We start from the raw sequence: 72,089 nt of genomic DNA on the forward strand, positions 1-72,089 counted from the left end.
AACAGAATGTGTCAAAAACAGAACAGTGTGTAGTAATCTGTATCAAAAGCAAAGTTCTTGAACCCCAAAAATTCTAAAATAAATTTATGGATGTGAGGAATTTATCTATTAATCATATTCAAAAATAATTAACTAAATGTAATCCTCCAATAAAAATGGCAGCAATTCTCGCGAGCACTAAAGTTTCTGTTTTTTACAGCAAGATCAAAGACTTTCCCCAAGTCTTCCCAACGGTTCTACTTGGCACAAACACTAATTAAACACAAAAAACACAACCAAAACATAGGATAGATAAATTATTTATTACTAAACAGGAACAAAAATCAAGGAATAAAAAAAAAATTAGGTTTCCTCCCAACAAGCGCTATCGTTTAACGCCCCTAGCTAGGCATAAAAGCCAGGATAGATCGAGGTATTGTCATCTTTGTTAGGCAATCCATAAGTGGCTCTCATGATAGATTCATATGGTAATTTAATTTTATTTCTAGGGAAGTTTCCCATGCCTTTCCTTAACAGAAATTGTAATCTAATATTCCCTTCCTTCATATCAATAATTGCACCAATCGTTCTAAGGAAAGGTCTACCAAGAATAATAGGACATGAAGGATTGCAATCTATATCAAGAACAATGAAATCTATGGGCACATAATTACTATTTGCAACAATAAGAACATCATTAATTCTTTCAATAGGTTTCTTAATAGTGGAATCCACAAGGTGCAAGTTTAAAGAACGATCATCAAATTCACGGAAACCTAGCAAATCACACAAAATTTTTGGGATCGTGGAAACACTAGCATCCAAATCACACAAAGCATAGCGTTCATGATCTTTAATTTTAATTTTAATTGCAGGTTCCCACTCATCATAAAGTTTTCTAGGGATAGAAACTTCCAACTCAAGTTTTTCTTTGTAAGATTGCATTAAAGCATCAACGATAAGTTTAGTAAAAGCTTTATTTTGACTATAAGCATGAGGAGAATTCAACACAGATTGCAACAAGGAAATACAATCTATCAAAGAGCAATTATCATAATTTAATTCCTTGAAATCGAAGATAGTGGGTTCGTTGCTATCTAAAGTTTTAACCTCTTCAATCCCACTTTTACCAATTTTTGCATCAAGATCTAAAAACTCTGAATTTTTGGGACGCCTTCTAACTAAAGTTGACTCATCTCGAGTCCCATCATTATCAAGATTCATATTGCAAAACAAGGAATTAATAGGGGACACATCAATCACTTTTAGATCTTCATCCTTATTATCATGAAAACTAGAAGAATACGCTTTCACAAAGCAAGCCTTTTTTGCACGCATCCTAGCGGTTCTTTCTTTGCACTCATAAATGGAAATTCTCATGGCTTTGAGAGACTCATTGATATCATGCTTAGGTGGAATAGATCTAAGTTCAAATAATCAACATCAAGAGAAATTCTATCTGCGTTCCTAGCCAACTCATCAATCTTAAGCAATTTTTCTTCAATCAAAGCATTGAAACTCTTTTGCGAACTAATAATTTTTTTAATACTAGACTCAAAATCAGAGGGCATCTTATTATAATTTCCATAAGAATTTTTGTAGGAATTACCATAATTATTAGAGGAATTACTAGGAAACGACCTAGAATTAAAATTACCTCTATACATTTTGTTACCAAAATTGTTCCTACCAACAAAATTCACATCCATAGATTCATTATTATTCTCAATAAAGTTAGACAAAGGCATATCATTGGGATCGGTAGGAGTACTCTTATTAGCAAACAATTTCATAAGTTCATCCATCTTTCCACTCAAAACATTAATCTCTTCAATTGCATGCACCTTTTTACTAGTAGATCTTTCAGTGCGCCATTGAAAATAATTAACCATAATATTATCTAGGAGTTTGGTAGCTTCTCCTAAAGTTATTTCCATAAAGGTGCCTCCCGCGGCCGAATCTAAAAGATTTCTAGAAGCAAATTCAATCCGGCATAATTTTTTTGAATAATCATCCATAAATTCAAACCATGTGTAGGGCAATTACGTATCATTAATTTCATCCTCTCCCAAGATTGTGCAACATGCTCATGATCAAGTTGCTTAAAATTCATAATATCGTTTCTAAAGAGATGATCTTAGCGGGAGGAAAATACTTAGAGATAAAAGCATCTTTGCACTTATTCCATGAATTAATACTATTTTTAGGCAAAGACGAAAACCAAGCTTTAGCACGATCTCTAAGCGCTAAGCGAAAACGGAAATAGCTTAAGTTTAACAATATCATTATCCACATCTTTCTTCTTTTGCATATCACACAAATCAACAAAGTTGTTTAGATGGGTAGCGGCATCTTCACTAGGAAGGCCAGAAAACGGATCTTTCATGACAAGATTCAGCAAAGCAGTATTAATTTCACAAGATTCAGCATTGGTAAGAGGAGCAATCGGAGTGCTAATAAAATCATTATTGTTGGTATTGGCAAAGTCACACAATTTAGTATTATCTTGAGCCATCGTGACAAGCAAGCAATCCAACACACAAGCAACAAGCAAAGAAAAAGCGAATGGAAAAGAGGGCAAATAAAATGGCAAGGGTGAAGTGGGGGAGAGGAAAACGAGAGGCAAATGGAAAATAATGTAATGCGAAGGGTAAGAGTTGTGATGGGTACTTGGTATTTCTTGACTTGGCGTAGATCTCCCCGGCAACGGCGGCAGAAATCCTACTTGCTACCTCTTGAGCATGCGTTGGTTTTTCCCTTGAAGAGGAAAGGGTGATGCAGCAAAGCAGCGTAAGTGTTTCCCTCAGTTTTTGAGAACCGAGGTATCAATCCAGTAGGATACCACGCGCGAGTCACCTCATACCTACACAAACAAATAAGAACCTCGCAACCAGCGCGATAAAGGGGTTGTCAATCCCTTCACGGCCACTTGCAAGAGTGAGATCTAATAGAGATAATAATAATAAGATAAATATTTTTGGTATTTTTATGATATAAACTGAAAGTAAAGATTGCAAAATAAAATAGATTGGAAACTTGTATGATGGAAAATAGACCCGGGGGCCATAGGTTTCACTAGTGGATTCTCTCAAGATAGCATAAGTATTACGGTGGGTGAACAAATTACTGTCGAGCAGTTGATAGAATTGAGCACAGTTATGAGAATATCTAGGTATGATCATGTATATGGGCATCACGTCCATGACAAGTAGACTGACTCCAGCCTGCATCTACTACTATTACTCCACACATCGACCGCTATCCAGCATGCATCTAGAGTATTAAGTTCATAAGAACGGAGTAACGCTTTAAGCAAGATGACATGATGTAGAGGGATAAACTCATGCAATATGATATAAACCCCATCTTTTTATCCTCGATGGCAACAATACAATACGTGTCATTTCCCCTACTGTCACTGGGATCGAGCACCGCAAGATTGAACCCAAAGCTAAGCACTTCTCCCATTGCAAGAAAGATCAATCTAGTAGGCCAAACCAAACTAATAATTCGAAGAGACTTGCAAAGATAACCAACCATACATAAAAGAATTCAGAGAAGATTCAAATATTGTTCATAGATAATCTTGATCATAAACCCACAATTCACCAGATCTCGACAAACATACCGCAAAAGAAGATTACATCGAATAGATCTCCAAGAGAATTGAGGAGAACTTTGTATTGAGATCCAAAGAGAGAGAAGAAGCCATCTAGCTAATAACTATGGTCCCGAAGGTCTGAGGTAAACTACTCACACATCATCAAAGAGGATATGGTGTTGATGTATAAGCCCTCCGTGATCAATGCCCACTCCGGTGGAGCGCCGGAAAAGGGCCCAAGATGGGATCTCACGGTTACAGAAGGTTGCGGTGGTGGAATTAGGTTTTCGTGGTGCCCTCTGATGTTTTCAGGGTATGTAGGTATATATAGGAGGAAGAAGTAGGTCGGTGGAGCTACGAGGGGCCCACGAGGGAGGAGGGCGCGCCTAGGGGGTAGGCCCATTAAACATCCAAAACAGAACATATAATAGCATGGAACAATCAAAAATTATAGATACGTTGGAGACGTATCAATGATGAGCCCAGATTCCGCAAAATGGCTTGAGGCCATGAAATCTGAGATGGGATCCATGTAGTCAAATAAAGTGTGGACTTTGGTTGACTTGCCCGTTGATCGGTAGGCCACAGAGAATAAATGGATCTTCAAGAAGAAGATTGACGTTGACGGTAATGTTACTGTCTACAAAGCTCAACTTGTTGCAAAAGGTTTTCGACAAGTTCCATGAGTTGACTATGATGAGACCTTCTCACCCGTAGCGATGCTTAAGTCCGTCCGAATCATGTGAGCAATTGCCGCATTTTATGATTATGAAATTTGCCAAATGGATGTGAAAACTGCATTCCTTAATGGATATCTTAAAGAAGAGTTGTATATGATGCAACCAGAAGGTTTTGTCGATCCAAAAGGTGCTAACAAAGTGTGCAAGCTCCAGTGATCCATTTATGGACTGGTGCAAGCCTCTCGGAGTTGGAATATACGCTTTGATAGTGTGATCAAAGCATATGGTTTTATACAGACTTTTGGAGATGCCTGTACTTACAAGAAAGTGAGTGGGAGCTCTGTAGCTTTTCTGATATTATATGTAGATGACATATTGTTGATCGGAAATGATACTAAATTTCTGGATAACATAAAAGGATACTTGAATAAGATTTTTTCAATGAAAGACCTTGGTGAAGCTGCTTATATATTGGGCATCAAAATCTATAGAGATAGATAAAGACGCTTAATTGGACTTCCACAAAGCACACAACTTGATAAAGTTTTGAAGAAGTTCAAAATGGATCAGGCAAAGAAAGGGTTCTTGCCTGTGTTACAAGGTATGAAGTTGAGTCAGACTCAATAATGTCTGACCACTGCAGAAGATAGAGAGAAAATGAAAGTCAATCCCTATACTTCAGCCATAGGTTCTATCATGTATGCAATGCTGTGTACCAGACCTGATGTGTACCTTCCTATTAGTTTAGCAGGGAGGTACTAAAGTAATCCAGGAGTGGATCACTGGACAGCGGTCAAGAACATCCTGAAATCCCTGAAAAGGACTAAGGATATGTTTCTCGTATATGGAGGTGACAAAGAGCTCGTCATAAATGGTTACGTCGATGCAAGCTTTGACACTGAACCGGATGACTCTAAGTCACAAACCGGATACGTGTTTTTATTAAATGGTGGAGTTGTCAGTTGGTGTAGTTCCAAGCAAAGCGTCGTGGTGGGATCTACATGTGAAGCGGAGTACATAGCTGCTTCGGAAGCAGCAAATGAAGGAGTCTGGATGAAGGAGTTCATATCCGATCTAGGTGTCATACCTAGTGCATCGGGTCCAATGAAAATCTTTTGTGACAACACTGGTCCAATTGCCTTGGCAAAGGAATCCAGATTTCACAAAAGAACAAAGCACATAAGGAGATGCTTCAATTCCATCCGCGATCAAGTCAAGGAGGGAGACATAGAGATTTGCAAGATACATACGGATGTGAATGTTGCAGACCCATTGACTAAGCCTCTCTCACGAGCAAAACATGATCAACACCAAGACTCCATGGGTGTTAGAATCATTACATTCTAATCTAGATTATTGACTCTAGTGCAAGTGGGAGACTGAAGAAAATATGCCCTAGAGGCAATAATAAAGTTGTTATTTATATTTCCTTATATCATGATAAATGTTTATTATTCATGCTAAAATTGTATTAACCGGAAACTTAGTACATGTATGAATACATAGACAAACAGAGTGTCACTAGTATGCCTCTACATGATTAGCTCGTTGAATCAATGATGGTTATGTTTCCTAACCATAGACATGAGTTGTCATTTGATTAATGGGATCACATCACTAGAGAATGATGTGATTGACTTGACCCATCCGTTAGCTTAGCACGATGATCGTTTAGTTTGTTGCTATTGCTTTCTCCATAACTTATACATGTTCCTATGACTATGAGATCATGCAACTCCCGAATACCGAAGGAACACTTAGTGTGCTATCAAATGTCACAATGTAACCGGGTGACTATAAAGATGCTCTATAGGTGTCTCCGATGGTGTTTGTTGAGCTGGCATAGATCAAGATTAGAATTTGTCACTCCGAGTATCGGAGAGGTATCTCTAGGCCCTCCCGGTAATGCACATCACTACAAGCCTTACAAGCAATGTGGCTAATGAGTTAGTTATGGGATGATGCATTACGGAATGAGTAAAGAGACTTGCCGGTAACGAGATTGAACTAGGTATTGAGATACCAACGATCGAATCTCGGGCAAGTAACATACCGATGACAAAGGGACCAGCATATGTTGTTATGCGGTTTGACCGATAAAGATCTTTGTAGAATATGTGGGAGCCAATATGAACATCCAGGTTCCGCTATTGGTTATTGACTAGAGATGTGTCTCGGTCATGTCTACATAGTTCTCGAACCCGTAGGGTCCGCACGCTTAACGTTCGGTGACGATCGGTATTATGAGTTTATGTTTTTTGATGTGCTAAAGGTAGTTCGGAGTCCTGGATATAATCATGGACATGACGAGGAGTCTCAAAATGGTCGAGACATAAAGATTGATATATTGGACAGCTATATTCGGACACCGGAAGTGTTTCGGGTGATTTCGAAGAAAACTGGAGTGCAGGAGGGTTACCGGAACCCCCCCCCCCCCGGGGGGGGGGGGGAAGTTGGGCCTTCATGGGCCATGGGGAAGAGGGGAGGCAGCCCACAAGGGGCAGTCGTGCCCCTCCCTATAGGGAGTCCGAAATGGACTAGGGAGGGGGCGCGCCCCCCTTTCCTTCTCCTCTTCCCCCCTTCCTTCCTTCCCCTTCCCATCCTAGTTGGACTAGGAAAGGGGGAGTCCTACTCCTACTAGGAGGAGGACTCCTCCCCTCCTTGGCGCGCCCTAGGGCCGGCGGCCTCCCCCCTTGCTCCTTTATATACAGGGGCAAGGGGCACCCTAGAACACACAAGTTGATTGTTTCCAGCCGTATGCGGTGCCCCCCTCCACCATAATCCACCTCGGTCATATCGTCATAGTGCTTAGGCGAAGCCCTGCGCTGGTAGCTTCATCATCACCGTCATCACGCCGTCGTGCTAACGAAGCTGTCCCTCGACACTCAGCTGGATCGAGAGTTCGTGGGACGTCACCGAGCCGAACGTGTGCAGATGGCAGAGGTGCCGTACTTTTGGTACTAGGATCGGTCGGACCGTGAAGACGTACGACTACATCAACCGCGTTGTCATAATGCTTCCGCTTACGGTCTACGAGGGTACATGGACAACACTCATCCCCTCTTGTTTCTATGCATCACCATGATAGATCTTGCGTGTGCGTAGGATTTTTTTTTGAAATTACTGCGTTTCCCGACACAAACTTATGGCAAGGCACACATCAGGTCTGGTACACAACATGGCATACACAATAGAACCTAAGGCCGAGGCATAGGGAATTACTTTCATTTTCTCTTTATCTTCTGGCATGGTCGGGCTTTGAGTCTGACTCAGTTTCACACCTTGCAACACAGACAAGAACCCTTTCATTGACTGGTCCATTTCAAATTTCTTCAGAACTTTGTCAAGGTATGTGCTTTGTGAAAGTCCTATTAAGCATCTTGATCTATTCCTATAGAACTTGATGCCCAATATAAAAGCAGCTTCATCGAGGTATTTCATTGAAAAATACTTATTCTAGTATCCTTTTATGATATCCAGAAATTCTATATCCTTTCCAATCAGTAATATGTCATCCACATATAACGCTACGAATGCTACAGATCTCCCGCTCAGCTTCTTGTAAATACAGGCTTCTCTGTAAGTCTGTATAAAACCATATGCTTTGATCACATCATCAAAGCATATATTCCAACTCCGAGATGCTTGCACCAGTCCATAAATGGATCGCTCGAGCTTGCACACTTTATTAGCAACTTTAGGATCAACAAAACCGTCTGGCTGCATCATATACAACTCTTTAAGAAACCCGTTAAGGAATGCAGTTTTGATGTCCATTTGCCAGATTTCATAATCATAAAATGCGGCAATTGCTAACGTGATTTGGACAGACTTAACCATCGCTATGGGTGAGAAAGCTCATCATAGTCAACCCCTTGAACTTGTCGAAAACCTTTTACGTCAAGTCGAGCTTTGTAGACAGTGATATTACCATCAGCGTCCGTCTTCTTCTTGAAGATCCATTTATTCTCAATGTCTTGCCAATCATCAGGCAAGTCCACCAAAGTCCATACTTTGTTCTCATACATGGATCCTATCTCAGATTTCATGGCCTAAATCCATTTGTCGGAATCTGGCTCATCATAGCTTCCTCATAGTTCCTAGGTTCGCCGTTGTCCAACAACATGACTTCCACGACAGGATTACCGTACCACTCCGGTGCACCTACGAGGCTTAGTAGTAACTTGATCTGAAGTTTCATGATCATCATCATTAGCTTCCTCTCTAGTTGGTGTAGGCATCATGGGAACTATTTTCTCTGATGTACTACTTTCCAATTCGAGAGAAGGTACAATTACCTCATCGAGTTCTACTTTCCTCCCACTCACTTCTTTCAAGAGAAACTCCTTCTCTAGAAATGACCCAATCTTAGCAACAAAGATCTTGCCTTCAGATCTGTGGTAGAAGGTGTACCCAATAGTTTCTTTATGGTATCCTAGGAATACGCACTTTTCCGATTTGCGTACGAGCTTATCAGGCTGTAGCCTTTTGACATAAGCGCCGCATCCCCAAACTTTAAGAAACGACAACTTAGGTTTCTTGCCAAACCATAATTCATATGACGTCGACTCAAAGATTTGGACGGTGCCCTATTTAACGTGAATGCAGTTGTCTCTAATGCATAACCCCGAAATGATAAAGGCAAATCGGTAAGAGACATCATAGAACACACCATATCAAGTAAAGTATAGTTACGACGTTCAGAAACACCATTACGCTGTGGTGTTCCAGGTGGCGTGAGTTGTGAAACAATTCCACATTGCTTTGAATGAAGGTCAAACTAGTAGCTCAAATATTCGCCTCCGCGATCAGATCATAGAAACTTTATTTTCTTGTTACGATGATTCTCCACTTCACTCTGAAATTCTTTGAACTTTTCAAATGTTTCAGACTTATGTTTCATCAAGTAGATATACCCATACCTACTCAAATCATCTGTGAAGGTTAGAAAATAACGACACCCGCTGCGTGCCTCAACACTCGTTGGATCGCATGTTGGGAAATGTAGCATGCAATTTTAAAAAAAATCGTACACCCACGCAAGATCTATCTAGGAGATGCATAGCAACGAGAGGGTAAGAGTGTGTCCATGTACCCTCGTAGACCGAAAGCGGAAGTGTTTGACGATGCGGTTGATGTAGTCGAAGTTCTTCTAGCTCCGACCAATCAAGCACCGAACGTATGACACCTCCGAGTTCTGCACACGTTCAGCGCGATGACGTCCCTCGCCTTCTTGATCCAGCAAGGCATCGAGGAAGTAGATGAGTTCCGTCAGCACGACGGTGTGGCGACGACGATGGTTAAGTGATTCTCACAGGGCTTCGCCTAAGCACCGCAAAACTATGACCGTGGGTGTAAACTGTGGAGGGGGGCGCCGCACACAGCTAACGATTGTTGTTGTGTGTTCTAGGCGCCCATCCCCACATATATATAGGTGGGCGGGGAGAAGAGGCAGCCATGGGGCACCCCAAGTAGGAGGAATCCTACTTGGGGTCCTCCCCAATTCGGCGTCCCCCTTTCCTTATTTCCGGAGGGGGGGGGGGGAAGGGAAGAGGGAAGGGAGGAAGGAAAGGGGGCCGAACCCCCTCTTCCTTCTCCCCTCTTACGGGCCTATATGGCCCATATCTTTCCCCCGGGGGTTCCGGCAACCTCCCCGGGTACTCTGATAAATACCCGATACTATCCGGAACACTTTCGGTGTCCGAATACTAGCATCCTATATATCAATCTTTACCTCTCGACCATTTAGAGACTCCTCGACATGTCCATGATGTCATCCAAGACTCTGAACAACATTTGGTCACCAAATCACATAACTCATATAATACTAAATTGTCATCGAACGTTAAGCGTGCGGAGCCTACAGGTTTGAGAACTACGTAGACATGACCGAGACACCTCTTCAATCAATTACCAATAGCAGAACCTAGATGCTCATATTGGCTCCTACATATTCTATGAAGATCTTTATCGGTCGAACTGCTATGACAACATACGTTATTCCCTTTGTCATCGGTATGTTGCTTGCCCAAGATTCGATCGTCGGTATCCACATACCTAGTTTAATCTCATTACCGGCAAGTCTCTTTACTCATTCCGTTATACATCATCATGTAACTAACTCATTAGTCACTTTGCTTGCAAGGCTTCTTATGATGTGCATTACCGAGAGGGCCCAGAGATACCTCTCCGATACTCAGAGTGACAAATCCTAATCTCGATCTATGCCAGCCCAACAAACACCTTCGGAGATACCTGTAGATCATCTTTATAAACACCCAGTTAAGTTGTCACTTTTGATAGCACACAAGGTATTCCTCCGGTATCCCGGAGTTTCATAATCTCATAGTCGAAGGAATATGTATTTGACATAAAGAAAGCAATAGCAATAAAACTGAATGATCAATATCCTAAGATAATGGATGGGTCTTGTCCATCACATCATTCTCGTAATGATGTGATCCCGTTATCAAATGACAACACATGTCCATGTTTAGGAAACCTTAACCATGTTTGATCAATGATCTAGTCTAGTAGAGGCTCACTAGGGACAGGGTATTTGTTTATGTATTCACACATGTATTTAAGTTTCCGATCAATACAATTCTAGCATGAATAATAATCTTTATCATGAATAAGGAAATATAAAATAACAATTTTATAATTGCCTCTAGAGCAAATTTCCTTCAGTTTCCCACTTGCACTAGGGTCAATAATCTAGTTCACATCGCAATGTGATTAACACCAATAGTTCACATCGCCATGTGATTAACACCCATAGTTCACATCGCCATGTGACCGACACCCAAAGGGGTTACTAGAGTCAATAATCTAGTTCACATTGCCATGTGATTAACACCCAAAGAGTACTAATGGGTGATCATGTTTTGCTTGTGAGAGAGATTTAGTCAATGGGTCTGCCACATTCATACCCATATGTATTTTGCAAATTTCTATGTCTACGATGCTCTGCATGGAGCTACTCTAGCTAGTTTCTCCCACTTTCAATATATATCCAGATTGAGACTCAAAGTCATCTGTATCAGTGTCAAAGCTTGCATCGACGTAACCCTTTACGACGAACTCTTTGTCACCTCCATAATCGAGAGACATTTCCTTAGTCCTCTTTAGGTAACTAAGGATAATTTTGACCGCTCTCCAGTGATCTACTCCTTGATCACTATTGTACCTCCTTTCCAAACTCATGGCAAGTTACAGAATAGGTCTGGTACATAGCATGTCATACTTTACAGAACCTATGGCTGAGGCATAGGGAATAACTTTCATTCTCTGTCTATCTTCTACCGTGGTTGGATTTTGAGTCTTACTCAACTTCACACCTTGCAACACAGACAAGAACCCTTTCTTTGACTGATCTATTTTGAACTTCTTCAAAATTTTGGCAAGGTATGTGCTTTGTGAAAGTCCTATTACACGTCTCGATCTATCCCTATAGATCTTGATGCCCAATATGTAAGCAGCTTCACCGAGGTCTTTCATTGAAAAACTTTTATTCAAGTATTCTTTTATGCTATCCAGAAATTCTATATCATTTCCAATCAACAATATGTCATCCTCATATAATATTAGAAATGCTACACAGCTCCCACTCACTTTCTTGTACATACAGGCTTCTACGAAAGTCTTTATAAAACCATATGGTTTGATCACCTCATCAAAGCATATATTCCAACTCCGAGATGCTTGCACCAGTCCATAGGTGGATCGCTGGAGCTTGCACACTTTGTTAGAACCCTTAGGATCGACAAAAACCTTCTGGTTGCATCATATACAACTCTTCTTTAAGAAATCCATTAAGGAATGCAGCTTTGATGTCCATTTGCCAGTTTTCATAATCATAAAATGCGGCAATTGCTAACATGATTCGGACAAACTTAAGCATCGCTATGTGTGAGAAAGTCTCATCGTAGTCAACTCCTTGAACTTGTCGAAACACTTTTGCGACAAGTCGAGCTTTCTAGACAGTAACATTACCATCAGCGTCAGTCTTCTTCTTGAAGATCCATTTATTTTCTATGGCTCACCGATCATCGGTCAAGTCTACCAAAGTCCACACTTTGTTCTCATACATATCCTATCTCATATTTCATGGCCTCGAGCCATTTATCGGAATCTAGGGTCATCATAGCTTCTTCATAGTTCGTAGGTTCATCATGGTCTAGTAACATGACTTCCAGAACATGATTACCGTACCACTTTGGTGCAGATCATGCTCTAGTTGACCTATGAGGTTCTGTAGTAACTTGATCTGAAGTTTCATGATCATCATCATTAGCTTCCTCTCTAGGTGGTGTAGGCATCACGGGAACAATTTTCTATGATGAGCTACCTTCCAATTCGAGAGAAGGTACAATTACCTCATCAAATTCTACTTTCCTCCCACTCACTTCTTTCGAGAGAAACTCCTTCTCTAGAAATGTTCCATTCTTGGCAACAAAGATCTTGCCTTTGAATCTGTGGTAGAAGGTGTACCCAATTGTTTCCTCAGGGTATCCTATGAAGACACACTTCTCTGATTTGAGTTCGAGCTTATCAAGCTGAAGCCTTTTGACATCAATGTCATAACCCAAAACTTTAAGAAACGACAGCTAAGGTTTCTTGCCAAACCACTGTTCATACGTGTCGTCTCAACGGATATAGACGGTGCCCTATTTAACATGAATGCAACTGTCTCTAATGCATAACCCCAAAATGATCGTGGTAAATTGGTAAGAGACATCATAGATCGCACCATATCTAATAAAGTACGGTTATGACATTCGGATAGACCATTATGTTGTGGTGTTCCACGTGGCGTGAGTTGTGAAACTATTCCACATTGTTTTAAATGAAGGCCAAACTCGTAAATCAAATATTCACCTCCGCGATCAGATAGTAGAAACTTTATTTTCTTGTTACGATGATTCTCCAATTCACTCTAAAATTCTTTGAACATTCAAATGTTTTAGACTTGTGTTTCATTAAGTAGATATACCCATATCTACTTAAATCATCTGTGAAGGTCAGGAAACAATGATACCCGCCGCGTGCCTCAACACTCATCGGACCGCATACATCGGCATGTATTATTTCCAATAAGTTATTAGCTCGCTCATTGTTCCGGAGAACGGAGTTTTAGTCATCTTGCCCATGTGGCATGGTTCGCAAGTATCAAATGATTCATAATCAAGTGACTCCAAAAGTCCATTTACATGGAGTTTCTTCATGGGCTTTACATCAATATTGCCTAAACGGCAGTGCCACAAGTATGTTGCATTATCATTATCAACTTTTCATCTTTTGGCATCAATATTAGGAATATGTGTATTACTACGATCGAGATTCAATAATCATTCACATTGGGTGTATGGCCATAGAAGATTTTATTCATGTAAACAGAACAACAATTATTCTGTGACTTAAATGAATAACTGTATTAAAATAAACATGATCTAATCATATTCATGCTTAATGCAAACACCAAATAACATTTATTTTAGGTTCAACACTAATCCTGAAGGTAGAGGGAGTGTGCGATGGTGATCGTATCAACCTTGGAATCACTTCCAACACACATCGTCACTTTGCTCTTAACTAGTCTATGTTCATTCTGCAACTCCTGTTTCGAGTTACTAATCTCAGCAACTGAATCGGTATCAAATACCTTATGAACACTAGTAAATTACACATCAATAACATGTATATCTTATATACCTTTATTCACTTTTCCATCCTTCTTATCTGCCAAGTATTTGGGGCAGTTCTGCTTCCAATAACCATTTCCTTTGAAGTAGAAGCACTCAGTTTCAGGCTTGGGTCCAGCTTTGGTCTTATTCCCGGGAGTTGCAACTTGCTTGCCATTATTCTTGAAGTTCCCTCTCTTTCCCTTGCCCTTTTTCTTGAAACTAATGGTCTTTTTAACCATCAACATTTGATGCTCTTTCTTGATTTCTACCTTCACCGATTTCAGCATCGCGAAGAGCTCGGGAATCGTTTTGTCATCCCTTGCATATTATAGCTCATCATGAAGTTCTAGTAGCTTGGTGATAGTGACTAGAGAACTTTGTCAATCACTATCTTATCTAGAAGATTAACTACCACTTGATTCAAGTGATTGTAGTACCCAGACATTCTCAGCACATGCTCACTGGTTGAGCTGTTCTCCTCCATCTTGTAGGCAAAGTACTTTTCAGAGGTCTCATACCTCTCGACACGGGCATGAGTCTGAAATACCAATGTCATCTCTTGGAACATCTCTTATGCTTCGTGGCATGCAAAACATTTTTGAAGTCCCGGTTCTAAGTGGTAAAGCATGTTGCACTAAACTATTAAGTAGTCATCATATCGAGCATGCTAAACATTCATAACGTCTACATCTGCTCCTGCAATAGGTCTGTCACCTAGCGGTGCATCAAGGACATAATTCTTCGGTGCAGCAATGAGGATAATCTTTGGATCATGGACCCAGTCCACATCATTGCTACTATCATCTTTCAACTTTGTTTTCTCTAGGAACGCATTAAAATTTAAGGAGCGGTAGCAAGGGCCACTGATCCAGAACAAAGATATGCAAAAACTATCAAGACTAAGTTCATGATAAATTAAGTTCAATTAATCAAATTACTTAAGAACTCCCACTTAGATAGACATCCCTCAGGTCATCTAAACGATACGTTATCCAAATCAACTAAACCATGTCTGATCATCACGTGAGATGGAGTAGACATCAATGGTGAACATCTCTATGTTGATCATATCTACTATATGATTCATGTTCGACCTTTCTGTCTCCAGTGTTCCTAGGCTATGTCTGTACATGCCAGGCTCGTCAAGTTTAACCTGAGAATTCCGCATGTGCAAAACTGTCTTGCACCCATTGTATGTGAACATAGAGTCTATCACACCCGATTATCACATGGTGTCTCAACACGACGAACTGTCACAACAGTGCATACTTGGGGAGAACACTTAATTATACCTTGAAATTTTTAGTTAAGGGATCATCTTATAATACTACCGTCATACTAAGCAAAAAATGATGCATAAAAGATAAACATCACATCCAATCAAAATATGTGACATGATATGGCCATCATCATCTTGTGCTTTCGATCTCCATCTCCAAAGCATCGTCATGATCTCCATCGTCACCAGCTCGACACGTTGATCTCCATCGTAGTGTCCTGGTCGTCTCGCCAACTATTGCTTCTACAACTATCGCTAACGCATAGTGATAAAGTAAAGCAATTACATGGCGTTTGCATTTCATACAATAAAGAGACAACCATAATGCTCATGCCGGTTGTTAGATATCTTAAAAAACATGATCATCTCATACAATAACGTTTATCACATCATGTCTTGACCATATGACATCACAACAAGCCCTGCAAAAACAAGTTAGACGTCCTCCACTTTGTTGTTGCAAGTTTTATGTGACTGCTACGGGCTTCTAGCAAGAACCGTTCTTACCTACGCATCAAAACCACAACGGTGTTTCGTCAAGTTTGTTGTTTTAACCTTCTTCAAGGACCGGCCACAATCAAATTTGATTCAACTAAAGTAGGAGAAACAGACACCCGCCAGCCACCTTTATGCAAAAATAGTTGCATGTCTGTCGGTGGAACCGGTCTCATGTGTGTGGACATGTAAGGTTGGTCCGGGCCGCTTCATCCCACAATACCGCCGAATCAAAATAAGACGTTGGTGGTAAGCAGTATGACTATCACCGCCCACAACTCTTTGTGTTCTACTTGTGCATATCATCTACGCATAGACCTGGCTCGGATGCCATTGTTAGGAAACGTAGCATGCAATTTCAAAAAAAAATCCTAAGATCACGCAAGATCTATCTAGGAGATGCTTAGGAATCAGAGGGTAAGAGTGTGTCCACGTACCCTCGTAGACCGAAAGCGGAAGCATTTCACGACGCGGTTGATGTAGTTGGACTTCTTCTAGCTCCGACCGATCAAGCAGGAAAGATACGACACCTCCGAGTCCTGCACACGTTCAGCGCGATGGCGTCCCTCGACTTCTTGATCCAGCAAGGTGTCGAGGAAGTAGATGTGTTCCGTCAGCATGACGGTGTGGTGACGGTGATGTTGAAGTGATTCTCGCAGGGCTTTGCCTAAGCACCGCAAAACTATGACGGGGGTTGTAAACTGTGGAGGGGGCGCCGCACACGGCTAACGATTGTTGTGTGTTCTAGGTGCCCCCTCCCCACGTGTATATAGGTGGGATGGGAGGAGAGGCATCCTTGGGGCACCCCAAGTAGGTGGAATTCTACTTGGGTCCTCCCCAATTCGGCATACCCCCTTTCCTTATTTTTGGAGGGGGGGAAGGGAAGAGGGAAGGGAGGAAGGAAAGGGGGGCGAACCCCCTCTTCCTTCTCCAATTCGGCCTCCTCCCTAAGGGGGGGCTCCACTCCTTGTGGGCTGGTGTACTCCCCTCTTATGGCCCATATGGCCCACATATTTCCCCCGGGGGTTCCGGTAACCCCTCCAGTACTCCGATAAATACTCGATACTATCTGGAACACTTCGGTGTCAGAATACTATCATCCTATATATCAATCTTTACCTCTCGACCATTTCGAGACTCCTCGTCATGTCTGTGATCTCATACGGGACTCCGAACAACATTCGGTCACCAAATCACATAACTCATATAATACTAAACCATCATTGAATGTTAAGTGTGCAGACCCTACGGGTTTGAGAACTATGTAGACATGACCGAGACACCTCTTCGGACAATAACCAATGGCGGAACCTGGATGCTCATATTGGCTCCTACATATTCTACGAAGATCTTTATCGGTCAAACCGTTATGACAACATATGATATTCCCTCTATCATCGGTATGTTACTTGCCCGAGATTCGATGGTTGGTATCCACATACCTAGTCCAATCTCGTTGCCGACAAGTCTCTTTAGTCGTTCCGTAATACATCATCCTGTAACTAACTCATTAGTCACTTTGCTTGCAAGGCTTCTTGTGATGTGCATTACCGAGAGGGCCCAGAGATACCTCTCCGATACTCGGAGTGACAAATCCTAATCCCGATCTATGCCAACCCACAAAACACCTTCGAAGGTACCTGTAGAGGATCTTTATAATCACCCACTTACATTGTGAAGTTTGATAGCACACAAGGTATTCCTCCAGTATCCGGGAGTTGCATAGTTTCATAGTCGAATGAATATGTATTTGACATGAAGAAAGCAACAGCAATAAAACTGAATGATCAATATGCTAAGCTAATGGATGGGTCTTGTCCATCACATCATTCTCCTAATGATCTGATCCCATTATCAAATGACAACACAATTTCATGGTTAGGACACCTTAACCATCTTTGATCAACGAGCCAGTCTTGTAGAGGCTCACTAGGGACACGGTATTTGTTTATGTATTCACACATGTATTTAAGTTTCCGATCAATACAATTCTAGCATGAATAGTAAACCTTTATCATGAATAAGGAAATATAAAATAACAATTTTATTATTGCCTCTAGGGCATATTTCCTTCACTGCATACATCAGTATGTATTATTTCCAATAAGTCATTAGCTCGCTTCATTGTTCCGGAGAATGGAGTTTTAGTCATCTTACCCATGAGGCATGGTTCGCAAGTATCGAATGATTCATAATCAAGTGATTCCAAAAGTCCATCCGCATGGAGTTTCTTCATGCTTTTACACCAATATGACCTAAACGACAGTGCCACAAGTATGTTGCACTAGCATTATCATCTTTGCATATTTAGGAATCAATATTATGAATATGTGTATCACTAAAATCGAGATTCAATAAAAATATACTATTCATCAAAGGTGCATGACCATAAAAGATATTACTCATATAAATAGAACAACCATTATTCTATGACTTAAAAGAATAACCGTCTCGCATTAAACAAGATCCAGATATAATGTTCATGCTCAACGCTGGCACCAAATAACAATTATTGAGGTCTAAAACTAACCCGGAAGGTAGATGTAGAGGTAGAGTGCCGACGGCGATCACATCGACCTTGGAACCATTCCCAACGCACATCATCACCTCGTCCTTAGCCAATCTTCGTTTATTCTGCAGCACCTGTTTAGAGTTACAAATATGAGCAACCGAACCAGTATCAAATACCCAGGCACTTCTACGAGCATTAGTAAGGTACACATCAATAACATGTATATCAAATATACCTTTGTTCACTTTGCCATCCTTCTTATCCGCCAAGTATTTGGGGCAATTCCGCTTCTAGTGACCATTTCCTTTGTAGTAGAAGCACTCAGTTTCAGGCTTGTGTCCATCTTTGGGCTTCTTCATGGAGAGGCAACTTGCATGCCATTCTTCTTGAAGTCCCCTTTCTTTACCTTGTCCATTTTAATGAAACTAGTGGTCTTGTTAACTATAAACACTTGATGCTCCTTCTTGATTTCTACCTCCACCGATTTCAGCATCGCGAAGAGCTCGGGAATCGTTTTCGTCATCCCTTGCATATTATAGTTCATCATGAAGCCTTTGTAGCTTGGTGGCAGTGACTGAAGAACTCTCTCAATAACACTCTCAACTGGAAGATCAATTCTCAGCTGAGTCAAGTGGTTATGATACCCAGACATTTTGAGTATGTGTTCACTGACAAAACTGTTCCCCTCCATCTTATAGCTATAGAACTTGCTGGAGACTTCATATCTCTCAACCTGGGCATTTGCTTTAAATATCAACTTCAGTTCTTGGAACATCTCATATGCTCCATGGCGTTCAAAACGTCTTTGAAGTACCAGTTCCAGGCCGTAAAGCATGCCACACTGAACTATTGAGTAGTCAACAGATCGAGCCTGCCAGACGTTCATAACATCAACAACAGCTCCTGCAGTAGGTCTGTCACCTAGCAATGCATCAAGGACATAATTATTTTGTGCGGCCATGAGGATAATCCTCAAACTACGTACCCAGTCCGTGTAGTTGCTACCATCATCATTCAATTTAGCTTTCTCTAGGAACGCATTAAAATTCAAGGGAATGGTAGCATGGACCATTGATCTACAACATAGATATGCAAAAATATTAAGACTAAGTTCATGACAAATTTTAGTTCAAATCTCCCACTTAAATCAACATCCCTCAAGTTCTATAAGTTATATGCGATCCAAATCAACTATCCCATGTCCGATCATCACGTGAAATGGGGTAGTCTTCAATGGCGAACATCTCTGTTTTGATCATATCTACTATATGACTCACATTCGACCTTTCGGTCTCAAGTGTTCCGAGACCATGTCTGTACATGCTAGGCTTGTCAAGTTTAGCCCAAGTATTCTGCATGTGCAAAACTGGCTTACACCCGTTGTATGTGAATGTAGAGTCTATCATACCCGATCATCACGAGGTGCTTCGAAACGGCGAACTTTGGCAACGGTGCATACTCAAGGAGAACACTTTTATCATGAAATTAAGTGAAGGGATCATCTTATAATGCTACCATCATTCTAAGGAAAATAAGATGCATAAAGGATAAACATCACATGCAATAAAAAATATGTGACATGATATGGCCATCATCATCTTGTGCTTTTGATCCCCATCTCCAAAGCATCGACATGATCTCCATTGTCACCGGCACGACATCTAGATCTCCATCATAGCGTCAGGGTCGTCCCGCCAACTATTGCTAACGCATAGCGATAAAGTAAAGCAATTATATGGCGCATAAGTGATTGAAACGCAGGTCATACAATAATTAAAGGCAACCCTAAGGCTCCTGCCGGTTATCATACTCATCGACATGCAAGTCGTGAACTTATTACAAAACATGATCATCTCATACATCAACATATAGCAAATCACGTCTTGACCATATCACATCACAACATACCCTGCAAAAACAAATTAAGTTGCCTGTCAGTCGGTGGAACCGGTCTCATGTGCATGGACATGTAAGGTTGGTCCGGGCTGCTTCATCCCACAGTACCACCGAATCAAAATAAGACATTGGTGGGAAGCAATATGAACCTCACCGCCCACAACTCATTTGTGTTCTACTCATGCATATCACCTACTCATAGACCTCGCTCATGATGCCACTATTGGGGAACGTTACATGGAAAACAAAAACTTTTCTACGCACTCGCAAGATCTATCCATGGAGATGCATAGCTACGAGAGGGGGGAGCATCTACATACCCTTGTAGATCGCTAAGCGGAAGCGTTTATCAACGCGGTTGATGTAGTCCTACACCTTCACGATCCGTCCCGATCAAGTACCGAACGTACGGCACCTCCGTGTTTAGCACATGTTCAGCTCGATGACGTCCTCGCCTTCTTGATCTATCAAGAGGGGCGAAGTAGCAGATGAGTTCCGGAAGCACGATAGTGTGGTGATGGTGGTGGTGAAGAATAATCTTTGTAGGGCTTCACCAAGCACAACGGAAACTATGATGGAGGATAAACTAGAGGGGGCGGGGTTGCTCCCACATGGCTTGATGAATCTTGATGTGTTCTGGGTGCTAGCCCTGCCCCTCTATTTATATTTTGAGCCCTGGGGTTGTTTCTTGGAGAAAGAGCCTCCTCAAAGTCTGTTTGGCATGCAAGGTAAGAGTCCTTCTCGGACTCCAGGACTAGATGCCAGGGTCCTTGGAGTCTGGCCCCAGACCCTAGGGTCCCTGGCGTCTGCCCCCTGGCCTCTGCAAAACCCCTTTTGCACCTTCCTAACGCCTCATGGGCTTTATCCTTTGGCCCAAATAAAGTTTTGTCCTGCCCGAACATGTCAAGAAACATCGAAACCTCTTCCGGTGAATTTCGGAACCCTTCCGGAGACCAAACACTATTATCCCATATATCAATCTTTACCTCCAGACTATTCCGGAGCTCCTCGTCATGTCCGTGATCTTATCCGGAATGTCGAACAACATTCGGTCATCAACATACATAACTCATACAATACTATATCGTCAACGAACGTTAAGCATGCGGACCCTTCGGGTTCGAGAATGATGTAGACACGATCGAGACGCTTCTCTGGTAAATAACCAATAGCGGGACCTGGATGCCCATATTGGTTCCTACATATTCTATGAAGATCTCTACCGGTCAAACCTTTATGACAACATACACGGTTCCCCTTGTCCGTCGGTATGTTACTTTCCTGAGATTCGATCGTCGGTATCTCCATACCTAGTTCAATCTTGTTACCGACAAGTCTCTTCAGTCGTTCTGTAATACATCATCTCGTAACTAACTCCTTATTCACTTTGCTTGCAAGCTTCTTGTGACGCTATATTACCGAGAGGGACCAGAGATACCTCTCTGTTACACGGAGTGACAAATCCCCATCTCGATCCATGCCAACTCAACAGACACCTTCAGAGATACCTGTAGACCATCTTTATGATCACCCGGTTACGTTGTGACGTTTGATATCACACAAGGTATTCCTCCACTATCCGGGATTTGTATGATCACATGGTCGAAGGAATATGTATTTGACATTGAGAAAGTAGTAGCAATAAACTGAACGATCATATGCTATGCTAACGGATGGGTCTTGCGTTGGGGAATGTAGCATGTAATTTCCAAAATTTCCTACGCTCACGCAAGATCTATCTAGGAGATGCATAGCAACGAGAGGGGGAGAGTGTGTCTACGTACCCTCGTAGACCGAAAGAGAAAGCATTTGACAACGCCGTTGATGTAGTCGAACTTCTTCTCGTTCCGAACGATCAAGCACCGAACGTACGGCACCTCCGAGTTCTGCACATGTTCATCTCGATGAAGTCCTTCGAACTCTTGATCCAGCAAAGTGTCGAGGGAGAGTTTTGTCAGCATGATAGTGTGGTGACGGTGATGGTGAAGTGATCCGCGCAGGGCTTTGCCTAAACACTACGTGAATATGACCGGAGGCGTAAACTCTGGAGGCGGGGCGCCGCACACGGCTAACAACTATTGGTGTGTGTTCTAGCGGTGCCCTCCCCGCATATATATAGGTTGGAGGGGAGGAGAGGCAGCCAAGGGGCGCCCAAGTAGGAGGAATCCTACTTGGGGCCCTCCCATTCGGCCTCCCCCCTTTCCTATTCCTATTCGGAGTAGGAAGGGAAGAGGGGGAAGGGGGAATCCAATTCCCTTTTTCCTTTCATACTTCCCCTTTCCTTCTCCAATTTGGCCAGCCCATATGGGGGGAGGGCGCACCAGCCCCTTTGTGGCTGATGTGTTTCCCCTCTTGGCCCATAAGGCCCATATCTTTTGCCGAGGTGCCCGGAACCCCTTCCGGTGACCTGATATGTTCCCGGTACCCCCGGAACACTTCCGGTGTCTGAATATTATCGTCCTATATATCAATCTTTACCTCTCGGCCATTTTGAGACTCCTCATCATGTCCGTGTTCTCACCCGGGACTCCGAACAATATTTGGTCACCAAATCACATAACTCATATAATACAAAATTGTCATCAAACATTAAGCATGTGGACCCTATGGGTTTGAGAACTATGTAGACATGACCGAGACACCTCTCCGGTCAATAACCAATAGCGGAACCAGGATGCTCATATTGTCTCCTACATATTCTACGAAGATCTTTATCGATCAAAGCGTAATGACAACTTACGTTATTCCCTTTGTCATCGGTATGTTACTTGCCCGAGATTCGATCGTCGGTATCTTCATACCTAGTTCAATCTCATTACCGGCAAGTATCTTTACTCGTTTCATAATACACCATCCCACAACTAACTCATTAGTCACATTGCTTGCAAGGCTTCTTATGATGTGTCTACCGAGAGGGCCCAGAGATACCTCTCCAATACTCGGAGTGACAAATCCTAATCTCGATCTATGCCAACCCAACAATCACCTTTAGAGATACATGTAGAGGATCTTTATAATCACGCAGTTATGTTGTGTCATTTGATAGCACACAAGGTATTCCTCCGGTATTTGGGAGTTGCATAATCTCATAGTCAAAGGAATATGTATATGACATGAAGAAAGCAATAGCAATAAAATTGAACGATCAATATGCTAAGGTAACGGATGGGTCTTGTCCATCACATCTTTCTCCTAATGATGTGAGCCCGTTCATCAAATGGCAACACATGTCTATGGTTAGGAAACTTAACCATCTTTGATTAACGAGCTAGTCTAGTAGAGGCTTACTAGGGACATGGTGTTTTGTCTATGTATCCACACATGTATTAAGTTTCCGGTTAATAAAATTCTAGCATGAATAATAAACATTTATCATGATTTAAGGAAATATAAAATAACAACTTTATTATTGCCTCTAGGGCATATTTCCTTCAGTCTCCCACTTGCACTAGAGTCAATAATCTAGTTCACATTGCCATGTGATTTAACACCAATAGTTCACATCACCATGTGATTTAACACCAATAGTTCACATCACCATGTGATTAACACCCATAGTTCACATCGCCATGTGACCAACACCCAAAGGGTTTACTAGAGGCAGTAATCTAGTTCACATCACCATGTGATTAACAGCCAAAGAGTACTAAAGTGTGATCATGTTTTTCTTGTGAGAGAGGTTTATTCAATGGTTTGCCACATTCAGATCCGTATGTCTTTTGCAAATTTCTATGTCTACAATACTCTGCACGGAGATACTCTAGCTAAATTCTCCCACTTTCAATATGTATCCAGATCGGTGTCAAAGCTTGCATCGACGTAACTCTTTACGACAAACTCTTTATCACCTCCATAATTGATAAATATTTCCTTAGTCCTCTAAGGACAATTTTGACCGCTGTCTAGTGATCTACTCCTGGATCACTATTGTACCCCTTGCCAAACTCATGGCAAGGTACACAATAGGTCTGGTACACAGCATGGCATACTTAATAGACCCTATGGCTAAGGCATAGGGAATGACTTTCATTCTCTCTCTATCTTATGTCGTGGTTGGGCTTTTGAGTCTTACTCAACTTCACACCTTACAATACATGCAAGAACTCCTTCTTTGACTGATCCATTTTCAACTCCTTCAAAATCTTGTCAACGTATGTACTCATTGAAAAATCAAGTGTATTGATCTATCTTTATAGATTTTGATGCCTAATATATAAGCAGCTTCACTGAGGGATTTCACTGAAAAATTCTTATTCAAGTATCCTTTTATGCTATCCAGAAATTCTATATCATTTCCAATCAACAATATGTTATCCACATATAATATTAGAAATGCTATAGAGCTCCACTCTCTTTCTTGTAAATACAGGCTTCACCGAAAGTCTGTATAAAACCATATGCTTTGATCACCTCATCAAAGCATACATTCCAACTCCGAGATGCTTGCACCAGTCCATAGATGGATTGCTGGAGCTTGCACACTTTGTTAGCACTTTTAGGATCGACAAAACCTTCTGGTTGCATCATATACAACTCTTCTTTAAGTAATCCTTTCAGGAATGCAATTTTGACATCCATTTGCCAGATTTCATAAATGCGGCAATTGCTAACATGATTCGGACAGACTTAAGCATCGCTATGAGTGAGAAAATCTCATCGTAGTCAACACCTTGAACTTGTCGAAAACCTTTTATGACAAGTCGAGCTTTGTAGTTAGTAACACTACTATCAGCTTCTGTCTTCCTCTTTAAAGATCCATTTATTCTCCATGGCTTGCCGATCATCGGGCAAGTCAACCAAAGTCCACGCTTTGTTCTCAAACATGGATCTTATCTCAGATTTCATGGCCTCAAGCCATTTATCGGAATCTAGGCTCATCATTGCTTCCTCATAGTTTGTAGGTTCATCATGGTCTAGTAACATGACTTCCAGAACAGGATTACCGTACCACTCTAGTGTGGATCGTGCTCTGGTTGACCTACGAGGTTCGGTAGTAACTTGATCTGAAGTTTCATGATTATTATTATTATTAGCTTCCTCTCTAGTTGGTGTAGGCATCATGGGAACGGTTTTGTGTGATGAGCTACTTTCCAATTTGAGAGAAGGTACAATTACCTCATCAAGTTCTACTTTCCTCCCACTCACTTCTTTCGAGAGAAACTCCTTCTCTAGAAAGGATCCACTCTCAGCAACAAATATCTTGCCTTTGGATCTGTGATAGAAGGTGTGCCCAACAGTTTGTTTTGGGTATCCTATGAAGACACACTTTTTTGATTTGGGTTCGAGCTTACCAGGCTGATACTTTTTCATATAAGCATCGCAACCCCAAACTTTAAGAAACGACAGCTTAGGTTTCTTGCCAAACCATAGTTCATACAGTGTCATCTCAATGGATTTAGATAGTGCCCTAGTTAATGTGAATGCAACTGTCTCTAATGCATAACCCCAAAACGATAGTGGTAAATCGATAAGAGACATCATAGATCGCACCGTATCTAATAAAGTACGGTTATGACGTTCGGACACACCATTACGCTGTGGTGTTCCAGGGGGCTTGAGTTGTGGAACTACTCCACATTGTTTGAATGAAGGCCAAACTCATAACTTAAATATTCGCCACCACGATCAGATTGTAGAAAGTTTATTTTCTTATTAAGATGATTCTCCACTTCACTCTGAAATTCTTTGAACTTTTCAAATGTTTCAGACTTGTATTTCATTAAGTAGATATACCCATATCTGATCAAATCATCTGTGAAGGTCAGAAAATAACGATACCCGCCGCGAGCTTCAACACTCATTGGACCACATACACCGGTATGTTTTCCAATTAGCTCGCTCCATTGTTCCGGAGAACAGAGTTAGTCATCTTGCCCATGAGGGATGGTTCGCAAGTATCAAATGATTCATAATCAAGTGATTCCAAAAGTCCATCTGCATAGAGTTTCTTCATGTGCTTTACACCAAGATGATATAAACGGCAGTGCCACAAATATGTTGCACTATCATTATCAACTTTGTATCTTTTGACATCAATATTATAAATATGTGTATCACTACGATCGAGATTCAATAAACCATTTATATTCAGTGTATGACCATAGAAGGTTTTATTCATGTAAACAGAATAACAATTATTCTTTGACTTAAATGAATAACCGTATTGCAATAAACATGATTCAATCATATTCATGCTCAACGCAAATACCAAATAACATTTATTTAGGTCCAACACTAATACCTAAGGTAGAGGGAGTGTGCGAAGGTGACCTTATCAATCTTGGAATCACTTCCAACACACATCGCACTACAAAAAAAGACACATCCGTGACATTTTGGGCTGAACGAAAAATTTTCTGTCATACATATGACACTTCTATGACGATAATTGTGACAAAACCCGGTATCATCATAGATGTGGTGGGCTCCTACTTCTATGACAAAAACCATGACAGAAAATGGGCTTTTCATCCTGGGCGGGCTGGAGACGCAGCTGCATGACATTCTTTGGGCCGTCCATGACGGAAAAACCGTGGTAGAAGCGAGGGCGAGGAAAGTTTCGGGGACTTCCCGGTTACGGTGGGAGGTCGGGGGCCGAGCGATGTGCGCTTCTCTCGTACACGTACGCACGTGTGTGTGAGGTGTTGGCTCTAACTGAACCCAAGCGAGGCGTTGGGCTCTAACTGAACCCGAGTGATTGCACTGTAGGCTACGCGTTACTGAACCCGAGCGATCGATCGATGGCTGTTAACTGAACCTGATCGAGCGATTCCTTCGCTACTGCTGCTAACTGAAGCCGATCGATGCTGCCTCTGGATGAACAGTGAGCGTTGCGGGGGGGGGGGGTGGATGAACAGTTCCTGGTGGGGTGGATGAACAGGACCCCGTGGTGTTGCCTCTGGATGAACAGGACCCCAATCAATCGAGCCGGTTGGGGCTGGATGAACAGGACCATGTGGAGGGCTGGATGAACAGGACCACCCCGTGGAGGGCTGGATGAACAGTAGACGGTGGAGGGCAGGATGAACAGTAGCCCGTGGAGGGGTGGTTGAACAGGAGCCCGTGGAGAGGGCTGGTTGAACAGTAGCCGGTGGAGTAGCGCGCGATGGAGGCTGGATGAACAGGAGCCCGTGGATGAACAGTCGCAGGTGGAGGCTGGAGGAGGTCGACGGTGGATGAACAGTAGATTGTGGAGGTTGGAGGGGTCGACGGTGGAGATGAATAGTATCCCGTGGAGTCCAGTTTTGCGGTATGCCACGCCTCTCCCGATGAACAGGACCCCCGTTTCGACCGTAGCGCTCCAACATAAGTCCGTTTTGTCCGTTTTGCGGTACGCCACACCCTCCCGATGAACAGGACCCCTGTTTCGACCGTAGGAGGTCTGTTTCCTCCGTTTTGCGGTACGCCAGACCCCTCCCGATGAACAAGATCCCGTTTCAAACGTGGCCGGTCGAACACAAGGCCGTTTCCTCTATTCTGCGGTACGCCAGGCCTCGTTTCCATCGCCTGTTCCGTCCAAGCCCTCCCGATGAACATGACGCATTCCATTGCCTCCCCATGAACACGGCGCATTCCGTTGCCTCCCCATGAACACGACGCATTCTGTTGCCTCCCCATGAACACGACGACGATGTTGTTTCTCCGTTTCAACCCAGCCATGTACACGAGCCCTGGCCGTACGTATGCGCGAGTAGGCGTTCGAGACCCCGCCCGTATGTACACATACATGGCCGTATTTTCTTTCTTGCACCCTGGCCGCCTCTACTACGACACGTGCGCGCCTCTACATCCACCAGTATATATGTATGTACACGTTCGCGACCAGAATGACAAAGCTACGTACGCTTCGACCAGGTGGGTCCCGACTGTCAGGCACTTCCTTGCGTGCAAAGATGTAGCTGGTGGGTCCCAGCAGTCAGGGGGGCGAAATACGGTGGCCCGTCCGGTGATCCCCGCTGTCAGGTGGAGGAATAATTATTTTGCACGTAATAAGGAGGCACTTCCTTGCTGCGGCCGTGGACCCAGCTGTCAGCCTCTCCACGTACAGTCCACGTTCGATGGAAGTCGTTCCTTAACCACGTTGACCATGCCGCGCCGAGAGCACCAGGGCAGTGGACGATGGCGAGGCCTAGGAAGGGGACGACGCAGAGCCGGGGAAGACACGGCAGTGGATGCCCACGGGTAGAGGAGTACGAGGGTTCATTGGTTCGCTGCGGTGTGAGGTTGTCGTCGCCGCAGAATAACAGGGGGTGTGGGTGAGTAGAGGGATGGCCTGGCCAGCGGTGGGAGTAGTAGGGGGTGGTGAGGCCTCCGCCGCATCGCAGCCGGCCACGGGAGGTAGGAGCACGAGGCACGACCGGCGCTGGTTTGGGCGGCTGGAGCAAGAAGTCCAGAGGTTGAAGAAGCACTACGGTCGTTGGATGGACATCGTATGGTCACTCGAGCTAGAATCATGCATATTAACTTAGTAGGCCCACAAGTTAGCCTGCCACTATACTGGGTCCCAGCTAACAGGGGGAGTATTCATTTTTTGTGCGTAATAAGAAGGTACTTCCTTGCGTGCGAAGATATAGCTGGTGGGTCCGAGCTGTCAGCGGCGGTAACGTTTTTTTGGCGAAATACAGAGGCCCTTTTGGTGGGTCCCTGATGTCAGGTGGAGGAATCATTATTTTGCGCATAATAAGGAGGCATTTCCTTGCGTGCGGCCGTGCACCCAGCTGTCGGCCTCTCCACGTAAAGTCCACTTCAGATGCATGTCGGTCGTTGACCATGTTAACCAGGCCGCGCCGAGAGCACTAGGGCGGTGGACGACGGTGAGGCCTAGAAAGGGAACGACACGGAGGCAGGGAAGACTCGACAGTTGTTTCCCACGCGGAGGGGAGTACGACTATACGAGGGTTTAGTGGTTCGTCTGCCGTCGCCAGAGAATAACAGTAGGTGTGGGTGAGTAGAGGGATGGCTAGGCCAGCGATGGGAGTAAGGTAGGGCGGTGAGGCCTACGCGGCAGCAGAGCCGGCCGCGGGGAGGAGGGAGCAAGCAGTCTTGCCGGCGCCTGTTTGAGCGGCTGGAGCAGGAAGCGCAGAGATTGAAGAAGCACGACGCCGTTGGATGGCCATCCAACAGTCACTGCTTGTACATCAACCTTTTTTTAGGAAAGCCTCAAATCTGTGGAAAACAACATACAACCCTTATTCCATTATTTCTAATAATTTACAGCGCATTTGCTAACTATTAAGGTTTTTTGGAGCCCATATTCTTTTTGTTAGCATTACAGCCCATATTGTGGCCACAGTTAAAAAATTATACGAAATTTTGCATATTTCGGTGCGGTCCGAACTATTTTTAATCCTGGAATTTCGACTCACATTCAAACTGATTTGAAAAATAAATGTATATCAATATAAAATCAAACAAATTCTCCACGCATAAAAATTAATGTAATTTCAAATCTCGAAATGAAAAAAGATATTTGAAACTAATTGCCGGTTTGATGTGTTATAAAAATGTACAACCCATTTCTCATTACTGATGGGCCATTTTCTCGGCCAGCCGAATGAAAGCTCTCCTTGTCTTGAAAGATTTGCAGCCCAACAGCCCTGACAAAGCGACTTACTTGGCAAATCACAAAAAACTGGGCTGTGGCCATGGACCCAGCTGTCAGCCTCTCCACATACAGTACTCTTCCGATGGAATGTCGTTAACCACGTTGACCACGCCGCACCGAGAGCACCAAGGCGGTGGACAACAGTGAGGCCTAGTAAGGGGACGACGCGGAGCCGGGGAAGACGCGTAAGTGGATGCACACGCAGAGAGGAGTACGAGGGTTCACTGGTTCGGCTGCGGTGTGAGGCTGCCGTCGCCGCAGGGCCTGGCTACCGGTGGGAGTAGTAGGGGGCGATGAGGCCTCATCGGCAGCACAGCCGGCCACTGGAGGCAGGAGCAGGCGGTCTCCCCGGTGCTGGTTTGGGCGGCTGGTGCAAGAAGAGCAACGATTGAAGAAGCAACAGGACCGTTCGATTGAAATCCAATGGTTACTGCTGCAAGAATCGTTTGTTGACTAAGTTGACAAGCCCTGCGTACGCGTCAACTTAGTAGGCCCACAGGTCAGCCTCCCAACCGGTGCGCCCCAGATGTTAGTGGGAGGAATCATTTTTTTCGCGTAATAAGGAGGCAGTTGATTGCGTGCGGCCAGGCCAGCGGAGGGAGTAGGGTGGGCCGGGGAAGCCTGCGCGGCATCATAGCGGGCCACAAGAGGAGGGAGCAGGCAGTCCCACCGGCGCTAGTTTAGGCGGCTAGAGCAGGAAGATCAGAGATTGAAGAAGCACGTCGGCCGTTGGATGGACATCCAACACTAACTGCTGCTAGAATCGTGTGTTCACTGACAAAGCCTTGCGTAAGCAAGTCAGCCTCGAAATCTGTGGTGTGTACAGCCCATTTGCTATTATTTTTATAACTTTTACTCATTTTCTAATTCATATGGAATTTATTACAGCCCGTTTTCCATTTTTAGAATTGCTGGCCATTTTCTGGTCAGTACCAGGGTCAAAAAATTAACTAAATATGTGGGAAATTTTGAAAATTCGCAAATTTTTGCTGGGGAACGAAATATTCTTAATCCAAAAATTAATAGCCATACTAAAACAAATTTAAAAATAAATTAGTACTATGTCATGTTAAATCCAATGAAATACGTATAAGATATCAGTGAAGAACAAAAACAAAAAAAACTTATATCCCATTTGCTATAAATTTTTTGGAATTTCCAACCCCTTTTGATATTACTTTTAACAGACATTGACCATACTCTTAAGCCAGGCCGGAATGCATCCCTCCTCGTCTTGAAAGATTTGCAGCCCAGTAATTCGGAAAAAACAAATAGGCCTAGCTTGGGTATTCTTCAAAAAGAAATACTGGGCTACCTATTTTCCCAAAGAACTGGTGCATGAGCATTTAGCTTTATTTATTTACTTATTTATGTTTACGGGACCATGAGCATGTACCTGGGCCGGATTCATGTGAGAGCCTCCCTTCCAGTTAATTATGGGCTTCTCTATTGGGCCTTCGTCAGTGGGCTGCATGTTATCAACAAGTGGAAAATGTGTTCCGAGTTTCAAAAAAAAATGTGTTCCGTATGATAAATAGTATGCGCTACGTACGGTACGGGGCACTGAAGGATCGAACTATGCAACGACTTCCAAAACATTGTGTTTGTCGTTCTAACAACACATTTATTCAACCAGCAGGCGAAATATACTACTGATTGTACATTGAAAACAGCAGCAGCAGCAACCAGGGCTGGGGGTGCAACAGAAGCAGTAAGCAGGCCAGAAGAGTGAAGACGCAGCTCTCTCTTCCAAAACAAACATCAGCCATCATTACAAAAGGGCTACCAAAAAAGAACAAGTGTATGCATCAAACTAAATAAAGATCCTACTACACCAAGTGTACGCATCTAACTAACTGGCTCAGTTAGACGTTACTATTTATTTTTTTTCGAAACGAAGGCAAAAGAATTGCCTCGTCGATTAATTAATAAGAAGAGAATTGCCTGGTTAATCTACGGAAAACCGGGCTAAAACCGAAGATGTTACTATTTATTAAGCTGAAGTGGAGTCGCAGATGGAGAGGAGTGGGAAACATCACTGGTTCGGGTGCGCGGCAGCACAGCTGCGGTGCCGCCCACGGGAGACAGGAGCAAGAATAGAGGTTGAAGAAGGAGCACGGCTGTTGGATTAACATCCAACGGTCCAGCTGCTAGAATCATTTGTTGATTAAGTTGACAAAGCTGTGCGTACACGTCCGCTTAGTAGGCCCACAAGTCATTCACCAAATCTGACGGGTCCCAGCGGTCAACGGGATGAATATTTTTTTTTTGCAAAACAAGGAGGCACTTCCTTCCGTGCGAAGGTACAGCCGGTGGGTCCCAGCTGTCAGGTGGAGGAAACATTTTTTCAGCTTAATAAGGAGGAACTTTCCTTGCGCGCGACCATGGACCTCGTGGGTCTCAGCCATCAGGCTCTCCACGTAAAGTCCTCTTCCGATGACTCTTGTTTGTTGATCACGCCGCACCGAACGCAACGAGGCGGTGGACGACGGCGAGGCCCCGGACGGGGACGACTCGGAGATGGGAAAATGCGGCAGTGGAGTCGTAGATTGAGAGGAGGAGAAGGGTTATAATTGGTTCTGTTGCGGCGTGAGGCTGTAGTCTGTGGTGAATAACATGACGTGTCGAGGGGTGGAGGGATAGCCTGGCCGGCGGTGGGGTAGCGCTTCGCAGCGATGCGTGCTAAGCAGAGCTGCTAGCCGCCGGAGGCCGGACCAGGCAGTCCCGGCGATGCTGGAGGAAGAAGACGAGAGATTGAAGGTGCATGCCGGCCATTGGATATCTCTCCCTAATAATAAAGCACGGATTGAGTCTCCGGATTCACCGTCGCGCATCTTTTGCATAAAAGTCCCTAGGTTTTGGCGTATCTAACCCGCAGTCCACCGAGTAAAAAACGATTCGCGAGGTAATTCACCCCCAATTTTCTGCTCTGCGCCGCCACCCCGATGACCGTGCCCAACCACCCGATTCCACGCCTCTCGCCGGGAACCGCCGACGACGAGGGCCACGCCGGTGATCTCCCCTCAGCCCGCCTGCCTCCTCTTTCCTCTCTGTTCTCCTCCTCTCTCCGCCTCCTGTTCAGCAGCGACCGCCCAAACTCGCCCCGATCCATGGCCATCTCCTTCCGCCCAGCTCCAGTCCATCACCGGTTGTCCGTGGCACGAGCCGCGCCTCCTCTTCAACCTCCTCATCCCGCCCCACTCCTCCTGGACTGCCCACGTGCGCCTCCCGAACCCCCATGGACGCCTTCTGCGGAGCTGCGGTATTGACGGTTGACCGCCGCCATGACCGGCCTGGTGCGCAGCTCCCTGTCACCATCCCCTGCGCCTCCTCCCGCGTCTCCCCGTATATGTATATATGCATTGCCTGTGCTTGCCACTAACTGAAACGAGCTTAGTCAGTTTCAACATTATTTATTCTGTGAAGAATGTATAGTGTATTTATTTCTTTCCTGCTCCGTCTCAGAGGAAGAAGAAAATATCTGAATTATGTGTTTGAGCTATGAGGAACGCCTGTTATATCATTTATTCTCCTACAAGACATCTTAGTAGCTTTTCTTCTTGAGGTTATATTAGAAATAGGTAACTAGCTTCATTTCACGTAGGACATTCAAGAGTGAGTTGTTTTCTAAGGCTGGAAGGGAAGGAAGCAATGCAAGTGAGACACTTTATAATTCATTTGACCACTCTTGTTTTCTTCAGGTTCTTATTGGTCTCTTCTTTGGATGAACTTTCTGAACACAATCTGAAGCTTCCAAGAAGCAAATTCCATACTCTACTGCTGACTTGCTTTTCGGTGTTCTATTGAGAGAAAATTTAGAAGCCAAGTTGTGCTATAGGACATAGGTAAACCTGCTTATCTCATTTAACTTATGTTCTTGGAAACTATCGTAATATCCTCCTGATGCTTCCTATTATGTTTACACATACCACTCTATGGCAACGTGAAGATATAATATGCCAAGGAGCTAAAAAGGCGCTTGTTTTATGAGTGCTCAGGCTCTGGTCTGACTTGTGCGGGCAAAGTTGAAAAATGGTCGTATGAGCCGAGTCACAAGGAACGAAGGAGTTCTTCAATGAACTGAGGGAGCATTCGACATGTATCGTGTATGTGTACACGCACATTTAGATGGAATGTGCTTATGTTCTAGGGAAACATTGTTTGTGCTTTATTTGATATCAAAGAAATATTGGCAGGTTCCTACGCTTCCATCATTAGGGTTAAGCCATATTTACTGAAATTTTTCTAGAGCTATTCCCATAGCCCTTACAATGAATTCTAGAAGCTATGTATTTTAGGAAAGATCCGTCAACGGCGAGGTACCTGAGTCTGATGCAATTCAGGAGAAGCTGATGCCTAACAAGTACACCACAGCAAACGTCCAAGTGATTCTCCTGACCACGGCGGGGTACCCAGGTCCAATGTGATTAAGAGGTGCACACGACAGTAGTAGAGTTGATCAGCTCCAAGCAGCTTTGCAATCGTATACATATGTTCTCACCACAATTAACTACACGTAGGCTCTCTCTCCCTCCTCTCCAGAGAATTTGACAAATGTTGTTATGAAGGCATTTTGTTCTTCCCATCGATTCTAGAATAGATAAACATGTACTATGTGTTTCATATGAACTGTTAAGAACCCAACAACATATGGTTATTTCATCAATCTTATCAACTTTTAGTTAATGGAATTATCTATTGATTGTAGTATTACGTTTGCTTGTGTTTTCGGCTAAAAGAAAGGAAAAAAAAGGAACAACATACATTTCTGCATTGCTTCATCCTTGCGGCTGAGAGAGGCATGCGTTCTCCTGTGAAGAGTGCATAAATTGTTTTTATTGGCTTGATATTTATTTATACCAGCTAATTTGCATGTCTTACAATTAATACTAATCTTTAGGCACAGGACCAGGACCACGTGGATTGCATCATCTGGTATATCTCAATGGATTATGCTTTTCTTTTTTCCATGTTACTTGGTGTTACGTTTTGTTTCTTGCCTGACCACCATTTTCAGTTAGTGTAACTGACAACAGCCGTGGGGTATGCAGTTCCTAAAACCTATGAAAGACTTCCTGAATGTTCAGTTTTGTGCTGCTGCATGGTGTTGAACACCCTGAACATGGCGATTTCAGGGCCTATAGGATGGTAGATGTCTGGGCCCATGGCTGCGAGCTCGGCCATATAGGCCCTTGAAAACTGACGACGACACCTCTCTTCGGGCAGAATGTTATTGACGAGCACAATGTCACGACAATTTTCAGAGTCATAGACCCCCTGGGAATTAGTGTTTGTGTTTTTGTTTTTATGATGTCTGAACTTTAGCGGACAATGTTCACCCACACATGGCACATGTGCTAAACTAGACGGCTATTCGTTGGAAAGTTATACGAAATCCGAAGGAATCCAGCCTTCAAGTGTATCACTCATTATATCTCTACTCTGTTCTTCTTTACTCTGCTTTTCAGGAAGAAGGTGGATTGGTGGCCATTTCCTGTATGCAAGGGGATGGCAACGACTGTTCCTTGGTTGAAGGATGCAATGCATCTTGCTGAATTTCAAGCTGTACGATTTTGGGTCTGCCTAGATACCTATGCAAGGGAGAAGAAATCTGCAAGTTGGGTAGAAAGCTAGGCATGATTCTCAGTAATACTCTTTACTTGGTACTTGATGATTACTCTTTACTTGGTACAAGGTACTTGATGATTCTAATATAGTCTGACCTGCTGGAGATAGTAGTTTACATACATGCCTAAATGTGTTGGAGATGCATTGCACTGTGTTTCATAGGTCGCCGTGATTGTGAGTGACTAAAAGAAATCCATCATCACATCAAGTTTTTGGAATTCCTTGGATCAAAAACAGATCAAGATGCATCTGGTTAAATTTCAGGGATCGAAATCGATACAGATACAAAATGGCTCAATGAAAGTTGTAGTATCTGCATACTCTTTGTTGGTATATAAATCCTGGCTCCCCTAATACTTTATTCCCATGTAAAATAGCTAATTCATGCATTACTTTGGAGTGCACACGTCAGTTAAGAAAGGAGACTGCAAGTTATATATAGTGATCTGTATTGCTTACATCTAATATACAATCTATACATGATGGTTTCGAATTATGTGCGCATGGTTGTACAATTGTCTTTCAACTGAATTACAGCCAAAGTGTTCATCTTGGCTACTTCTGAACTTCTACACAAATTAAATGGTGGAGTATGGCCACTACCACCTACATGGTAAAATGTGGTAGCCTTAAATTGTCTTCAGTTTAGTCTCTTCTGTTTCTTGTGTTCTACATAAGTCTATGAGCCTTATGTCTCAATAAAATAAAATGTACGAGAATAGGACTGAAAATCAAAGCTATTCATCATTTCGTGTGGGATGTGAGTCTGGTTGAAACTTGAGTATACCAACTGGAATTTTGCTGTTCGACAATTGGAAAAATAGCCTACTCGAGGGTGTTTGGCCTTTTGCGCATCACCAGCCAGTCGCTGCGCTCACACAAGCATCATATTTTGGTCTGGCATCAAAAGTCCAAGCATACAAGTGTTACAATTATTTATAGCAATATGAAATATACTTACCATTATATGCATAGATAATCACTCTTCTTTTACGTTATTAAACAAGAAATTCGGGCATTTGCCATTAACCACAAATTAAGAAAAATGAATAAAGGTCTAATTTGGCTCCATTCACAGTTTTATCTGGTCCAGTTTTGTGACACCCTCGATTCAATCGTACACTAATCATGCATGCAAATGTGTACGATCAAGATCAAGGACTCACGGGAAGATATCACAACACAACTCTAGACACAAATTAAAATAATACAAGCTTTATATTACAAGCCAGGGCCTCGAGGGCTCGAATACATAAGCTTGAAAACGCAGGAGTCAGCGGAAGCAACAATATCTGAGTACAGACATAAGTTAAACAAGTTTTGCCTTAAGAAGGCTAGCACAAAAGCAACATTGAACGAAAAGGCAAGGCCTCCTGCCTGGGAGCCTCCTAACTACTCCAAGTCGTCAGCAGTCATCACGTAGTAGTAGGCACCCTCGGGGTAGCAGTAGTCATCAGTGGTGTCGTCTGGCTCCTGGGATCCGTCATCTGGTCGCAACAAACGGGTATGGGGGAAAAGAGATAGCAAAGCAGTCGTGAGTACTCATCCAAAGTACTCGCAAGACTTACATCAGATCTAAACTAAGTATGCATCTGTATCAAAGAAAAGGGGCTGTATCTGTGGACTAAACTGCAGAATGCCAGAAAGAAGGGGAAAGGCCTAGCCTATCGAACACTAGCATCTTCAAGCATCTTGCAGCACATAGAAGAGTACAGATCAACATAATATAAAGTAGTAGTGTTATCAACCTCGGCCAGAGATCCTTTCTCGACTCCCTGCGAGAAAGCAATCCCAGAGCCATACTATCCAGTTATCATCTCATATCCAAGTCTCATCTCCATGTCTCGTCTCAAGTATTTAGTTCTAGTTGTATCGATCGGGATACAACTCCAAGTGTCTGTTACCGTAGGACAGTCTATCGATAGATGTTTTCTTCCCTGCAGCGGTGCACCAACTTACCCACCACGCTCGATTAACTCCGGCCGGACACACTTTCCTGGGTCATGCCCGGCCTCGGCCAAACAATACGCCGCAACCCGACTTAGGCTTAATAGAGAGGCCAGCACGCCGGACTAAACCTATGCCCCCAGGGGTCATGGGCCATCTCCCCGGGAACTCCTGCACGTTGCGAACGCAGCCGGTGAGCAGACCTAGCTACCTCCTTCAACAGGGTAGGTGCTTTCCAGTCCAACCCGGCGCATGCCGCTCAGTCGCTGACGTCTATTAAGCTTCGGCTGATGTATACGACGCAGAACACCCATACTATGCCCACGTGATGGTTAGTGCTATCAGGCCAGAGGCCCCTCGGATCAAATATCCAAATCGTAGTGGATTAGGAACGCGCGGTAACGAGCAGAGACTCACGATCGATGTGACCCCGTTGCCCCGTCTCGAGTACTTGCGACAAGGGATAAGAATGCCCGGCCACGCCTCGTAAGTATCTCGCGGGCACCTTCCAAGTCAACCCGACTCCACATCACTCGCAATTAAGCTCGCGCGGGTACCACTCAGGGTCAACCCGTCTTTAGTCACATGGTGCAGTGCAAAGTCATAGTAACCATAGTAACTGTGTGTCTAACACCAAGGGGAAAATCCGAGGAATCACCCCCGGTGAATTCCACTCGATGTTGTCATCAAGGTGAACGTAAGAGGATCCACCCTCGAGGTTCACGTTTGATGTGTTGCACGACAGAGCCGTAACAAAAGTGGTTAAGGAGGAAATCACCCTCGATGACCTCGACCGTAAAGCTACACTATGGAGATCTCATCAGGAGTGATGTAAGAGGTTCCACCCTCGACACTCGATGGTAACTCTGTAGAGTCGTACAACTAAGGGGGGTGATGTGCGGTGTCTGGGCCTGGGCGTCGATCACGTTGATCGAATCATCGAACATAAAGCGGGGCAACTGGGACAAGGTGGGGGTCACTGATGGATCACTAACCATCCTATACTAAGCAGTTTAGGATAAGCAGGTAACAACAACAGGCTATGCATCAGAGTAGGATCATACACAAAACAGTAGCAGGTCTAATGCAAGCATGAGAGGGAAAGAAATGGGCGATATCGGAATGCTCAAGGGGGGTTTGCTTGCCTGGTTGCTCAGACAAGGAGGAGTCGTCGGTGACGTAGTCGATCACAGGGGCAGCATCGGTCTCGGGGTCTATCGGAGAGAAGAGGGGGAAGAAACAGTAAATATAAAGCAAACATAGCATCACAAAGCATAACGTGGCAATATGCTGTGTCGGGTGTGACCTAACGTAAGGCTACACGATATAGGTGAAGGGGGAATTCAACCGGGAATGTATTCCCGGTTCCGGACCTGTGTCAGACAGATGACCGGAGGGGGGAAAGTTCCATGTTCAGATAGTTAGGGGCATCTGACAGGTATGTGGTAGTGTATTCGGGTTCGCCTCGTTTTTTTGAGCAACTTTCATGTATAAAGTTTTTCGATCCGAGCTACGGTTTATTTAATATGATTATCTAAAGTTTTTTATTAATACTGGAATTTAATTATTTATTTCAACATTATCCAGAATAGTAAAAGATGACGTCAGCATGACATCATGCCGACGTCAGCAGTCAACTGTGCAGTTGACTGGGTCAACTACGTGTGGGTCCCGCATGTCATACACTGTTTAGTTTAATTAGGGTCAGGATAATGTTGGTCCCGCATGGGTCAACTACGTGTGGGTCCCGCATGTCCCACAAATTAATTTAAACAAGATTAATTAACTTACTAATTAATTAATTAATTAATATTTTTATTAATTACATTTTCATTTTTCTTTTTTTTAATTTTCATTTTAGGGGCGTGGGGCCCCTACGTCTGTGGCCGAGGGGCATCTGGCTCCACCCGGCAGTGGCCCGGGAGGCCGACCGGGGCGGGCGCGTGGTAACGAACGTGGGCGCCTGACGGGCGCCGCGTTGCCTGAACGGGCACGCCGGCGATGCGCGGCTGCGACCGGAGGGGATGCGCGGCCAGGGGCGGTGTAGGGCGGCTGGGGGGCAGCAGCGGCGAGCGAGGCGATCGGCAGCTTGGGCGGAGCAGATCCGCAGCAAGTGGCGGGCGGCGGCGGCCATGGGCGCGTGCAGCGGGCACCCGCGGCATGCTGCACGGGGCGGCGCGGGGCCGACGAGCTAGGCGAGCAGCTGGGGCGCGCCGGGCACTGCGCGCAGGTGCGGGACGGCGAGGTCCGGCTGGCGAGCAGGGCACCGAGCGCGGGGTCATGCGTGCGCGGGCGCGCGAGCTCGTGCGTAGCACGCGGCCACGGGCGCGGACGCGACGAGCGCAAGGCCCAGGCGCGGCCTCGGTGACAGAGGACGGCAGGGGGAAAAGGGGAAACGGCGAGTGTCGGTGTCAAAACCGGCGGATCTCGGGTAGGGGGTCCCGAACTGTGCGTCTAGGCCGGATGGTAACAGGAGGCAGGGAACACGATGTTTTACCCAGGTTCGGGCCCTCTTGATGGAGGTAAAACCCTACGTCCTGCTTGATTAATATTGATGATATGGGTAGTACAAGAGTAGATCTACCACGAGATCAAGGAGGCTAAACCCTAGAAGCTAGCCTATGGTATGATTGTTGTATATGGAGTTGATTGCCTACGGACTACAACCCTCCGGTTTATATAGACACCGGATAGGGTTAGGGTTACATGGAGTCGGTTACAATGGTAGGAGATCTTGAATATCCGCATCGCCAAGCTTGCCTTCCAAGCCAAGGAAAGTCCCATCCGGACATGGGACGAAGTCTTCAATCTTGTATCTTCATAGTCCAGGAGTCCGGCTGAAGGTATAGTCCGGCTACCCGAACACCCCCTAATCCAGGACTCCCTTAGTAGCCCCTGAACCAGGCTTCAATGACGACGAGTCCGGTGCGCAAATTGTCTTCGGCATTGCAAGGCGGGTTCTTCCTCCAAGTCCTTCATAGAAGATTGTAAACACCAAGAGTAGTGTCCGGCTCTGCAAAATAAGCTTCCACATATTGCCATAGAGAGAATAATATTAACACAAATCAAATCTGCTGACGTATTCCGCAGTGCGTCATCACACTACAGCCAAGTCCTTTACTCGAATCGTTTTCACTTTTCCACCTCAGCAAGTTTTGCGAGGTGGTTTCCTTGGCACGTCTTGTCAAAGCAGAGACCGTGTGCCCCCCTTTTACGGGATTCTCATCAATACGGATGTGGGTAACGCAATCGTGCCCGTTAGCATGTTTTCTCGATTAAAGGCGAGTCCCAAACGGTTACAGGGAGGGCTCCTGGTATTCATCCTCTTATAAAGAGAACAGGGCCTTACTCCTTTTCTCCAATCCCAAAACAAGTTCGCCCGTCGCCTCGAGTTCCAACACCCTAGGCTCTAGATTCCGGGCGCCTCAGACCTTCGACAATGTCCGGTTCCGACCTTCAAGGCCGATGGATGCCCTCCTCCGTCACGGAGGAGGAGGTGCTAAAGTTGAGAGAGGCTAAGTTCTTGACCGCCGAAATTCCGCACAGGTTGCCTGCTCAAAGGCAGGCTATCCCCAGTCCCCAGCCCGGTGAGAGCGTAGTGTTCGTGTCTCATTTCCTTCGGGGGTTAGGCTTCCCGATGGATCCCTTTGTGAGGGGACTACTGTTTTATTACGGGCTGGAATTCCACGACTTAGCTCCGGAGTCCATCCTCCATATCTCCTCGTTTATCGTTGTATGCGAAGCGTTCCTCCATGTTACCCCTTACTTCGGATTATGGCTCAAGACTTTCAAAGTGGAGCCGAAGATGATCAAGGGACGGCACGCAGAGTGCGGAGGCGCTGTTATAAGCAAAATTGTTGATGCTCCATGGCCCGAGGGCTCTTTTCAAGAGGAGCTGGGCTTGTGGCAACGAGAGTGGTTTTATATCACCGCTCCCCGGAGCGCCAAGTGGGTGGCGCTTCCTGCCTTTCGCTCGGGTCCCCCACCACGGCTAGCATCATGGGTTAACAGAGGGTTAGATTGGGATTTGCCCAAAGACGTGCCCTTGTTACAGGGCCGAATTAAGGATCTCTTGGAAGGATACCTCAGCTTGGTCAAGGTGACGCAGGTCATGCTGATTCGCCGAATATTGCCCGGCAAACGTCAGCCCCTTCGCCTATGGGATTTTAATCCAGAGGGACCGCGAGCTCTCCAGAACTTTATGGGCGCAACGCCCGCGGAGATGTATAGACTGTTCTTCGGATCACAAGAGATGTGTCCGGATTTAACCGAGGGCACAGGCCTAAGCTGCAATCGCCCGGATACTCAAGTAAGCAACCTTGTGCCCGGACCTTCTATCCGTATAATTGTCATAAACTTGCCCCTAAAAGAGCCGTCCTTTTAAACAGGAGTGGATAGCGAAGACAAAGCTGATCAGGTGTCCGGCTCCCCTTCTTGAAACCAGGTCGGATCCCATCCTGGTCAGGATGCTGGAGATAATGCCTTTGGAGGGGGAGGACAAGGAAGCTATGGCCTCCTCGAAGGAGGCTGCTCCGAAGGGAGGAACCGAAAATTCCTTTCCTAAGGGGAAGAAGAGAGCCGCCTCTGACGACCCGGAAACCATGGCCTCGAAACGGGGGAGAAAATCCTCGTCAGAGGGTCCGACGCCGGGGAGTTCCTCGGTCGGACTACGCCCTCAAGGGGATCAGCCCTCCAGCGAGCCGTAAGTGGAGAAAAGATTTTCCTTTCGAGGGATGAGGGAAGTCCTTGATTTATATCTGAGAATATTAACCAAACCTTTATCTTGTAGCTCGGACCTCAGCCCTTCTCAGCAGAGCTCGTCTTCGGGGGATCTCCTTCCGGAGCTGATGGAGAGCGGGACGCCTCCCCCTGCCGTGCCGCCTAGCGAGGCGGGCGACCCTGAGGTGTCGTCGCGGAGGGTTTCTCCAAATCCGGCAGGGGCGGAAGGTGGCTATGCGGCCCCCCGAGGTTCTCCGCGTCCGGCCTTCGAAAGAGGTCATGGGACGAGCCCGGCACCGTCTGGTGCTTGGCCGGAGGAGCTAAAGATTCTGCTGGGGCGAGCTTCTATCTCAGAGGAGCACCGCGCATTGATGGGCACGGTGATTGAAAGGATTTCATCCGTAGAGAGCGGATTGTATGAGGCCGTCAAAAGTTTACTGACGGGTTTCGAGGTACATTAAATAATGTATACTTTTGTCAGTTGCGCATGAGTAAGATGCGCCCTGTGTAGATAGTAGCCACTGAGACTCTGCGCGTCGTCAAGAAATGACGGCATGCGGAGGATCATAATCCCAGGTCTAAGATGTCGCCTTTGAATGTAGGCGGCAGGCTGTGCGGAATCGAGCCGAACTGACGATTTTGCCGAACTAAAGCGGCAACTGGACGTGGCAGATGTCGACATCACGCTTGCCAATAAGCGGCTTGATGAGGCTCAAGGTATGTAATTCCTTGGGCGGCATCAGGTAAGAACAGTTTTATGCCTGTGTCTTACGATGTGTGTGCTTGACGCAGATGGTGCGGCCGCCGTGGAGAGTCTTAGGGCAGAACTTGCCCGAGCTAAAGAACAAGCTAGTGAAAGTGATGCGGCCACCAGGAAAGCCCTTGAAGAGCTGAGAGCCGAACAGGCTGCTCATTGCCGAAGCAAGGAAGAGATGGCCGAGATGGCCGAAAAGTTAAAAAGCGCTACAGACCATTGCAGACTTCTTGAGAAAGAAGACCAGGCGAAACAGACGGACTTAGAGAAGGCCGTTGCCAATGCCAAGGACGTGCGCTCTGCGATGAGAGCTGCGAAGGAGGAGCTGCGTCAGGCCGAACAGATTGCGGCTGGAAAGCCCTTTATGCTGCGAAGGAAATTTTGTGATCCGATGTTTGCTCCGTTGGACCGGATGTGGAGTGTGGAGGATACTTATCTGGACTTGGCAGCAAGTGCTGCTGATGCGACCGAACACTTTCGAGATCAGAAAGATCGCGAAGTGGAAAAGCTTTTCTGGTCGCAGTTTCACAATCCAGAGCGTCCACTGGCAGTGGATGAACGTTTGGCTCAATGGGCCGAACTGAATAGGTTGTCTAGACTCGCCATGAAGTACGTCATGGGTCACCTGTGGCCGGGGAGATCGGAGCCGAAGAGTTATTTCAGCTTGGTGCAGCAATTCCTTGACGCGGTGCCGCGTATAAATGCAATGAAGAGGTCAGCATGCATAGAGGGCGCTAGGAGGGCTCTTGCCCGTGTTAAGACATACTGGGCAGAGATGGAGACCACCGTTGTTGCGTCCCGAGATTCGGACAAAAGCCGAGTACCCTCCAAGCACTATTTTCAGGAAGTTCTTGAAGGCGCTCGTGTAATAGAGACGCAGTGCCCGAAAGATGCTATGTTATGATAGCATATGTATTTATAAAGTAATATTTTGATAAACCGTAGTGGCCTTTTTTATACTTGTGCCTCCAAGTATTGGGAACACCTCCTGTGCGGCCGTTTTAAGATATATATATATATATAATCTGAAAGATGGCAGTCGTTGGCTTCAGCCCCCACGCACATAGTGCGGGGGTGCTCGCAGAAGACGCATTTTCACACTTAACCCAACGTCTTGGTCCTACAAAGGAGGTGATAGCGCAGCGGGCTAGGCAACTGGACTATAATGCTTTAACACTTTCACTTAGCCATAGGAGTTTGACAGTGAGACTATTTAGGTAGCCCCTTGGTGGCAACTGCGCTCGTCCGAGTTCGGGGCGCGTATGTGCCTGACCAGGAAGCGGCCCTTCATTAAAGCGGAGGAATCCGATAGATTCCGATAGGTCATCGAGTGGCTGACCAGTCTCACGCTACATCATGACAGTTAGTTTTCGGCTTTCTCTACTAAGGTGCTCGCCCGGCCGAACCGGGGCACAATCGCAGTAGTTCTGCTGGTGCTACCTTAGCCGATAGAGCGGAACATAAGGTAGCCGAACTCAGGAGCCGGGCAACCCAACATTTGACCAAAGACATGATTCGGAGCTGATGCATATAATGCCAAAACTCGCGACGCCGAACACTCCCTAAGGTGTTCGGTCTTTATGAGTGCGGGTGAAACAACACTCTTTATTAAAAAAGCCCCTAGTGTCCAGGTACGTGCAAAAATTCTGATGTGGCCACATGCCAAGACGCCAGCCTCCTCCTTGGTTATAATAGAAAGAAAAAACCAGGGGATGTGTAGCAACAAGAGACAGTAAAAAAGGTTTACGCAGGGTCTTAATCAAAAAAGAATCCTTTAGGACAGGTCCCTACTGCACGTCTGCGCCTGTGTCTCCGTTGTGCCGTATCCTGGACGGGCGCCGCACGACGTTCATCTGTAAAAGAGAGGAACTGAGTTGAAAACGGGTCGTGCCGAAAAAGTTTAAAATAAGCAAAGTATAAAGTAAGATATATAAGATTGAGCTTTATTGTCTCTTATTGTATATGCGTGGAACCCCTAGTGCGGGGGTATATGGCTTCTAGGCCTGCATCAATGATGATTTTGCACCGAACTCGTCTATCCGCGTTCGTGGTCTTGAATGACCTATTTCGAAGTTTTTTGGCCGGTGAGGCCATTTTGCTGTGGGGCTGTCAAAGCGGCCGCACAGTCCTTTGCTTGGGGAGGCGCACTTTAGTGCTTCCCCTTCAAAGAGATGATGCCTCGTGGACCGGGCATCTTAAGCATAAGAGATGCATAATGCGGTATTGCGTTAAAGCGAGCGAAAGCTTCGCGTCCCAATAGTGCTTGATAGCAACTTGAGAACGGGACGATATGGAAGGTCAGCTTTTCACGGCGGAGGTTATCGGCAGAGCCGAATATGACTTCGATTCAGAGAAAACCCATACAATGGGTATCCGGACCAGGTATTACCCCTTGAAAGGAGGTTTTGCTGCGGCGGATTCTTGCTGGGTTTATCCCCATGTGTTGGATTGTATCCTGATATATCAGGTTTAGTCCACTGCCGCCGTCCATAAGGACATTTGAAAACTGGAGTCCGCCAATTATTGGATCGAGTATCAAGGCAGTCTAGCCTACACTCTTGATATTCCTAGAATAATCTAGCTGATCGAAGATGATCGGTTTTGACAACCAGTGGCAGGACCCTTTGGGGATGGGCCGTGTGGTGTGTACCTTTACGGGCGCCGCACGTTTTGTTATGTGAAGTGAGTTCACTGTTTTTACTTCTTGTGGGAAGTTCTTTTGTTTCCTGGTGCTCTGCTTTTGGGGTTCGTCCTCGTCTTCACTTGGTGTGTCGAGCCCCTTGTGTTCGGCATTGAGTCTGCCGGATTGTTTGAAAACCCAACAGTCTCTGTGGGTATGGTTAGCAGGCTTCCCGGGAGTACTGTGTATCTGACATATCCTGTCCAGGATTTTATTTAGGTTGGATGGATCGTCCCTGTTATCCTGGGGGGCGATTTTTCCTGATTTTGTCGTGAGCCTTTGAATCCGGCATTGACTGCCGTGCTCTTCGGACTTTTGTCCTTAGTCCAGCGACGGTCCTTGTAGCGTCGCGGTTTTCCGTTTCCATCCCTAGTTTCGGATGTACTTGGGTCGCTGGGGCTGCACCTTGCCAACCAGCTGTCCTCCCCTGCACAAAAGCGGGTCATGAGGCTTGTTAGTGCGGCCATTGTTCTTGGCTTTTCTTGGCCGAGGTGTCTGGCGAGCCATTCGTCTCGGACGTTATGCCTGAAAGCTGCTAAGGCTTCGGCGTCCGGACAGTCGACTATCTGATTCTTTTTAGTGAGGAATCTATTCCAGAACTGCCGAGCTGATTCTCCGGGTTGTTGAGTTATATGACTAAGATCGTCTACATCCGGAGGGCGGACATAGGTCCCATGAAAGTTTGCTCGGAAAGCATCCTCGAGCTCTTCCCAGCTTCCAATTGTGTTTTAGCGAAGGCTTTTAAGCCAATGCCGGGCTGGCCCTTTAAGCTTAAGGGGTAGATATTTTATGGCGTGGAGATCATCTCCTCTAGCCATGTGTATGTGGAGGATATAATCCTCGATCCAAACTCCAGGGTCTGTTGTTCCATCATATGCCTCTATGTTTACGGGTTTGAATCCCTCTGGGAATTCATAGTCCAGGACCTCATCGGTGAAACATAGGGGGTGTGCGGCGCCCCTGTATTTGGGTGTGCCGGATTCTGATGATGGCTTCATAGCGTTGCTTACGAGAGCTTGCTTTCTTGGCCCATAAATGGACCTGACTGGGCCATGATGCGAATCCTTAAGTGGGTCGCATGCCGATTTAGGTGCGGCGCCGCTTGCCGCTTTATGCGGTCGTCTATCCGACCGTGTGGCTTTTTCATTTTTTTGAATGCGAGGGCTCTAGGGCCTCTTCGTCGAATTCAGGCAGTAGCTTTCTTTTCGGATAGCTTTTAGTGCGGCGACTGTCGCCGTACTTATCTGTGGTATTGATTACTTTGCTCCATCTAATCCGGAGTGCATCTTCCACTGTTTTTAGCTTCCGCTTCTGCTTTTTTAGGCTGCGTGCAGTTGCAACGAGCCTCTCGTGGAGATTCTTCTGCTCCATAGGTTTATCCGGCGTAAGGTCGTCTGGAATGTCGTTTTCTCCGGAGGTGGGATGTTCGGTTTCTCTATCCGTGTTGCCCTGTTCGGAAGGTTGCTCTAAGGCCTGCTCGTCGTCTACCGGCTCGTCCTGCTCTATGGCTGGGTTTTTGTCGAGGCGGGGCTTGGGTCGGTGTTTACGCCGACGCTTTGATTGTTTTTCGAGGGGTCGATCTCCCGTCCCATCCCCTTTTTCCTCGTTGTCGCTTCCTTTAGGGGTATCCACCATGTACACATCGTGAGATGAGGTGGCTGTCCAATGCCCTATGGGCGTTGGTCCGTCGGTATCTCCTGCATCGTCATCCATGCTGTCGATGTCTCCAGAGTCGAAGTTGAGCACGTCGTTTAAATTGTTGACAGTGGCTACCAAGTGGGTGGTGGGTGGGCTTTGAATTTCTTCATCGTCCGTATCCCATCCTCGCTGACCGTAGTTCGGCCAGGGATCTCCTGATTAGGAGAGAGACTTGAGAGAGCTCAGGATATCGCCACAAGGCGAGTGCTGAAAGATGTCTGCAGCGGTGAACTCCATTATCGGTGCCCAATCGGATTCGATCGGCAGGGGCGCGGGGGGTTCGGAGTTCGGAAAGGAGTCCGGATCCTCGGAGTCACGGATCATGCAGAGTGCGGGGCTAGTGTTCGGCTCGATCTCCTTTGAGATCGAAGCCCCCGAGGTGACATCCAACCGCTCATCCTCGATTGGCGCAATAGGCTCCGAGTTAGGGGTCGGAACCGATGCGCGTGCGGCCTCCAGGACACTGTCCGGAGGCAGAGCTAGATCATGCCCCTCGAGATAGTGCGGCGCGCTTGGCCGTGGCTCGAACCCGTCGAAGATCACGTCTTCGCGGATGCCAGCCGTGTAGTTTAAGCTTCCAAACCTGACTTGATGGCCAGGGGTGTAGCTTTCGATCTACTCCAGGTGGCCGAGTGAATTGGCCCGCAGAGCGAAGCCGCCGAAGACGAAGATCTGTCCGGGGAGAAAAGTCTCACCCTGGACCGTATCGTTGTTGATGATCAAAGGAGCCATCGGGCCTAAAGGCGACGACACAGAGGAACTCTCAATGAAAGCACCAATGTCGGTGTCAAAACCGGCGGATCTCGGGTAGGGGGTCCCAAACTGTGCGTCTAGGCCAGATGGTAATAGGAGGCAGGGAACACGATGTTTTACCCAGGTTCGGGCCCTCTTGATGGAGGTAAAACCCTACGTCCTGCTTGATTAATATTGATGATATGGGTAGTACAAGAGTAGATCTACCACGAGATCAAGGAGGCTAAACCCTAGAAGCTAGCCTATGGTATGATTGTTGTATATGGAGTTGATTGCCTACGGACTACAACCCTCCGGTTTATATAGACACCGGATAGGGTTAGGGTTACATGGAGTCGGTTACAATGGTAGGAGATCTTGAATATCCGCATCGCCAAGCTTGCCTTCCACGCCAAGGAAAGTCCCATCCGGACATGGGACGAAGTCTTCAATCTTGTATCTTCATAGTCCAGGAGTCCGGCTGAAGGTATAGTCCGGCTACCCGAACACCCCCTAATCCAGGACTCCCTCAGCAAGGGGCTCACAACGGAGCGTAGGGAGGCGGCAGTGGGCTCGGGGAGGGTTCGAGGTCGCGTCCGGCATGGAGGGGACGAGGACGACATGCGCGGCGGTGGGCGTCGAGGTTCCGGCGAGGTGCGACGGGGTCGGGGTCGGTGACGAGGCGAGTCCGTGGTGTCAGGCGGGCGATGCGCGAGGGAGAGCAGGGGCGCAGAGGAGGCCCTGGGGACGGCACCGGCGCCGGCTGTGGTGGCCGTAGCAGAGGCCGCTGCCCCCGATCTAGATCAGGGGAGGGGTAGAGGGAGCGAGAGACGTGGGGGGATCATGGGAGGAGTGGGGGGGTTACGGGCTAGGGTTCTGGTCGGGGTGGGGATAAGGAGGGGGAGGTGGGCCGGCCTGGCTGAAGTGGGCCGAGGCCCAATGGGAGGCCAGGGGCTTTGGCCCTTTTTTTGCTTTTGTTTTAACTTTTGCTTTTCTATTTAAAAGAGCTACTGAATTATTTTTGTTAAATGTGGCACTTTGCACAAAAATAGATAGGAATAAAGTGAAGTTGCATAAAAAGTTTGGGGTCAAAAGGAGTTGGCTAACCATTTTTAGAAATTGGAAAGGCCAATTTAATTATTGTTGGACCACAAGATAAAATCCCAGGGGCATTTTGGGAACTCAAATGAGGTTGGTTCCAACTTGATAAATATCCAAGGATTATTTGCCACCTTTTGAACATTTTAGTTTTCATGCTTGACAAACTTGGATTTTTGACTTTAAATTTTGAATTTGAATTTGAATCATGATTTGGATCAAGTGAGGATTAGCAACAGTAATGTGATGATGTGGCATCATTAGCGGAGGATTACTCTAGCTTAATTATCCGGGCGTCACAAGTTTGGCAATGTATTAGATATTGTTCTACTGGTCATGAAACAAACCATGTATAGAGCTAGGTCTAGGCGAGGTGGAGGATTCATTAGTATAAGTCAGGAAATGCCCATCAAAGAAATGGAAGTTGCTTGGCTAAAGAAGTTTCAGGGTGGTGCCTTAGAGCATCAAGCGGTGATAATGTCATCACATCTTAGAATTTCCAAATGGTCTTCTAAAAATTCTTCTGGACTATTTTCACCAATCAATCTCAAGCACGACCTCATCATCAATGCGACTGGTATGTGGTTAGCAGAAAGAAAACTAAAAGTGCCTTCCTTCAGGCCATGACCCCTGCATGTTGCATGTCCCTTATGTCTTTACCAAAGGCCATGAGGGCCATTCAGTGCAGTACATAACATACAATGATCTTCCACATTAAGTCTTGCACATAAAAAAATCTAGGCAGCAGTTCATTATTTATATTGTGCTAGATTTCTATTTCTTTTTTTTGCGTTCTGGTTCAATTTTGTTTTGAAAAAAGAAATAGTACTCATGACAACATACTATGTTTTGGCCGAAGAATATTTCGGAGTGTCCCTTAGGAAATCAAGAGGAGATAACGCCGTCAAATTTAGGTTTTGCAAATGGCTTTTGAAAAGTCCTTAACTCATTCTCACGTATGTTTGCACGATGGATCTCAGGCACAACTCATCGACGATTTCCACATAAGCTTGGAACCAATTAAGAATTGCATCACTTGGACACACGAGAGAGTCTGATGTTACAAGAGCACATGAAGACAAGGTAGCTAATGTTCTTGCGCAAGATGTCAACCACATCTTCATAGCCTGATTCTCGTGCCTTTCGTGTTGTGTTCTCCCGTTGCAACGCACGGGCCCTTTTGCTAGTAAATCCAATGGTTGTGGATGACACAATCATTTGTTGACCAAGTTGACAACGCCCTGCGTAGGCTTTGACCTATTGGCCCACATGCCAGCCTGCAAAAATGTGGCATATATTTAACCCATGTTTTCTAGAATCTACAGTCCATTTGTTGGGCTGGGTGAACAAATAATTTCGCGTCAATCAGGCCCATTTATATTTTCTAAGAAATCCCAACCCATTTGCACTTCCTTGAAATATACGCATTAGGTGGGCTCGTTATATATACTCCCTCCGTCCGGAAATACTTGTCATCAAAATGGATAAAAGGGATGTATCTAGATGTATTTTAGTTTTAGATACATCCCTTTTTGTCCATTTTGATGACAAGTATTTTCGGACGGAGGGAGTATAATGTTATGTTAGAAGGAGCAATTAATATCAAAGAATAAACCGGAGAGGCACATTTTTTATATATATAATTAAGAAATTAGCGAGTTATTGCTCAAAATAAAAATGAGTGCGTTATTATTAAATTGGTCCTTAAAATCTTCGCAAGCTTTTGTCGGCAATCACCAGGATTTTCCTTGCGTGTGAGTCAAAAACAACCAGGATTTTCCTTGCCAACTTCCGTTAAATATTTACTTTTATAAGTTGGGATGTTTTTATAATGTATATATAAGTCTCTATAAAATATACGATAATAGTAATAATATAAATATATATAATGTGGTTAGAAGGGAAAACATAAATTGGACACATCATTATTTTTGTAAGAGACCTGCGTTTTATACCCCACAGTAGGCATACTAACAAGTTCACACACAAATACAACAGAAAAGGTAAACATTCATATCAAACTCAGGTTCACAGGACACGTTCATATCCATAGCCAACATTCACAATCAACAACTCAAAAGATTCATATATACACAAGCTCAGCATATCTATGCATCCAAATGATTGATAGATCACACGACAATATTCATACATAATTTACAAAAAGATTCGGATATACACATGTTCAGTATGTTTATGTATCCAAATGATTGAGATCACAGACAATATGATCCATGGACAAATTTTAATTACCTAGGGTACAGACTGGTAAATGGTGTTCAATCGGAGGTACTTCTTGCTAAAATTAGTTCTTGTACGAGTAAACTTTCGAGTACATAAGAGGCAGCACAGACAATCTGAACTTTGCTTGTAGGTTTATCCTCAAATAGTGGCCTCGTGCCCAGGGAGGTTTGAGCAACTTGGCCACTACTTTCATCCAACCAGTTTACTGGGTCATCTTGGTCCTGTATCTCGCCAAAATTCTACATTGAAGACGAGAAAGGAGGCGGTTGAGAAAATGAACCACCCAAATTTTTTGTGCAGTTCAACTGAAATGGAGCATCCTTGGCGTGCAGACTGATTAAGTGCCAGATGAATATACGCGTCAACCAACTTGTCTGGAATCTTTAGGCTCCATGCCATATAGTTTGCTACCATATGTGCCGATAACCAAAAGGCACAAGTTGGGACCAAAGACTGGACTGCGTTTTTCTGGGCTATGCACCAAGCAATATTTTTGGCGTTCACTCTCCTAACACTTGAGGTTTGACAATTGGTTGACATTGGTTGATACTCAAATGAATATAGGCACTTCTTGTCAACATCGATGCTTGTATGAGTGAACTTTGGAGTACATAGCAGCAGCATAAGTACCTGTCCATCTGATCATTTTATGCAGTTCTACTGAAATCACCTGATGTAATGATTTGCTTGCGAGTTCAGGCTCCAAATTACTCCTTTATGAAATCGGCAAACAGTAGCACAATACCAAATTACCAATACATATGACATGCACAATAATGAGGATAAAGACCAGTACCAACCTGTGTGAGGTAGCATATCAATTACTATTTCCTTTGACTGGAAGCCGAGATAAGCCAAGCGACTGACAGCAAAGGAAGAAAGCATGCGGAGTTTAGCGGCTGACAGGAAAGGACGGAAGCTGTCGAGGCAATGAAGCACCCAAAGTTTTTTTGCAGTTCCACCAAAATCGAGCATCCATGTTGGCACATATATTGAGAGAGTGAGATTATTGTGATAGTGGGACTAGTTTATGAAACACACACTAACAAATAGAAGCACCCTCATTATCTTAATGGGTAAAGTTAGCAACATAGTAGTCTTGCTTAAAGAAAGGTATTAGTTTATTTAATCAGTGCCAATTAGCTCAACTCAACACTCAAAGCATTGCCATTTATCATAGGTTGCAAAACTTTAACATGCAAAGATAAAGGAGTTTCTCATGACAGTAGCTCGATACAAATAGAGATGACAGCAAACTAATATGGATGAAGGCCTTAGGCCCATGCCAACCTGAGAAAAAAAGCTTATTCATGTAGTCCCATAAGAGATGATAAAGCACTCACTAGAATCACACAATAGTATATATTTTTTTGCACTTCAAATGTATGGTTGAAATCACTCTTGTTTACCAGTGCTGAGATTATATCAAAAGATTATCAAGAACTTCCAGCAGAGTTAAAGCACTGGCTGGGATACAGTTCATTGTATTGTCTTGTGTAGTTCCATTTAATGTATGATTAGCACAACATGATCCCTGTTTGCACAAGTAGGAACAAGGTGAAACCTTCATTAGCTTAGTGAGAAAGGATAGGAAGACATTAGCATATTACTCAACCAGTAGCATCAAATTCATGATGGACAATACGCAAAACATTGCCTCATTGAACCAATGGCAATAAATTGACATGCAAAACAATATCACTATTATGTCATGACACTAATAATATTCCCTCCCTGCTCCACCACATGATTCACCTCCATAGACAAACATACACACGTACATGATTCAGCATAGGGTCCTACTAAAGATTTGTTTAACTCCAACAGGAAAATTAGGCAGTAATAAATTAGTGGTACTTAAGTACTCCTAATTAATTAAGTGAGACAGCAGAAGTGGAAGGCCTCCCTGGAGGATCGTCTCACATGTAAGGTAGTCGTTGCTGGAGCCCTTGAATGGCCTCGACTGAGGCCTCTGGCTTCAGCAAGATCGCCTTGGCACTGTTTATTCTTCTTCTTCTTCCTCTTCATGCTCTGTTTCTCTTTCTCCTCACCAGTTGGTGAAACCAAGTACATGATTGGCCTTCTAATTCAGAATTGGTTTTGTCGATGAGGGAGTACAAGTGTACTAGTAAAAAACAGCATTATTTTCTCATGGCAGTCAGAAAATAGAGATGAACACATGCATTAAATATCATTCTTACCTAAAGGAAGGTTATGGCGCCAATATGGATGATGAGGATTGGAACACAGATCTCCCTTTGTGCAGTTCCACCAAAATGAACCAACTATTCCATTCTGACATTCCAGTTAAACAGCACAAAAGTCACTTGTTTTAAGAAGAGTTTTGTGCAGTGCACCAAAAGGTCACAACAGCAACCAGGTGAATTGGATATCCATGTTTGCACAAAAAGGCACAGAGGAAACAGTCAGATTCTCAAACAATTACAGGCAAAAAATTGGACAAACTTGTCATGGCTTATAACAGTGGGTGCACCAGCAGTCCAGCACCATGTACGTAAACAGGGGCATAAAGTGGTGATTCATAGTTTGTTTCCCCGAGAAACAAACATCGAATAAACATATCTGGGTTGGTCCCATTTTTGTTCACTCTAGCCACCTACTCCTATGTGTGGATAGCAAATCTAGCCCTGGTCATACCACTGTGTACAGTGTTACCCCTATATTTCCCTTTTCGACCAAGAGACCGGTTGGATGACCAGTCTGTACTACTTTCACCCCCTTTCCTTCCTGTTTGTACCAAGTCTTATGTACATACTAAATTCCCCCACCCCCACTTTATTTCTTGTTTGAACCAAGTACTCCCTCCGTCCGGAATTACTTGTCATCAAAATGGATGTGTCTAGAACTAAAATACATCTAGATACATCCATTTCAATGACAAGTATTTTCGGACGGAGGGAGTACAAGATTCGACTCCATGAAGTAGCTTTACCTCTAACAATAGAAAAAGAAAAATGTGACGTTGGACCATCCGATTGAGAGGGGCTGAGAGGTAGAAAATGATGCACATGCAGCGACGTAGCGAGCTGGGGAAGTTTAGCTAAGGCGGTTTTGAACGAAGATATACCTGAAGGTCGTCGGGATGTGGATAGGTGGGCGGTGGGAGGCCGGATCCGCCCACAGGCAACGATGAAGGGATCAGAGGACCTCCTGCGTCGGCGCTCAGCCAGAGATAACGGTGCGGCCGGCAGTGGGTCTCCTCCCTCGCTGTCGACGTTGGCCTAAACACTGCCCCTCCTCCCCTTCACCGGCGGAGGGGGATACGTCCGGATCTGTAACTAGCGGTGAGGACAGAAAGCCAGTGTTTTTTGAAGGGAGAAAGACAGTGTTACTACCCCTATCTTGTTTAAATCCGGAGAGGATGAGAGTGTGTGAATAGAGCAACCCTAGCAAGCAAGCGCGGTATATATATATATATATATATATATATATATGTATATATATATATATATATATATATATATATATGTAGTGAGCAACCCTAGCAAGCAAGCAACCCCTATCTTCGTCAACTCATACAAGACCGAGAAATTTGATTACTACAACGCCCTCTCCCTCGCGGGCTGAGCTCCGGTACCTTAACTGCACCTGCCTTTGGCTGCATGACAGGAGGGCCAACCACCTGTTGGGCCCACCTATCATGGACGCAAAGGCAGGAGAAGTAAGTTGAAGCTTTCGCTATCCCTCCTGCACGAGGTGGGAGGACATGCAGCAGTGGATTCGATACTGTAGAAGTAGGAGTAACATCATTATTGTTCGTCTTCTCGAAGAGGCGAAGAGCCAAGCGCAACCCGAACGTGGCAGTTGTGAACGCTCGCGTGGTGCGGTTCCTTGGAGTACAAGCCAGGCTCTTGCATGAGACAAAATTGCTATTGTTTAACAATTAAACTCCCTTATCCATTGGTTGATACTCATTCTGCATAGGTCCACGCACTTAGCACCATTTCCTCCTGGGGTCACCAATGTTTATTTGCTAATTAATAGCATTGCATGCAATGAACTGGCCATTGCAAGTCATTAAAAGCATGCACACCTCTCATCTCTTATTGGTTGATATGTCAAGAAACAAGAAACAAGGTAGAAGTTAATGCACCGCGCCTAAGTGTTTTGGGACTATTTGGTTTTCTTAAGATGACTTACACACCTAGACGGAGGGAGTAGTACAGCCCTATAAACCGGAGAGGAGTATTTGCCTTTCTAGAGATTTCAACAAGTGACTAGACTACACCGTGTGCAATACTCCCTCCCTTCCGGTTTATAGGGCTCAAATCTCAAATCTCATGAACCAAGGCATTTTGCGATTGGAGGAATGTATCTCGTACTTTACAAAACTACCCTAATTAAACTCATGCATTAATTACGTAGTTCTCTCATTTTCCTCTCTGCCTTGGTCGCGGTGCACAATATTGAGCACTCATATATGACTAGCCGCTCTATCTACATGCGGGACATTACAAAGCATCCGGGCCCGTGTGCCATCCACCAAATCACAGCGAGGTGCTACAGTCGAGACTCACCTGTAACCCCAGTGTGGCCGTCATGACCCGTCATATCACAAAACCCACACCATTACCAGAAGTGATAAGGTGGCCTCCAAGTTGGACTGGACGAAGCAACCATCATTTCACTGGAACGCTCGTTCAAGCCCTTTCTTCCCTTTCTTGAAGAAAACCTCACTCCAGGCTACTCACTTCTGCCATTTTTCTTCTGTACCGACGAAGGAAAGGTGGGCGAATCAGTTATGCTGCTATATTTTCATTCCAAGAATCTTCTTTTTGCGAAGCACCGACCGATTCTCACATCCTATTCTTTTCCCGTTTTCATTGTGATTGTGGTTTCCTTTCGATTGCTTTTTGTTTGTCAGTTCATTGATGGATCCTGGAGCACTAGGAAAAGAGTTGTCGGCGGACAACCCACTGGAGACAGCGATCTCCAGGAAGCGAGCACCGACCAACGAGTTGACCATGTTTGCGGGCCAACCCATGGAGACGAAGAACTCCAAGAAACAAGCATTGGCCAAAGAGTTGAGGACGTTGGCGGACGAACTCCCCAAAGGAAGTTGGAAGAACGACAAGGGCCCCACCGTGCCTACCCCAAGAACTTTGATTGCCACCTATGTGAGGCTCAAGACCGAGTTTGAGGAGATAGTCGCCGTTGAGAAGCAGTATTCCCCTGGCAAGGTGATGGCCCCCATCGAGGACGAGGAGATGGCCCCCGGAGGGATGAGATCCCCCGGTGAGCTGCACAAGGTAAAAAATAATGGCTTATTACCATAGTTGTGGTTTTGATTATTTGCAATGTGCTTGCTAACATGTTAGGGTTGTGCAGGTGCCGGTGGACGTCCTTGATGATTCCGATGTCGTGGCCTGTCCTGTTGGCATCGCCCCGGAGATCGATTCCGATGCCGCTGTCCATCCTGTGGACATCGCCCCAGAGATCAATTCCGATGTCGCAGTCAGTCCTGCGGACATCGCCCCAGAAATCGATTCCCATGCCGATGTCCGTGCTGTGGTCATTGCCCGAGAGATCGATGACAAGAAATAGTTGGTCGCGCTAATCCTTCAGGGTAGTTTGCATTGCCCTGTGTTTAATTACCAGAACGATGCGTGTTATCAAACCATCTTAGGGCTAGTGCACTGTCTTGTGTGGGCGGATCTTGCTATTTTGTTTGATAATGAATCATGCGATGAATCATGTGAACCCTCTCCGAGTTATGGAAACAGATGTATCCTCACCAGCTTTTGATGTAATATATGGCATGATTAGATGTAAGTTTGAACTGTTTATCATATCAGCAGGGCTTGTTTGATGATTCTTGGTGTTAGTAGGCTAGCTACTGTGCGAGCTATAGTACTTGCAAAACACTCACCGAAGAGAAACGTTGGGGCTGATGAGCTCGTGGTACGCTTATACTTAACCCTCGTCGATCGACCAATAGCCCTAGCTCCTTAAATTGTAGGCTTAGTGATCGATGACCTAGGCAGGCTAGTTTGGCCTAGTGGGTTTCAGTGATATGACGTGCAACACAAAATCATAGCAGTGCAGAGACGTACTCCTTCCGTTCCAAAATAGATGACCTAGGCGGGCTAGTTTGCCCTAGTGGGTTTCAGTGATATGACGTGGTATAGTGTCGTCCAGTCTTCGCGTGTGGTAGCAGTATTGCGGGTGCAGTAAGTTTTCTTGAAGAAGCGGAATTCAATGATGTCATGATGGTTCCTTCGTCCGAACAACTTACAATGGGAAAGGTTGGGCCTGCGATACGACCAGGGACCAGGATAATTTTGTGCATGGCAGGTGGACCAGGATGGTCGATGTCCCACATGTCGGCAAATGAAAGTATTCTTTCCGATATAGAGGACGAGCAATGAGTATTCATTGTTTATTTTTATGAAAGCTATTGTCTCCACTATTACGACGGAGGAGTGTGAAACACGGCAGCCCAGTGAACTTGGCATGTGCACCACTCCCTCCTTCCTCATGTAATGCCCAGGTTACAGCTTTTTCTCACTTTCAGATGTTTTTTACCTTCCTCTCAAATGTTTTTTACCTTTCTTTTCTTAAGACACAATTGCTTTTTATGCCTTCTTTAGAATTATTTTTTTATACCTAGGAGCACGTGTAGAGACGGGCTCTTGCAGAGCCCACTCCTTGACTTTGTCAATGCCTCTCTCTCCTCCACATAAGGAGTACTACTTGCTATGCATGCATGCGGCAGGCAGCTGGCGTCTTGAGGGGCCAGGGTGGTGAGAGCGGGCTCCGGAAGCGGTCCGGACTCTAGCATAATTTTGGTTTTTACAGTATTTCTTTCTCCATTGACAGGTAGGCCCGCGTAGATAGATAAAGAACACGAGCTGATGAGGCGCATGCGGACTGTTTGACTGGTCAACCCGACAAATACGGAGCTATACGCTGAGCCAGTGACCGTATAATCACCATATCTCGTATACAATGATCGAAGTGAGCTATCAAGACAAGTTTGATGACCGCCAATGCATTTTACTCGGTAATAAATGACCAGGATTGAAGGGGAATCCAAATTTGCCTCATCTTCTGTCCTTGAGCTCTTGACAAACCAATGCACTATACGGTTGTCCGACCACTCCAACCCAGAGCTCTCACCAAGCCTCGTTCATGCCACCGCGCCGCACACTAACCGGTAAGGCAGTGATGGCATCCCGCCGCGCCGAGTTCCTCGCCGCCCACGACCGCACACAAAACGGTAGGGAAGCGATGGCATCCAGCCGTGCCGAGTTCATCGCCGCTCGTGACCTCACAACTATGTGGGAGGAATTTGAAGATGCCAAGGCCGAATGGGCGGTAGAGCAAGAGGCGGCCAAAGCCGCACAGAGGGAGCGGAAAAGTCAGAAAGCACTCAAGAAAAGAGAGGCCCGCCGCCGCAAGAAAGAAAAGGATGCACGCGCTGCTGCGGAGAGGTCGGCGGAGATCCATGGTGGGGTGTCGCCGACAAAGCCGGGAAGGAGAACGATAGCGTTTGGCCAGCATGTGAGAAGTAGTAGTACTAGTAGTTTCTGTGTGTGTGTGTGTGTGTGTGTCTGAGTATGAGCATGTACCAGTACTACTAGTTACTACTATAGTTTTTAGAGCAAATTACCAGTACATTAGCCTAGACTAAATGGAAAAATTCCTATCCTAAGCATCAAATGGCATCTCTTTCTCTATAGGAATTGAGATGCATGTCATCTCACTTCCTATGATTTTCATATTCCTATCCTATGAATGAAAGGAGGCCTCTGTTGGAGTAACTACTGTATCTAGCAGTACTGCCAGTACAGTAGTTTTCTTCAAGAAGCGGAATTCAATGAAGTCATGATGGTTCCTTCATCCAAGCAACTTCAAAGTGGGAAGTGGGCCTGTGATTTGACGGCTCATTAGTCATTGTTACTGCGGCGCGACGACCTGGGTGACTCCCATGAAGTTCTGCATGCATGGCAAGTGGACCGGGATGGTCGACGTCCCACATGTTGGCGAACGGAAGTATTCTTTCCGATATCGAGGAGCAAGGAAACCGCGTGGTATAGTATCACTGCTGATTGGTTCGCAAAAAAATAGTATCACTACCGATTTATAATTATTTTTTATTTCTGATGAATGCTAGCGTTTCAACTCTTACGACGAAGGGTGCCAAACACGGCACGTGCTAGATGTCTCACACGTCAGCGAAAGGAGTGGGACATGAACAGTGTGGTAGAGCCCGGCGTAAAAAACAGCGTGGTAGAGCGTCTCCACTTCTTCCACTTCTGGGTCGAAGACCACACGTAGTAGTACTTAGTGGTATGAACGATACAAAGTGCGACCTGGAGACAAAGACACGTCTAGTTGGAAGGTCTCAGGCACATACACGTAAACAAATATAAAAGTTAATATGTGCCTCCAACTAATATAGTAGTAGTAGAGTACTTAGGCACGTACTCCATAACATCACCGTGCATTGCACGTACAACATTTAGTGGTAGTACGTAGTAAGAGACAAATGCCGCCCAAGAGTTCCCTTCTCGACCTACTTTTGGGTGTTTGGTAGAGTGTATGGAGGGTGCATGAGTCCACACTAGTTTAGCACAAATACACTAGAAGCATGCATGAAGAGGGGTGTTGAGTTGAGCATGCATGAAGAGGGAACAACTATACTGAGACGAGAACGCAACCAAACACACCCTATATGCCACGCATGTTCATACCATTTGTGCCTTTCTACTTCACTTACTGCGCTACATTACTCAGCTTCGTACGTCCACTCCTGGGTACATGTTCGTCTCATAGTTCCAGTCCCACGTGTTCTTCATATAGATGGAACGATCCTTGCATAACACGTGCACCTTGATGCTAGATGTCTCGTGTGTTGGCAAAAGGATGAACAAAGCTCACGTAAAAAAATAGAGTGGAAGAACATAGATTCCGAACGACCGACAAGGAGCAAGGAACCTCGTGGTGGAGTGTCTGCACTCATAATATTTAATATTATTCAGCGATATAAAATTAACCAATCATCTCCATAGTGGACTGGAAGAGTACGAAACACGGCAGCCCAGTGTAGTATCATACTAGTACATGGCTAACCCACGCTATCACCATATTTCTTGGCTTCCGTGCGACACCTATCTCTAGTAATCCAACAGCCTGTATCGCTTCTCCCTCCTCATCTCTATCAAAGTGCGGCGGGCTGGCGTTTCTACCGTCTATTGAGGTCGGTTAACTATCACATGTTAGCGAAATGCCAAGAGCATTCTAAAAAAATTCCTTTCACGTTCCGTTTTCAAAAAGAAAAAATCCTTTCACGTACGAATTTGACTGTATGCTTTGAGCAACTTGCATGTCCTATACTGCTCCTGTTTGATACTCTAACTTAGCTAGAGGTTAGACTAACTCATGACTAACCCTGAACAAACTATAGCCAAAGAGGTGTTTGGGTGACAGGGTTAGATTGAAAATAAATGCACTTGATGGAGAGAGAAAAGTGATTTTTCAGTGGTCCCAATGAGAACTATCTCCAGTTAGCACCTCTTGGGTGGGATAGTTTTTTTTGGTGGGTTCGGTGCAACTTGCTCCAATTTAAACCTTCATGCTTGGATAGTTTAGGGCTACTTGAGCCCCAACTAGCTCAAACTAACTCTAACCCATGGATCCAAACAGGGCCTATGGCCAGTCTCGACGCGGAGCAGTCGCGTGCACCGGGAAGCGGTGCTCTCTCGGCCGTCACGCCACTTCAAAGCCAGCGCCAATGAGAGGTCGCCTCCGCTCTGGCCGGGCATTAATGCGGCACTGACGCTCCAGGGCGACGCTGGCCGTTTCACGCGGGAAGTGCGCGCTGGCAAGCGGGTATAGGTTTTGAACCGTTTCAGGTGTAGTACTGGTAGTTTGCAAAACTACTCAATTATTGCACTCAGTTTCCTAAGAAATTGTGGTAAAAAAACGTTACTCCACAACCCGCTTCCCTTCTCCTTCCTCTTCCACCGACCGCGCACGTCTGCGGGAAGCGACCGGTCAACCCTTATATAGGAGTGCTAGCACAAAAAGATGCATGCATGACCACAAAAATTTCCATATTAAAGCGCCGCTCCGTCGGGAGTATGGCATATGTTGTTACCTTCGGCCGGCCCATGGCTACCGGGCGACGGCGACCAGAGAAGAGGCGGCGGGAGGGGAATGAATGCAGCTACTGTTTGGGTTCGCCTTCCGGCTTAAATAAATGCGCAGCATCACATGTACCCACGGGTGCACAAATTGTAACATACGTGTCTGCTTAAGTGGGCGTCACGTAACTGGTGTGTGTGTGAGAGAGAGATTCTGAGAGACAGAGTGCGTGTGTGCGACTCTACTCTTCGGACATGTACTCAACCTTTTGCATCAGGATATAAGTATAATGGTATTTACTTTAGCTAGTGATTTACGTGGCCATGTTAACGTGGTTGTGTCAAAAAATGTCACTTCCTGCTCGTGATTTGCGTTATATAATTACAAGCAAGATTCTCGTGCATTGCACGGAACATCAATATGCATTTTTTTACAGAACACCTGTTGTGATTGACCCATGCAGGAGTAATCCCATGTGTAAAAACTAATGATATCTCAAGAATTTTATTGGAAAACTGGCATCTCGAGAATGTCATCGAAAAAAATGAAAGATGAGAGATAAGGCGAGGAGGAGTGGAGCGTGGTGGTGACTGGTGGTCGGAATGGGCGGAGGCATGGGGATGGACGGCGCTGGCAGGCGGCAGCGGCCACCATGCATGCTAGATTGTTCCAGAGACTTATTCCTTTTTTAATTGTTGAGCAATGAGGTTGCGAGAGATAATGATGTGGAGAGAGGTGCCGGTATCTTTTGTAAAATTATCATAGTTTGCTTTCTATCCTTAGATATAGATCATACGGTCTGTATTACAAGATGGCAGGCACACCATCACCACTAACTCTTTTTTTATAAGGGTACAGATGATAAGTTTGCTGACTACTAAAGTAAAGTGGAATTTGCCCATGTTATGCAAGTAAATAAAGGAGATTGTTTATCATACAGGTAAGGTTGGATGAAGGGTGGTAGGAACAAATGCTCTGCCTAGAGCATGTGTGTGTGTGTGGGGTGTGTGTGTGAGAGAGAGAGAGATGAGAGAGAGAGGAGAGAGAGAGATGGAGTCTTAGTTTGTGTGTGTGAGAGAGAGAGAGGAAGAGAGATGGAGTCTTAGTGTGTGGGGGGGGGGGCGTGCGTGCGTGCTTGCGTGTGTGTGTGTGTTTGTGTGTGTGTGAGAGAGAGAGATGGAGTCTTAGTGTGTGTGTGTTGGGGGGTGCGTGTGTGTGTGTGTGTCGCGGGGTCCTCTGTGGCGGATGTAATTTAAGTGTGCATGGCTTTCATTATAGAGAGGTGATGTGTATGGCAGAGGCCACCAATGATGGGGTGCGAGAGAGAAAATGCCCGTAGAGAGGGAAGAGAAGGTGTGTGCGCGTGAGAGGAGTCGACTTCGAGAGAACATGTTTGTTCGAGAGACACCGAGGAAGACTACTATATATCGATGGTGTATGTAGGCGGGAATTAAACTAAGGGATGGTCTTATTGGTTTCGGGGATATAGGGGAAGAGTGAGAGGCGGGGGGGTAGCTAGAAGGAGATTGTTAAGTGTGAGTGTGTGTTTTACCCATCCAGGCGGAAGTTATGTGCACAAAAGAGGAGAACAATTCGATGTGGCGTTAGGATTGAGGGTAATTAACTACGTATGGAGACATAGAGACCTTTACGTGCATGTGTGAGAGGTATACATGTATACGTGGGATGTGTGTGCGTGCGTGCATGATCGAGATAAAAGAAAGAAGACATAAGTCATAAGATCAACGACATGGGAGAGACGGATTGGTATGACAATATGCATGAATGTGAGAATGCATGGAAGAAGTCCCGACAATTGACCATGTGTTTTTGTCTTTAAGAGATAGTGGCGTGGGCTGGAGCATGCATCTATGGCGAGCAGAGGGAGTGAGGCGCAACGATTGTGCAAAAGAGACCAACCTATAATGCATATGTATGGAGAGACATATATAGTGTGGGTGATAGGAAGCAAGACTCCGTGCGAGAAAGAAATGTTGATGGAGAAACTACAAATCGATACAGAGATGGAGATGCTAGCTAGAGGGACATCCGCTAGTTTGGGTGTTGGAGATGACCGTCGGGTGGTTCAAAGGGTGAAGTTATATATGTGTGTGAGAGGGCACTTGACTGCATGTAGAGAGAAACATATGTAGTGTGCATGATAGGAATCAAGAGTGAGGGCGAGAAAGAAGGTTGATGGAGAAATAGATAAACAGAAAGATAAAGATGCTAGCTAGTGTGCATTAGAGATAGGAGTCGAGTGGATCAGAAGGCTGGGTTATGTGTGTGTGTGAGAGAGAGAGATAGAGAGAGGGTGCATGTGAGTCACATACAAACAGATATCAGAGAGAAATGAGATCCAGAGAGACGGAGTTTTGTGTCTGCGAGAGAGAAAGATATTTCACAACAAGAGTGATAGCTAGAGAGACATACGAGGGAATGTAAGATATCTCTAGGGAGAGAGGGTGTGTGTGAGCGACATACAAGAGAACAATGGAGAAATATGAGACCCTGGGAGACAGAGTTTGTGTTTGTGTGTGAGAAAGAGATATTGAAGAGGAAGAGTCGTAGGTTCTCATATCTAAGGAGCGAAAGACATCTCTGTATGACGGGTGTGCAAGTGGCACACATGGGAATAGTAGAGAGAAATGAGACCCCGAGAGACAAAGTTTTGTATTTGTGTGAGAGAAAGAGATTCCACATGAAGAATCATAGTTAGAGACACATAGCAGGGAGTGAGATATACTTAGAGAGAGATAGAGTGATGAAGGTCGAGGGAGAGAGTACCGTTAGTGTGTTACAAAGATAAAAGATCATTGTCGACATACAGGTAGCACGACAGATACCTGAGAGACGATGAACGCGTATAGGTCTAGAGAGATAGTCCTATATAAGCATGAGTGATAGCTATATGAGACGATATCTGGATTAAAGGGGATTCAAATATTTAAACTGGAGATCACGACATTGATAATATCATAACGCAAATTGGTGTATCAAACATGCATATTCATTAGAATTTGGGCACACGTGTAATGTTATATAGTTTATCAATATTGGTGATCCATAGATTCTTCAATTACAAACAATGCATAGTTTATATGCAATTAATGTCTAAACGGGATTACACTATATGTTGCGTGTGTGAAACACATTATACATGTTTGAGAAGTAAAAAAAACCCGCATGAAACACACATTAATTGGAGACAGTTAGCGAGGAATGCATACATTGGATTTCAACATAAAGTGGTTTCAAATATTTGAAAATCCAAATTGATGGATACAACCTTATGAATCTGAGATCATGCCATTTGTAAACCATATTTATGTATAAATGGTGTTGTGCTTTTGAAAGTATATATAAAAATGATGTATATAGAATGTAATTCCAATTGAAAATGGATCCCGCCCGAAAAAAATAGAATACAAACGGGATTCGAATTGAGTTGGCATGGTAAATGTGCACTCTGCAAAATTTGAACGAAGGGGGGAAAGTTGCAGTAACCGCCCGAAACCAAAATCTGTGAGATGGAAATCACTACTGCCTATCCCTGCCACGCAAAGCCTATATGCTGGATTTCTATAGGGGTAGGTTTGTAATTTCACCCAAATGTGACATAACCGCCTCTCACCCGGGTTCATACACGGTGGGCGCCAAAACACAGTGTGTCCTCGGCCGAAATCGACTCCCTCCCTGATTCATATTCATACACGGTGGGCGCCAAAAACAAACTCTCGTCGGCAAATATTCGGTGTATGCGAGATTACCGTCCTATCCCCAACCGACTAGTGTTGCTGTGATGTAGTAGAAATTTGAAACGGGGGCTAAGTTTGTAAATTTCCTCGCATTTGAGACAAGCGCGCCCTGAATACATGGTTCCCCCTTCCTCTCTACCTCCCTTTTCCCCATTCGTACTCCGTGGGCGCTAAAACACCCTCTCCACCCCACCCTCCTCCGTCCGCTGTCGTCCGCCACCCCATCCACCGCCGTCCTCCTCCACCATGCCGGAGCTGATACCCCGACGCCGCCGTCCATTACAAGAGATCGACCTCTCTCATCCACGGCTTCAGACCGGGATCCTTGCATCCCGTCCTCTCGCTTGATCCCCGCCGTCATCCACCTTGCCGGCGCCGCTCCTACGACCGTCTCGTCCACCGCGCCCCGCCGCCACCGTCTACCCTCCTACATCTGCTTCCACACCGCCGACAGCCATCGCTACCGCAACACCGTCAAATTCTCAGCAGATGCGTACACGGCGCCGCACCAGAGGCGGTACTCTTTCGTATCTTCTCAACTTATTTATTGCAGCAAGAAAATAGATCGCCACTGCTTTACTCTGATTTCTTGTCTTGGTTGCGAAGTTGCCTTTGTCCGGTTTGCACCTTCAGATCCGCCATGGCACGCTCAACACCATACTCGCAATTCTTATGGTTTTCCCCTTTTATATTCCACGCTAGTTAAATTACAATAGACTAAATTTCAAAATTGGGTCAGTCAATTTTTCAGAGCTCGCCGGAGTTCGCCGGTGCGATCGAAGGGGCTCGGGTGGGGACGGTGGTTGTGGGAGGCGGTGGTGGGGCCTCGTCGAACGAAGAAAACTCGATGCGGGTGGGGCGAGGGTGGGGGTGGCGGAGGAACACAGGCGGTGGGGCTGGTGGTTCGGCCGGCGGCCCGTGCGGTGTTCTGTATGGGAAGCATAGTATGTTCCTTGTCAGGAAGGGGAGCAGGGACATCTGCAGTCAACAGCTGATAGAGCTGGCCTGTACGTGATCGATAGGCTTTCAATTACTAGCGGCAATACAACACCGTAATTTCCAGCCAGTTCCACTTTCCCGATTTATATATCCTGGTTATGGTGTACCCCTGTTATGTACACTATGATCTGCCTAGTTGTCGTGTTCTCTTGTTATCATGGTTTGGCAATAAACTCTCTATACAGTATATTATGAACCTATCATCTGCCAGCTATCCTTACTTTTGGAGCCTATTTTTTGTGTACTTGTGACAGATTATATAAATGCACGCACCATATTACAGCACACATGAGCTCTCTCATCAGAATCCAGTGATAGCACACAAGTGTTTACAGGGGCGCCCCTATATTAGAATATCATATGCATTACAAAGATAATCTCACAACTATTTATGTTTTCATGGTTCTCAGATATTATACGCAATTATAGTGAATATCAGAATCCGCGCATTAGAAGAATATTGTGGAACACTACAATGGGTTACAAAATTGGCAGCAAGGCATTGAGTTCCATTCTGGAAGCAATGAAACTCGTACGCTCCCCACCTGTTGATTCTTGTTCAGAATATCATCCTAATGACTACTCTAACCTCGAGGAGTCAAAGGCAGATGGCCTGTCCTGTTCACCCATCAAGGTGCCTATTCTAATTTGGCAAGGTTTTATTGATTGCACGTATCTTGCATATGTTGTCTTGCATTTCTTCTACTTTGTTGCACCGCCATCTGCTTACTTTACTAATCATATATGTCGAGATGCCATGCCCATCCGTTATCAATACATATTCCATCTATCATCATACCATGTTTTTCCACTCAAATATTGTTCTTGTGCATCAGACATCAAAAAGGAAGAGGGTGATTACCGAACCTGAAGGAGCACCAGCAAAGTCCTTGAAAAATGTGGTGGTGCCAGAGAAATCAGACAGCACCCCACTTATATTGGCTGTACAACCAGTGACACAAAACGTAGGACCGACTCCAATAGACTGTACCCATACTTCACTAGCCACGCCATTAGCCCCACCACACAGGACCTGCACTCCAGCAAAAGGTATACCGATTTCATTTGCCATAGCACCAGCTGTACCACAGAAAAATCCCACCCCAGCAAAAAGTACAGCAAGTCCACCGGCCGAAGACCTATCCCAACTGCAGAGACGGCCAATTCCTGCAGATTGGAACCTCATTCCATTTATTCCTAGTTTAAAAGACAATGCTTTCAATGTTGTTAGGGACTACGTGCATATATTCCCATCATGGGAAGATTATTGTGAAGACAAACACCATTTTCACATCTTCCTGTCCAACTTACCTGTAAGTGCTATTATTCATGGTTATTATTTTCCTGTTTTCTGCTAATTGAACACATCAATGATTTACATTACATTGTTGTAACTAGGCGAGGGTCAATCTGGATAGTCATGACGAGCAAAGCTTGCTTGTGCTTTTCAAGGAAGCATTGCAGCAGTATCGGTGTTACCTGAGGAAATCACACTTTGATGACAAGTCTATAAACGAATTTCCGGTGAAGTCTCCTGTGCTAAATTTAGAAGACATTGAATGGAAAAACCTTGTTATGCACTAGTCTCGTTTCTAGGATGAGGTATTGTCTATGAAATCACATGACAATTTGAACTTCTACTTTTCCGCATGTGCCTTACGGATCTTTTTTGTAGGAAATCTGCTCGAAGAAGAATTCCGGTTTGACAAGAACGACAGGATATCGCAAATATGTTGACGCTGCTTTGCTCTTGTTAGTACCTGTTGTCCTGTATCACTGTACTTGCATACATACCTGGTTCATTATGTGACAGCAGTATGCATGATAGCTTGCTTTTCAATTGGTCGCTCCAAATTATCTGATCTGTATGAATGGTTACATTAGTGTAGAATATATCCAATGCCAATGTTTTTTTAGCTCTGCATTGTTCTTGTAAGTACATGCTGTCCTTTATCAGTGTACTTATAATGACAGGTAGTTGTTCATGTACCATCACTCTGCAGCTTATTTTCCTTTGCCCTCCATTTTCTACACATCAGATCTATATTTACTCTTACCATAAGGTTGGTACTGAAGAAGTTTAGCTATGCATTGCTCTTGGCTGTACCTTTTGCCTGTATCGATGCACTTACATTTATAGCTACTTGGTTATGTAGCATCACTCTTCATCTTATCTTAAATATTCTCCATTTTTTCGTATATTATCACATCTATATTTACTCTTAACAAAATGTAGCATAAAGGCAATGCTTTTGAAGAAGATTCTGTGGTAAACTTCTTGAATTGCCCCCCCCCATCAGCATGGACAAGGCCTTTATAGAGCCTGTCTTCACCAATAATGTAAGTTTGTCCATCTCAAGCCTTCAAACTTTGTTGTATATATTTGGTTAGGCATGACTGCAACAGCTGTTTATTTTTGGTGTTTGCATCAAATTGCTTGTTTAAAGTTTAATATATGTAGTTCATAAACAAAAGTTTGTCCTTTCTCAATTTAAGTTTTCAGTTGTACAACCAAGTTCCTTCTTCACACCATGTAAATTAAACTATACAGAGCAAGTGATCTTCTTTTGCACTGCATGTATGCTTCTGTTCTTCATCCGTAATCCAGTGGTGTGGTGAACCTACCCACTACAGCAGAATGTCATATTCTGCAATGTCTTAACAATGAACAATGTCATATCATTCTACTATTATTTAAACCGTCTCTTTATTTGCCAATCTGAAATGGTATAAATTTACAGCACACTAACCATTGATACTTATGAGTTCTTGATCTGTAATCCAGTGGTGTCGTGAAGCTGCCAACTCCTTCACAATGTCATTTCCTGCCATGTCTTGACCTGAACAATACCATATTGTGTTAATGCAATTTTAAACTGTGTCACTTTATTTGTCAGTAAGAAATGTGATGAATTGTCAGCACTGATACTTTTATGTGCAAAACTTCTCATATGTTTGCTTGTTTATCTTTCAGAGTGAGGAAGATATAAGTGTTGAACAAGCGCAGTCTCATCATCTTGCTCAGCTGCTTGCGCTGCAGCTCCCCAGCAGGGCTAACCTTTCCTGAACTCTATTGAAGTGTTGTCGGTTTTGTATATTATTTTGTCAGCGTGTTTATTTGCACTAGTGGCGATCTTTGATGCCCAATGTATGTAATTTGCTGTCTGCTTGTGCTTTATTATCATAGTGGCGGACTTTGATGCCCAGTGGATGTAATATGCCGTAATTTCTTTATTGTATAGTCTAGGTTTTTTCTTATTCACGATGCTACAGTTATTTTACTGTATATATATCATGTCTTCGCAGTAAACAGGCCAAACCGTAAAATTATGGTACATAATCGGGCCGTCATGCAATCACGATGTAGGTTGGGCCTGAAACGTGTCGAACAGCTCACGGGCCGGCAGCAGCCCGAATCAAGTCACGAGCTTTTAACTGGCCAAAAAATTGTCTCGGTCCTTGTTTGGCCCAATCAGATATCGGCTGCGAGAAGGCCGGATGCAAACCGGGCCGTAGTTAGGCCCAACTATATGACGGGCTTTTAACAGGCTAAAATTAATATAGGGTTGAAATGTTAAACGGGCCCTTAACAGGGCAAAACTAATATCAGGCCGAATTACTAAGTGGGCCTTTAGCAAGTGGGCCAAAAGCACAGTGTCCAGTTGACGGGACGAATCTGATATGGGCCATAATTGAGCCCAAAGCCTCTCAAAGGGCCGGAACTGATCTGGGTCGTAATTTGGCCCAGAACGTGGTAGGCCTTTAATGGGCCAGATCTCATATGGGCCACTATTAGGCCCGGAGCGTGGCAGGCCAATAATGGACCGGGTCAAATATGGGCCGGCATTTGGCCCAAAACATGGCAGGCAGTTAACGGGCCGGCCTACTAGGGTCCTCAAAATCTTGTGGGCCTATAGCTGGGCCGGCCCATTAATGTCGGCAAAATCTCGTGGGCCTTCAGCTGGGCCGGCCCATTATAATCCGCAAGAATCTTTTGGGCCTTTACCTGGGCCGGCCCATTATGGCACACAAAAATCTTGTGGGCCTTTACCTGGGCCGGCCCATTATGGCCCACAAAATCTTGTGGGCCTTTAGCTGGGCCAGCCCATTATGGTCCGCAAAATCTCGTGGGCCTTTAGCTGGGCCGACCCATTATGGTCCGCAAAATCTTGTGGGCCGTGCCACGTGTCGACGTATCATAGGCGCCTTCTGTCTAGCGAGTGGATGACATCTGTCCCGACGATGAGCCGACACGTGTTTCCTCTAGCCAATGATGATTTTACACATGGAAAATCCCCATTGGTTGGGGCTGTTAATGTGTTATCGGATCCAAAACTTGACCCGATAGCTTAACGGCGTTCCGTTACGGTGGATGCCACGTGTCGGTCACCCTTGACAAAAGCACTTCTGTGACGCGCGATTTATCGTCATGGAGTTGGACACTTCCGTGATGATAATTTTGGTAATGTCATGGAACACTTCTACGACAGCACATGTATGACTATCTTGATTATGTCATAAATTTGTCATGGATGTACATGCATGACAAAAAAAGCGACCTACCGTGACAAACACGTATCATCACGGAAGTGTATTTTTTTTGTAGTGTCGTCAATTCGCCCTCAACTAGTCTCTGTTCATTTCGTAACTCCTGTTTCGAGTTACTAATCTTAGCAACTGAACTGGTATCAAATACCTAGGGGCTACTATGAACACTAGTAAAGTACACATCTATAACATGTATATCAAATATACGTTTGTTCACATTGCCATCCTTCTTATCCGCCAAGCATTTGGGACAGTTCCGCTTCTAGTGACCATTCCCTTTGCAGTAGAAGTACTCAATTTCAGGCTTAGGTCCATCTTTGGGCTTCTTCACGGGAGTGGAAACTTGCTTGCCATTCCTCTTGAAGTTCACTATCTTTCCCTTGCCCCTTTTTTTTGAAACTAGTGGTCTTGCTAACCATCAACACTTGATGCTTTTTCTTGATTTCTACCTTCACTAATTTCAGCATCGCGAAAAGCCTGGGAATCATTTTTATCATCCCTTGCATATTATAGTTCATCACGAAGTTCTAGTAACTTGGTGATAGTGACTAGAGAACTCTGTCAATCAATATCTTATCTAGAAGATTAACTCCCACTTGATTCAAGCGATTGTACTACCCAGACATTCTGAGCACATGCTCACTGGTTGAGATGTTCTCCTCCATCTTGTAGGCAAAGTACTTGTCAGAGGTCTCATACCTCTCGACACGGGCATGAGTCTGAAATTCAAATTTCATCTCTTGGAACATCTCATATGCTCTGTGGCGTTCAAAACGTTTTTGAAGTCTTGGTTCTAAGCCGTAAAGCATGACACACTAAACTATTAAGTAGTTATCATATCGAGCTTGCCAAACGTTCATAATGTCTGCATCTGCTCCTGCAGTAGGTCTGTCACCTAGCGGTGCATCAAGGACATAATTCTTCTGTGTAGCAATGAGGATAATTCTTAGATCACGGACCCAGTCCGCATCATTGCTACTATCATCTTTCAACTTATTTTTTTCTAGGAACATATCAAAAATAAGGGAGCTATATCGCGAGCTATTGATCTACAACATAGATATGGAAATACTACCAGGACTAAGTTCATGATAATTAAGTTCGGTTAATCATATTACTTAAGAACTCCCACTTAGATAGACATCCCTTGAGTCATCTAAATGATTACGTGATCCAAATCAACTAAACCATGTCCGATCATCACGTGAGATGGAGTAGTCTTCAATTGTGAACATCTATATGTTGATCATTGTTGAGGAACGTAGCATGCAATTTCAAAAAAATTCCTACGATCACGCAAGATCTATCTAGGATATGCATAGCAATGAGACGGGGAGAGTGTGTCCACGTACCCTTGTAGACCAAAAGCGGAAGCGTTAGGTTAACGCGGTTGATGTAGTCCAGCATTTTCATGATCCAACCGATCCAAGTACCGAACGTAC

This window comes from Triticum urartu, chromosome 3A (assembly GCF_056163025.1).
Source record: "Triticum urartu cultivar PI428250 chromosome 3A, HENAU_Tu73, whole genome shotgun sequence".
In the NCBI taxonomy this organism is placed as follows: domain Eukaryota; kingdom Viridiplantae; phylum Streptophyta; class Magnoliopsida; order Poales; family Poaceae; genus Triticum; species Triticum urartu.